We start from the raw sequence: 72,089 nt of genomic DNA on the forward strand, positions 1-72,089 counted from the left end.
CGTTCTCAAGACCATTTCGCATGTCACCAAGGCGCCACACAATATAGTTGGGTGAGATCGACCGCCATCGACAGTATTTTGCCAATAGAGAGACGGATGGTATCACAAAACAAGCCAGGGAACCAAGAAAAAAAGAAGAAAAAAAACAAAAGCTGATTCATGTGATGACTGTATGGCTCATTGCTATTAATTAAATTGTTCAGTACATATTCTTTCTGAAAAAAAAAAAGATGAAAAAGCTTGTTTTTTCTCGAGCTCTCAATATCTAGAAATCAATGTTTTTGTCGCATTTGCCCCATTATCAGAACTTGAAAATACAAAAGGATGATTGTTTACCAGAATAAACTAAGCACCAATACAAAGCTAGCTAAGCTAGAATGGTACACGTATGCGGAATAGTTTTCATTTTTTGTCAGTGCTATTTTTAAAAAAAATATTGACGAAACTTAATTGATTTGCTAAAAAGATTGCAAAAATGTCAGCACTTGAAATACAATTGTAATTTTATCTCAGTTGCAAGAAGAGACACGGACGAATAAAATGAAACAAACTCTAATGCTTTACATGTGGTAGCTTCAGAGAACATGGGTCTTAAAGAAGCCTCAAGAGAGAGAGAGAAATAGATGAAAAGGAAGAGGCAGGGAGGTTAACCTGGTGCGAGCGACCGGTTTGCTACCCTGCACAGGGGTGGGGATATAGGGGTCGGAAAGAGGCCTCAAAATACATGGAAATGTGTAGGGCCTGCCCTGTGCCCTTAAGAACTTGGTGTTAGCGCACAACACGCAAGTCAATGGGAACAGGAACATGTAAGCGCAACCATATGTTCTCGCTGTTGCAGCTGTGAAATCGGAAAAGGAAAAGGCAATAGGGTTTATCATTTTCGGTGTAGCGGCTGGTTATCCGAACTTATCCGGCAAATGAGATTCGTATAGCCGCACATCGCCTTCAGAAGGTTATCAGTTATCACTAAGCTGCAGTTCATTTTAAGTCATCCTGTGCATCAGACAGAACATGACATTATTCATTTATTAAAACGAACACGTGAGTAATGTGCGCAAAAGTTTTTCCTCTCGCTAGTGCATAATAATCCTGCTATCAGCAGATGACTTTTCACTCATTATTAGCAACTGTGTACTATCGTCTTTCCTTTCGTGACGTAACTCTACATCTGGAATAGCGTCATCAACGTACAATTTTTGCGTAGGAACTATAGTTTTCGGGCCATTGTTATTGTTTACAGCATGCGCGAATGATCTAGTCGGTAGCTCGTTCCCAAACAAAATAATATTGAACGCCGTCGTTATTCGCGTCATCACGTGGAATTTTGAAGAAGCCTAGCCGCTGGCGACTCCCGCTGACGCCATGAGCGTATGAACGCCACTGAGTTTTATTTAGAGCAATATCTCCCCTAAACGTATCCCTGTGGCCCGAAGAACACCGGCTGAACCATCTCTTGCACGGGCGACCTTGTTTTCTCTTTTCTTTCACGTTGGATAACATTAATTTTTCGTTCCATTAAACCTGTAGCCGGGATTAAATGACCAAGATAAGAAAGATTTAGTTTGATTACCTTTGCCTCGCAGGAATCTTCCAAATTGGTTCACATAGTTTAGTAATGACGTTTACTGATTCTGGTATAATTTCCTTAGCGATATGAGTAGCGATGTTGTCCGGTCCACTTGCTTTACCAGAAGGTATCTGCTGTTATAAAGCCCTTCTTACTGGCTCTAAATCTGCTGGCTTTGTAGTTCACATTCGATGTCTACGCAAGGCTCCTTTCCATTTCATTTGTCTTAAACAAGATTTCTGTGTACTCTTTCCATCTTTTTCTTTTTTATATCATCCCCCGTGGAGAGATGCTTTTCTTGCGTGTCAGTGACAGTTTAGATTGAAAATTTTCTGTAATGTCTTGAACTTTGTTGAATGGATCCTTTGTTCCTTCCTTTAAGTTGTTTGCTTTGGGCACCTTCTCCTTTATGCTCGACTTGTAGACAATATGCTGAATTAACTGAAGCAAGTGAATATACTGAGCAGATACTGGTTCCACAGGAATCGCTTCGGACAGAACTCCACTGCTACAAGAGAAGGAGACGTTGCAACAGTTCACGTGATCGCGCACAGTGAGCACGCAGAATCGTTGTTTTGTCGTTTTGTGGATGTTTCCTGCAGAGCATCGGTGAAGCACGACCATAACACTTGAGCCACATGGCAATTCTTGTAATAGTCAGTCGACCCAGCTGTGGCCACATGGCAATGCATTCCAATGTCGGGCACTGCACGACGTTTTAGCATTTTTTGCAGAACTGCCGATTTTCCCCAAGGCTAGGAATCAATCACTTTTAGAAATTGACATTCTAATTGGATAATCAGATGATGCTGAGCTAAATAATAAAATTATATCATATGTTGCAGCTCCTTATGAAAACGATATTTGAATATTTCTGTGTATATGAATGTGTTTCTGTGGATTACTAACTACACCATACAGGAGTGCGGATGAGTGCCTGCTGCGTTGTCAGTCGATGTGAAGATATCGACCAGGCTGGTTTAGTCTGGCAAGCTTGGTCGGCCATTCTCTAGAATCAGGCATGAATGCCGACTCGTCAGAGGGTGGCCACCAAAAACACGCAAGGAATAAGACACCCAACTGCAAGCATTTTTTAATGTGTACGTTTTATACAATTCTTCGCATGTACAGCTATAGCATTACACATAGTACCCAGACTAGACTCGGTCCTTGGTTGTTCCGTTCACAGAAGAGAATTGCTTCAGCCACCAGAGTGAGAACAACACATGCAAAAAGATTAGTACATAGACAGAACACTGCGCCGCATTCAGAGGAGAGAGCAGGATAACGTATACTAACTTGCACACAGCGTGCACACAAAAAAAGGAAGAAATTGCTTTATCACATCGTTATAAAACGTATTACCACTTGCTTACTGACGCAGTAAATCTCCATCTTATATATTTAAGGAGAGCAGCGACAAATAATTTTTGAACACATTATTTTCATGACAACCGCAATTGCGCTATAGCGAATGCAATCTTCTGGGAGGACAATGTCCACCCGAAGCACATAACGAGGGATGAAAATCAGAATGAAACATCAGTAAAAAAATATATTCTACGGTTAAAGTACAATCATAATTTCTGTAACCGTTTCACTAAGCAGTAGGTATTCAGCAGCGAAATGACCTGTATCGCTGCGGCGTAATGCAGAAACAAGCATTGCCCCCCCCCCTCCCCCGCCCCCATCGAAACAACATACAAACAATGAATGCAGAAACGCGCCGTGTAAACCAGACTGTCAATGCGGTAAGCTTGCGCTCTGCCCCTGAATGCTTGACCGCGCGAACCAAGAAAATATCAAGGAGCATTTTGGGCGACACACACAAAGCGCACCATGACTATAGTGTACGTCGCTGTGAAGCATCAACTCAAGAAACAGGCGAGGCACAAGAAGCAAGACGAAGACATAGCTGAGCTGACATATATATTCACAATATCTACAGGAAACAACGGCAACAAAAGAAAAAGGAATATTTATCCGATTACCATAATTGACGCTCACAGAGCTTAGAGATGAATTTCTTTTTTATATATGAAGCAACCGCTGTGCGCCATCTTCCGTGGTCAGAGACCGAAGGTTTGAGGGAACGTTATCTTAACGGCCAGCTTCTTCTTTAGGTGTCATTGCGCCGGTAAAATATTGAGCCTAGGTAATGCGCAGAGGCCCCATGGACTGACATAGTTTATGCGCATGTCAACTGTTTGCAAAGACGGTTCTGAACAGGAGCGATGTGCACAGCGGTGCACGCAACAGTAGTGCCAAGAAGTACATGGGTATATACCTCCCGAACGGAAAAAGCGAGCGCTGTAGAATATAAATACACTATTGTACATGCATATAACTGCGAGCAGCGAAGCCGAGGCTCACGGAGGAGGACGCCGCTGCCGAGGACCCGAGCGCTGGACCGAGGTGAGCACCAGGCGCGGGCTTCGCTGCCGCCCACAAATAAGGCCCCTCATTCGACGTGGACGCGTGTGAGCACAACTGACAGTGGCGAAGCGGCTACACGGAAAGCCAGGAGTTGGAATGCACACGCGGATAACACTGCGCCGACCCCTGTACCGTCCATCGATATAACAGCGTCCACCTGAGTGATCGGAAAGAATTAAGAATGTTTGCGGTGGTCGGCTTTTGTTATTTCTCTCTCTTTTTCAATGTGTGGAATCCTAGGAAACAGCTCGAACACGTATTTAGAGATTTCACAAAGTGGTCCTGAGTATTCGCTATTCATTCACCGCGGAAGGAATGTTTTTCTAGGAGGCCACGAGCGAAGAAAACAGAGATCACAGTTACCAAACAAGAGCAACCCGGTCGCTTCGTTTTTCGTTTCTTTTTTCTCCCGAGCATTTCTCTTCAGCATAATTATCACATTGCCCGTCTGAGCATTCGGCGACTTTTCGTGCCATTTAAATGTACCGCTTTTACGAATCATGGATGAATCAGCGCGATCGTGTACAAAAACGTAAGAAGTATACAGCGGCGAATCAATCCGCCAGGATCGCATGACGCACTGGCCAGATGCGGCAGCAGCCGCGGTGGGTGGTGCCGAGTCGCTGGCATTAGTCGCAAGCTGGCCTTGGTCAGGAAGCCAGCTCTTCCGATGTGTCGGCGTGGATTTTTCATTGTTGCGCCACTCTGTACCAGTTCAGTTGCTCGCAGATCCACCTCGGTCGGGGCTCAGTTCTTGGTGTTTCCTTCTCGCCTGCGCATTTAGAAGAAAAACGAAGACTATGTGCGTTAGAAACGCACGACAAACTCGCGCACGCGCTAAAACACTTATCTTACGAAGCAAATCGCATACTATTCGCCCTGCGACTATTTTCGCGTACCGACTTTTAATGTTTTTCACTTTGTATTTATATTGAGTAGCCACGACACTTACACCACAACTCCATATTGACGAACACGCATCATAACTGACAAATAATAAACGTTGAACAGTTCAGTGCTGCTATAGAGGTGAAAAAGCGGCATCTGCGGCAACGACACAAAACAGTGCGGGTTCAGTGCGCTTTCATCCTTCGCAGCCAGGCGCTCCTTTTAAGCCTTCACTATGGGTTCACCTCGCACAGAAAGCGACGAGACAAGGACGATTGCTTCAAACAGAAAAAAAAGCAGGAATGAGAGCATCACAATTTTTTTTTCCCTTCCCACGTTGCACAGAAGCCGATGAGACACCCCCGGAACAAACGCGCTTAACTCTGCCATCTTTCCGACGGACCCTTTTCAGCGTCCTCGCGAATCCTGTTATCGTCCCGAGACAGCGTGCAGCCCGGTGGTGGGCACTGTGAATAGGATGACCCTGTGTTGAACCTCAGCAGCAATGCTACGTTTGGGGGAAGTAACGTGAGAAGTTGGCGATGTGGTCGTCGAACGTTCTTTTCTTTGCGTTCACCGGCGTATTTGAAGTCGAGGAAACATGCACGAGCGTAAATCAATGCGTTTCGACATGCTGCAGGTATGTGTACAACAGATGCCTTCGAAAGGTCGTACGAAGCAAGCTTAACGCGCAGCATTTTGGGAGAAAGAAAAAGAAACAAATATTAGCATCTTCACAGAGAGCAAGAAACGGCATCGCACCAATACCTTTGGCGCCAGAACAATTTATGAGCACTTATGAGTAATATTGACATTAAGAGCGTGAAAAGATGTTGGAAAGGACCATTTCATAAAGAGTGCCTCACAAAGGCAACTTTCGGAAACGCTACATTCGTGTATGCTTGAGAGGTGAGACCGCTTCAGAGACTGCAAACATCACGTAAGAAGAGGCCACCAGTGTTTGCGAGTTTATTTTTGCCACCGTGCATCGCGCGCACGCGATTGGCCAGCCGGTCACTAGAGAGTGCCGCTGGCACGTGGCCCACAGACGCGCAGCGAGGCGCGCGGGCTCCATGAGAGCTCTTTCGGTCCTTTCGTTGAGAAAAAATCTCGCGTATCGCCCCCGCTGCTTTCGTTTTCCCCAATCTTTCGCATGTGCCCTCAGTGTTCTGGCTGTTTGTGCATATATATATTTTTTTGCCTCGAATTGCGAGCACAGAGTTTGATTCGATTTCTGCGTTTTTTACCCCCGAGTTTCGGTCGAGAGCGCTCTTGCCGTGCGCAGCGGCTTCAGCTAGAGACGCGGTTCCCGCGCCGTTTTGTTCGCGCATTGCGTGCTGTTCGCACGCCGACGCACCGCCGTCCCATCCGTTGCAGCTCGTAGCACGATGGCGAGTCGCGCGCTGGGTAGCCGATGATGCCAGGGACGGCGATTGTTTGGTCACGTGGGCTGCTTGTCCGGCGTAGCGTATGCGAGGTCCGAAGTTCTTTCTGACCATTGTCCACTACTGTGCGGACCGTGGAATCGTGTGTGGGAACAGTACGAAACAGACTGACCAGATCATTGCGCGCTGAGGCAGAGTCGGACCATTGCGCAGCTCTTCGAATTCTGACCGTACGGTGGCTGTATTTTCTGCGCGATCGACTAGACGTCGTATCTATGCCGCTTCTGATTGTATTTCTCTTCGGTTCTCCCATTGTTACGCTTCTGGGTACATGTTTCTTTCGGTGACCTGTGCGCTGTGGACGGCATGTTCCCAACCTAACGTCTAAGCGTTTCGGTGCTTTAAACAACTCCTAGAACACTATAGCAGTCTTAGAGAGCGAGGTTATCTTTGCGTAATACCGGAACCCATGACCGCGTGCCTTCGGCTGCCGGAACATGGAGCGGTATCATTTTGGGTATTCGCACATTGCCGTTCTGGTCGCCGCTTCTTTTCTTTGTTCTTTTTTTTTCTTTTTCGCCTTTTTTCTCTTTTTGTACGCGTCGTCCAGCGCGGGCATCGCTCTAAAAGGCAACAGTAGCCTCCGCTTATCCCCTCATCTCACTTTTGAGTCGCGACTGCACCTTTCAGCGCGCGCTCTCAAGCGCGAAATCACAAGTCAGCGCGCCAATATAGGCGCTAATCCACGGCCACGGAAAAACGCCGGCTGTCAGGGCCCGCGCCTCGCTCGGGCGCGGGAAAATATTTATACGCGCCGTAAAATAAACGCCCTTGTCTGGCCCCACTCTCGCGCCGAGGTGACCCCCGCCGAGAGGCGCACACTGGCTTGTGCGCCACCGTGGATTATCCCCCCGTATAATGGACGCTAATGCGGTAATCCGGCTTTTGTCGGCGCGCTATGAAACATATGCAGACGAGCGCGGGGTCCCTCGGCCCCCGGCTCCGCGCGGACCCCGCCAGGTGCGGACGGATGGAGGACCCCGAGTGCGACCCGGGCTTCGGCACTCGCGCACCACGCGCTCACTACAGGGCGGGAAACGAGGACGCCGCTGTGTACACACGCACATGGCCGCGACGCGCGATCGATGAGGAGAACGCTGTTTGCCGTGCACTTTGCAGCGGCCGCGCTCAAGGACTGCCGCCACCGCGGACGACGTCGCTGTCAGCATAGCGAGCCCCTCGTTCTCTCTGCACGTCTACAACGATACTCCCCGAAAGACAACCGCTTTCTCCGCAATACACGTTCCCGAAAGAATCGCCTTTCAAATACGCTGAAAGAAACGTCTGAATGCGATCACATGATGACGAAAGTGCGATTTCTCACTCGCGTAAGCAGCGTAGTCTTAATGAGAATAGGCGGCAGTAATTACTAAAGAGCGTCCGCTTTCGAGTATTTATTTCTGGAATTCAGTCCCTCTTTTCTCTGCTACGTTTTCTTCTACATCTCAGTTCCTTTCCGTGCGATGAGCTGCTCAGCACAGTATGAGTTAATGCTGTTTTCTTTTCTGAGCCGCTTTTATGGACGCTGCATGTCCCCTTTTGCTATATTGCATCCCAACCTCGCCTGGAGTATAGTTAATAAAGCCTTTTGTTACTTTATATGTCCAAGTAATCGTGAGAACTTACCGCTAGAGTTCTGCGCTTCTCAAATGAAACATTAAAAAATAAAGTGTACCAATTAGTTACCGGGCGCTTGATCGCGCAGATGTCATAAGCTGGCCGTATGAATCGGCCGATTTGGAAATACGGGACATCCGTTCCACGTGGTATAAACCGCAGCTGCGGAGCTCTGGTTCACAACGAACCCTGATCGTTCTCGATTCAGGCTTTACGCCCTAAAATCTATCCTGCTCATGCGTATTGGAAAGGCAGTAAGTGCACCCTCTGGACTACTGCCTCAAAACGCGAGGAAGTGCCTTGCCTCTTAACCTACATAACCGTGCTTCCTTTCTTTTTTGTTAAAAATGGAAGACTTTCGCTTTACGGGTGACTTGGTCTAAGTGCATTGTTTGGCGCGCCGATATGGATCCCGTTCCCCTGCGCGGCTAATGGAGAATCGGCGAGTGCATTGTGACCCCCGCACGCGTTTCTTTGCTGCGGCTCGTGCGGAAGTGATGCGGCCACAGAACCAGGGCTAGCTGTCCTTCGGGTGCCCATTCACTTTGCTACTTCTCTGTTGTGCTCGCCTTTCTTCGCTTAGTGGAAGTTCCGAAAGTACAGCGAGCCACGTTTATACAACGCTATAGTTGTGGATGTGGGCATACGGCCGCCTTTTCCACGGTAAGCGGTCTATTAAACGAATCATATTTTGTACATGGCAAGGCCTGCAAGCAGTTTCAGTGGCGAAAGGTGCATTCGACGGCGTTAGTTTAAACCGAAAATGTATGTGCAGCCGGTCACAGAAGCTTACGGGACGCGGTTTCCACACATTTGATGCCACAGATTACCGCGTCGGTAGGAGAATTATACTATATACTCATAGTAAAGAGGTGAATGCGCGGCTGTATATAGGTAAGAATCGCAAGAATTCAGTTTTCTCGCAAATTCCGTGTCCCGTTGACTTTTGTGACCGACTGTAACTGTGTAACTCTCTAATTACAGCTTCAATTAAGTGTGAGCACCGTCACTCTCAGCAGATGAAACATGTGATACACGTCACACCACGCGACCACGATCTGACTTAGTAGGCGCGAATCATTCGCGCGATCACCGGCGCATTTGACAAGAATTGAGACGGAGAACGGTGTTTAGTCTGACGTCGGACACGCGCCTATACGGCTCAGCCAAGCGAACGCTCCATCTCCCGTTATCTCCCGCTGCGCTTCCTTCCTCGGAACGAGGCGCTCGAGGGCACGCGTACGCCCTGGCGCTCCTGCGGCGCACTCGTGGCGAGCACAGCGTGGCGCCTGCGCGGAAGGCGTCTGATTCGCGCGGCGGGAGCGCTGATCGCGGGGCGTCTTGGGGGTCTATCCATCTGGCCAAACAGCTCATGGCAACCTAGGCAAGGGTTGAGCGACTGAGGATTACTGTCGTTCCAAGACAAAAGGCAGATGTACGGCGGTGGGGGACGGCCGACTACGGTACGGGGATTATTGCGGCCGCTGTTTTCCAACGCGCTCGCTTCACCGGAAGGGTTGCAAACAGAGACAAGTTCGTTTGCATATGCATACTGAAGCGATGACACCCGGCGAATACAAGGGCGAGCCATGCAAACAGCCTATATGGTGACCGCGGATCGAGCCAAAGGGAGATGCCCTTTGTACGCGTCTGTTTGTGCTCGTCACTGAACGGCAAATCGCGGCGTTTTGTCTGCGCTCATATAGCAAAGCGAGCGGCAATAGTGGACACAAAGGATGTGGTGGCGCCGCATCCCGCTACATCGGCAACTCTCGGCTCGAACAAATAATAGCCTCGGTACACGACGACTTCTCGCACCGTAGGCGTTACAACGAGAAACCAACTTTCATACGTAGACCACATGGATGCCAGACTTAAGTCTATCTATAATTACAGGCTAGCCTTCGAACGAAATACGTATGCTATTTTTACCATTAACGGGATGTATGTTTACGGAATAATTCCTCAAGTGCGAGGCAAGCAGCGACTGCTGCATGCATGCAGTAAAGCTTCTTTACTGAAGCGATTACATTTATAATGTTGAGCAGAAAGGGCTGATCACGCCATGACTAGTGCGTGCGTATACGAAAAGTGGTTGTATTTAGATTGCAATATATTTCACAACGATACACTTCAAAGCTTTCTTAGTTGCATAACCCGTGCGTTTTTTTCAGAGCCAGCGCGAAAATGAATACCGACGTACAAGCAATTCGCAAGAACTTCGCAACGCTTTATTTTTTAGTAGATTTCGCAGGCTTCACGCTATATTTAATTTCCGCCGTATGCCTGTACGGCTTCAGGAACTTTCCATTCTGACGCTCTGGATCATTCGACGGTACTCGACAGCCGGCGATAATGACTCAATTCATGTTGCAACGCTTTTCTCCCACCTTCACAGGTACTGATGCCGCCATTAACATTGAAATTGCACAGGCGGGATGGATGATGAGAAAGAAACGACTATAACTGATATGAATTGAGATACGGCCCTGAGTTTCAAAAAAAGAAAATGAACGAACAACTAGACGCCCTGTTCTGTAGTATACTAAAGGATGTCTCAAGAAATGTGTTCGAAAATGATCAAAAATAAACGAATTGCGATATTTGCTAGCTATCTTTATAATTAATTTATTATAAAAATTAAAATAATTAACTTTTAATGAGAGGAGACAGGGCGTCGGATAAAATGGGAGAATTGAAGTCCTTCCTGCAAAGAACTTGTTCCCACTTCAAAATTTCCAAAAGCGGTCGCTGATAATTTTTGCGGAGTGACGACATTCGACCAAATTCGCCGGCGAAACAGAAACCAAAGCGCCCTCGACCGCAACTGCCATATACCCTATAGCAGACAACCAGAAGGACGTCACTGTTTCCAACAACGATTTCCATGGCGTTAGTTCTGCATTCGTTAACCTGCGTGCGCCATGCGTGCTACCACGGCAAGGGCAGCCCGCCCACCCACGAAGCGAAGTTAAATCGTTCGTTTATTATAACGACACTCGCGCATTCTGGACTACTCGGAAGAACAAGGCAATTGCTCTCTTCGACGTTTCGGTTTCGCCGGCGAAATTGGTCGGATTTCATTACTCCGCAAAAATTCCCAGCGACTGCTGTTTGGAAATCTAAAAGCGGCAATAGGGTCTTCGCAGGATGGACTTGAATTCTCCCATTGGACCCGATTGCCTGTCTTCCTCAAACTAAAAGGTTAATTTACTTATTTTCTGCAATTACTGCCGTAATTAATGTCTCTCGTCATCTTAGGGTGTCTTCTCAAGCTTCGTTGTGGCGCGAATGTCTGTCAGGTGGACGCCACAGAAAAGAGTAATGGCGAACGTAGCGAGCAAATATCGCATTTTCCTTATTTTTGAGGATTTTCGAACATATTTCTTGAAACAACCTGTATAGCTTGCAGATCAAACTTTCGAAATGCAAATACGTCCGTGTATAAATTCCACACTGTGTGGGTTGCCGCGAAGTTGAGGTGTGTGTGTGTGTGGGGGGGGGGGGGGGGGGGATGCAGTGCTGTAATTAAAGGGGAGCCTGGGGAGATGCGAGCAGCGAAAGCAGCGGCTCACGTGGGACGCTTGCGTACTCCGTCTGCCACGAGATTGCGCGGGCATCGCAGACAAGGAACCTTATTGCCGACTTCAATGCAATCGCTCTTATTTATGTGCTGGTGGTGGCCCATCTTCTGACCGAGTCAGAAGACGGGCCAGAAGAGAGTCATAAGATGTCTCAGCACTCTGTCGAAGCAGTCGTTTCGATGAGGGGGTGAATGGAGAGCCAACTTTCTGCAGACATTTCCTGTGGCAGGCTCCGTGCTGTCCCAACTGTTCGCTTGAATGATTATTAGTATATACACGAGTTCGTGATTGTGTGCATGTCCACCTGTGTACCTTTTCTTTTTCACCCAGGAAAACAATATGCTAGTGCATGACTGGCGTTGTGTAGGAGCAGTAGAGACGTATAGCAAGCAAGAGGCCGTGAATTAAATGTCCTGTTTTGCAATGTTTACTCGACCATGCCGTAAGTGGTGATCGGAGAGCTGGTATCTGTTTGCCTGACGACAAGGGGTTTTGTCCGTTTGATCAGACTACCGTGTTTTGGAAAGACTTGCATCAGTGAGCTTCTTTCTTTTTGTCCTTCGTTTCTCGCTTTCCTGGCATCGCCAGACCAAACCGGTTCGGCGCATCCTCTGTTTGCGAGCGAAGCCTTTCAGATAATCATTTTTGTCGTTGTTTGTTGACCGCGTTGGGCGCGTACGCAATGTCGCGCTATACAGAGCTGGATGCAGAGCCGTCGGCTTTCTCCGCTTCACCGCTGACTTGCCCGAATGATTTTTCAAAAAGGGAATTCCCTGCGCGTTTTTCTCTTTTTTCCCCCCAAAAAACGGGAAGAAAGGGGACAGAAATGATGAACCCGAATGCGCGGGCATCCACCAAGGCTGCCAGGCTAGAGCGTCGTGTGTTCTTTCGTATCGTGGCAACGTTTTTTTTTATTTTTGTCCTCCCTTCCCCAGTCGCTCAAGCTCACGCATTCTGGCCCACAAGTTTGCAATCGGTATAGAGGCGAACTTTTGGAGTCGCCGAAGCATCTATTTTGGTCGCTTGCAAAGAGAAGCGCAGGGCACTAAGAGAGGGAGAAAGAGAGAGGGTGGAGGGATCGCGTGGCCCGCGGCGCAGCTGCCTTGAAAGCGCGCGTCGCTGCAGCGTGAAACGCTGAAGTAAAATATGAAGAGAGGTATCGGAGGACGAGGGAGATGGTCTCATTGCGAACGTGTGCGCGCAACATGGCCGAACGCAGAATTAGGCGAAAAAATGTCCGAGAGTAGATGGCGTGCGCGTTGAAAAGCAGGAACTGGGCCACCCCTTTCCTTTGTGCGCGCATTCGGGCGGCGCTTTTGTCATGGAGACGACGCGCGCGCGCCACGCGCTCAGGTGCGCGCGCCGCGCCAGATGCGGAGGCGCCGCCGCCGCGTGTCCTTGCAGCGGCAAGGGTTGCTGCGCCCCCGCGTTTTTACGCCGGGCAGCCGCATTTTGAAGCTGATCGGGCGCAATGGTCGCAAAACGCGGGTGGGAAAGTCTCCCCGAAAAGCGGGAAAATCGCAACCCGACGACGACGGGGCGTCCTGTTTGTTTGGCACTTGTGCCGCGGTGCCCCGACCGACCCAAAGGGTTGCGAGGCCTCGTGTTTGCGCTGCCATCGCGAGCCTCGTAGATAGAAAGAACAGTTTCGATTCAACCCTCGGATCACGAGAGGTGCCTTTTCGAGCAATGAGTCCGCGGACGGGGTTGAGTGCGTGTCGAAACAGTTTTGCGTCGTTGCGAAGCATTCTCAACGGTTATTTGACCTTCTTTCCCTCCTTTCTGCTTTACCGTTCTCAAGGCGCACAAATTGCTCTAGAAGGGGATGGTCTATATATTTGCTACGTTTTATAAAGAAGAAATACGTGGGCTGCACATGCAGGCTGCCCTACTTGAGCAAAAGACGTGCTAAAGGTTTGCTTGCTTATGCCACTCAAAACGTCTCGATGCCCAATGTCACACTTTCAACCCTATCACTTATGACCGCAGTGTATACACTGTTATAACCAAACTTTGTTACTGTCTCTATCAATAGATTCAGTCCTCAGGACAGGTTGGATATTTAGTATTTTATAATGTCTTGATGTGAGCGGCGACATTAAACGGGGGCCAAATGCCGCATTGCGTCGCTGAGGTCCATCATAGTTTGTACGCTGAAGCAGCTGGGTAAGTTGAACCACAGTTTTGAAACGTGCATTGATCAATTAAGCCACACCACCAACTCCTATATGCGAGCATTGTAGATTCTCAGCGCGTCCTAAAGAAATTTGCAAACCAGCGAGTCAACATTTAGTAAAAACCAGCCCCAAGAAGAGCACCTCAGCTCGTTGTTCCTTCAGTTTCCTTGCTAAGCCAAGTTCGCTCCCGATTATGGAAGCCATAAAGTAACGTTTTCCCCCTCAAAGTATTATCAGTGCACCTCTTACCTCGAGTTCTGCTTCCGCCTGCCGTTCGTGGCGCGCTCGGAATGCCCTCTGTTTCTCCTCGAAGTCTCGCAACCTTTGGTTGTAGCATTCGATCTGGTCTCGGAGCACAGCGTCTTCCAACTGAAATAGAAATCGCGGGAGTCGCCTTAGAATCAAGCTTGTTTTCTATTACTGTATCCTTGGTGAGCAATAATTGTAAGCTGCTCGGAAACATGGTAATGCATGGAACATTGCAATATAGGATTTCTCTCAATCCAGCTGCTAGCAAATTAAGACATTTCAGACAGAATAAAATGTCCTACTTCAAAAAGGAAAAAAAAAACGCAGTAAAATGTTGTAGAGGAGTTACAATGTCTGTTTATTTCGTATATATATTCAACGTCATATTAGCGCACAACTACATCGAAAAATTAACAGTCATACTTGAATGCGGGAAGTCTGGTGCAATTGTTGCTTCGGGCCACCGTTACGTCGCTTCGATTACCCTATCTCATCCTATCTTCTTGCGTATGGAGCTATACTGTTTCCTATGATAAGCTCTGCTTTGTCATGTTCACGTATTCTTCCCCTGACGTGATCGCGGAGCTTCTCGGGTGACGTTCTTTTAGATTCGCCCCGATTTGCTCGCACAAGCAAATGCTCGACACCGGACAAGTAGCGCCTCTCCCGCAGACGGCAGCCCGTCTAGCGTGCCGGCCAGCCGCTGACGGACGTGTTCATCAGTGGACGGCAGTTGCTAAGCGGCCACCGCCGCTAGCCGGCTGGCATGGGAAAAAAAGTGCGCGCTGATCTGGCTGCCGCAGCGGGCGAGGCGCACCGCGTTCGTGGCGGCAACCTGCAATTAAGACGTGCCGCTTGCGCAAGGGTTTGGCCGCAAAGAGAGTCGCGACACCAGCGCGCCCGCAGTGGCTGGCGTTCCCCCGCCGGCCTGACTGTAATTAGAACCGGGCACCTGTGGCTCGCTAAGATGGCCGGCCGCGCCCCGTCGCAGCGAGCCATTCCCACGCGGCCTCCGGCAGGGACGCTACCGTTCGCCGTGGCTGCCTTACCGGCTTCACGGCGTCGATCGGAAGCACGGCAGCTCGGGGCGCCCTCGGAAGGAAACTGTGCACTACCTGCCTGTCGCACGAATAGGCTTGCAGAACTATTGTATCAGGGGAGCCGTAGGCTGTTTTGTTGTCGTCTCCGAGAAAAGAGGAACGCTGACTGACTCTGGAGACATCAATCTGGTACGCTAATGTCTCCAGAGTCATTAAAATTTCTGTCATAATTTCCTCCTGCGTAACTCAAACAACTAAATATTAAATTTCGCTTGATCGGTTTAGAAGTCGAAATGTAGATCGAAGATTTGTTGTGCGCAAATCAGACGCCTGTCTGTGTTGAACCCGCCTTGGTAGCTTAGCAGGGAACGAGTCGCACTGCTAAGCTGAGGTTCGGTTCCCGCCTGCGCGGCCGCATTTACATGAGGGCGAAATGCAGGATACGCCCCTCTGCTTAGATTCAGGTGCGCGTTAAAGAACCCCAAGTGGTCGAAATTAATCGGGAGCCCCCACTGCGGCGTGCTTCGTAATCATGGCGTGGTTTTGGCACGTAAAACCTCATAAATAATTTTTTAAACCCCAGAAATTAATTAGTCTGTCGTGTGTAATCCCGTTAACCCGTTCATGGCAACCAAATTAGTATACTGTTTTTCAAATTACCGTCAACGGTAAAGACTAAAGCGTTACAGCCTCAACCTCCAGCTCTATATATATCGTTACAATGCTGCCGACTTTGAAGTGGGCATATTCTGTGTGAGGTCATGTCGTTTGAATGATGTGTATGTGAAATGATGTGTTGAAAGATGTGTAAAAAAAACGCATGGACATTCGACTGAGTGATTATTCATATTATGTAAAAAGGGAGTAGAAGTACCTGGCACGTTGACCTGCCTCGAAAGACGCACAGAAATTTAATGGTACTGGACCGTAGGCCCTTCAGCCTCAGTAAAATCTTAGGTCAATGGCCAACGCATGCCTTGCAAATACGTGAACCATGTCGCGTGAACCATGTCGCGTTATGTGTCGCTTCATCAGCAAACTTATTCTGTGTTCCTGCGACTGGACTTTACCAGTTTCAGTGTTGTTAGATGACTGGACGCTGTGTATTATTTTTGGCTAAAGTGGTTGCTTGGGCGTGTTGGTACGACATATTTGAGGGAAACAGCACGAAAAACGAAAGACCAGGCAGAGAAAGACACATACAACAGCGTGTCTTTCTCTGCCTGGTCTTTCGTCTTTCGCGCTGTTACCCTCCAGTGTTATTTTTAGCATACATGTTGTTCGTGTGACTGAAATATATGTGAACTGTATTGTTTTGTGACTGGATCGTATTCTGTGCTGTTCTTCGTGTCGCTACACGTGGATGGACTCGCATGAACTCTCCGTGCCTGCTCTTTTATATAATGTTTTCCCGTTGCTGTGATTTTCATATATCCTATTATCGGTGAAAACATCTCCTAGACAACATATAATAAAAAAATGTTTATATATATAGTGCGTGTGTGTATGTGTGTGTGTGTGGTGCGAGCTGTGTCTAGAAAGGCTGTAACAGTCAGAAGTATCATGCGAATACAATTGCGTCACAAAACTGCAAGTTATAGTTATCATGGAGCCCAGACATTTTTCTATTTTCTTTAATTGACTGACTTTAAATGCCTTCCATTAACACTCCGGCATTTATTTATTTTTTTGTAAGCCTTCGTGCGCTCCTTCTTGATGGCCTCGTCTTATCTCTCTCCCATCTGGTTTTTATCTCTTGTATTCAGGCACTGCAGGTAAGCCCACACGCATACCAGGCATTGTGCAGGAGCGTAAAATTCCGCGCAAGCGAACATACCTAAAGTATATACAATACACGCGTGGTCGCTTTATACACTACCCGCACGTGTATACACGTTGTTTCGCGGAAAATGCGGCTCGCCCGCCTCCCCAAAGTTCGCCTTCCACGCACGTCTTCGCCAGCGGGTCACCGCCATCACTGCGTGGGCCCGAGGCCGGAATGCGATCCGCCGCTCGGTCAGGTGTCCCGTGCGCTGTAGCTCCATCAGCCGCTGGGCGGAGAGCCCCGGCTCGGCGGCCCGGTTCCGCCCCAGTCGAAACAATCTGGCCGCTTCGTCATGGCCGCGTGTGCAGAGGTAACAATTAGCGCGGGAGTCGGCCGCCCGCGTGCTCTCCACCGGCAGCACGGAGGCCAGACGCCGACGGCGAGCATGCACCGCAGACATCGGCGGCCCAGACTGTTATTCCGGGTCGGCTTTTAGGGCCGTCCGCTAATTAATGAATGGGGTGCGAGGGCGCCGCTATAGAGACCCAGAATTACGGCTCGCCAGGAACGGCGAAAGTTTGCGGAATCGGTGGAACACGAACTCTTGCGTCGACCATGTGCCGTCCTTGGAGGCTTCCATGCACGGCGAGGGGACCCCGTGAAGGAGGGCGAGCAACGAAACAACACGGCCGCAGAAGTGATGAAAATTGGGGAAGGGGGTGTAACTTTTTCTCTCTTTTTTTTCGTCGCTTTCTCTCGCGGGCACCGGGTAAACACTTCGCTATTACGAGGTATTTGAGGTTTCTCACGGGAGCTGTAATAATAGTCGTCCTTTTATAATGAACAGTAATCTTGCGGTGAGCGACAAAGCACACACAGTTCTGAGGCCAGCGCGTAACCGCTTCATACAGCTGCTTTTACACTATCGTCCTCTAATTTTTCGATCGGCGAAGTTTGATGTGTATGTGAAGTTTTCGGTTTGTGTACATTGTTCATTGATAATAAAAAAGCAGCACACCGGTGAAGTGATTTCTATTCATTAAGATATCGATTATCAGTCTCTTAAAAAAAATTAAATAAACGTCTGGGCGTATCACCTATTTTATGTGTATACATACCCGGATCGAAAACCCGTAAACAAAGAAAATAAATCATAGTCAATATATCGTCTCGATTTAGGAGTGTACAGCTTGAGGAAACGGTTCTGAAGAAGAGGAATGCGAATTCCAGAGGAAGACGTCTTCCGTCATATTTTCCTTCGACATTCGTTAATTGGAAATGACGAATAAAACGATCTTCCAGCTTAAGATGACTGGTTGTTCGTGCCAATCATCATACCAGGCTTTTACAAGCGACAACGGCGGCTTACCCGTCCTCGTTCTTCGTCGTACTCGAGGCAGCCCACACCGTCAAGGCGGTCGAGGTCGATCCATCCTCGGTACCGGACGCAGACTCCGTTCATGATGAAGCTCGACTTGATATGCACCTGCGCGAGAACAAAAAAAGGAAAGCCGCACGTTGAGCTCTGGAGGGTTCGTGGATAGCCGAAACGCGAGTCGACGTTCGGCGTGAAACTGACTCGGGAAGTGGGCGGTGCCGGCCGCCTGCATTGGCCGCGTGTATTCGAGCGAGGCGCGTTGGGGCAGCGCTCGTCCACTGTCCACGCGGCCGCAAAACTGGAGGCGCGCCTGTCCGCGGCGCCCATAAATCAATCGCTCGGGCCGATGCCTTTCTACGGAATACGAGTTCGCTGGAAATTAGAACTGGCCTCGGGACACTCCCCGGGCACGCTCGCGCCCCGTGGCGGGCGGACCCGGCCTCGTTGATGAATGATGGCTGCCGGCCGAGCGTCTTCTACGGGGCCCGGGCCCGACGCAGGCGGCAATTTACGCGGTTTCCTCGCGCGCACTGCCGAGACGAGTGCATCAGAAGCGGAGGAAAAGCGCGAAGAAACGAGAGCGTCGGCCATTCACCGGAAATGACGCCGCGCGCGGCGATCTGCGTGCGCGCGCGCTGCCCATTGTCGAAGGGGCGACGTGTGCGGACACCGACGCGATTACGGCGACGTTGGGGAGAGCGATGGGCGGCGCAGCGTCGGGCGCTGGCGCCAACGAGCCATTTCCGCAGTTTGATGCCCCGGCGTCCTCCCACGCGATGTAAACTGCTCCGCTCCCGGACGGTGTGCTCGCAAACGGTAGCAGGGAGGAACGAGCGCCGAGAACAATGGAAAGCGTCGCGTCTTGCCTTCGGCTTCTATTTTCTCCACGAAAGCCCCTTTTGCGAGGCAGAAGCTCTTAGCGTCCGCTGCTCCCTCGAGTTTGTTGTACCTAAACAGCACTTGGCTCCTGCTTGTCGCTCAAACGACGAAGAACGGCTCCAGAAAGTCACAAAAGACAGCGAGGGAGACAAGGGCCCGTCTTGTTTCCCTTTGTTCGCCGTTGATGTCCTGCAGTTCGACCTTGCTATACTACATCACTGCGCTTCCGTGCGCGTTTATATGCACTCCAGGGATCACTGTCTAGCAGTGCTGCCATCCGACTGAGAATCTACGCGAGCGCGCGGACAAGATATATAAAGAAAAACGGATAGCACGCGACGTACTCTGAAAACAATTGTTTTTGCCCTTGCTGATGTTCTCTTTCTCCTTGAGCGCATGCGTAAAAGGAATAAGGCAGCGAGTTCTGACCCGCTCAGACTGTGACATGAGAGGTTTTCTATATCATAATGTCACACCTGGGACGTAACCACTGGCAGTCAGCTGTTCCTATGTTTCAGTTTGGACAGGTGGACCATAAGTTATACAAAAAGGACCTGTAGGAAAGGCAGACAAAAATTGTGTGACCGTATACGAAAAGTGCTGAGAAGGCGATTTGACCAGCCAATTTATCAAATCAAAACCGTGCACTGGACGGCGTCCGGACCAGCAGTTCACTAACACCGCGTTATCATTTCCTGACTTTTTGAGGCCGGAGGGGCGTGGAACGATTGGGTAAAACATGTTTATACACTCGGAAAAGCACGCAACCACGGCCACGGATGGCAATCCAGCCAACTGTATAAGTTACTGGTTACCGATAAAAGTTGACATCAAAGCTACTACTATACTGTCAATTAATAATTGTGCACAATTATACGCAGGCAGAAGTTGCAAACTGGAGTATATAATATTACAGGAGTCCTTGATGTCACACACAGCACGAAATATTTGAATAATTCTGGTCTAAACTTCACAACTCTGCACACCGTGTTAAGTAATTAAACGGGCAGCTCCAACAAGATGTTCAGAATAAGTACACCGGCAGCCTGAAATTGAGGTATACGTATGATATGGCGAAAAAAATATGACCTCGCAAAAATTGAAGGACGAAAAAGACAACTTAACTGATGCACATACTCAGTCATTTATCAGCACCTCTATACCGGAACGATTGCTTCCCTGGACATTAAACCGTAACCTTAAGTTTGTGATCAAGTACACTGAGTACCAATTTCAAGATCCAATTGGCCCTCATCAACGACCAGCCACGAGACGTTAACCAGTCAGCAGCTGGTGAATCGATTGTGCAAACAGGGACTTGAATTTAATTCCCATTTCCTGATCCTAATGAGATAATTATAGGTTAACAACACACCCGAACTTGAAGGGACGGACAAATGGCCAGAACGTGTGATTAGATTCTGGTGGAAATGGGAAGACCATGAACTATCGTGACATAACCGAGCATCCTATTCGCGCTTGGGAGAGGATTTGAATTTTTTAATTACGCTTGAAAGTCGCGAAAGCCGGTACGTCGCGCCGCCTCGTGTACAATTGATACGGCGTAAAGTAACTGTTGTTTAGGCCTTTGTTGAGGCACACCATGATGCGTTCTTAAAATTACAGTCCTTATACTATTATAAATCCACGCTTTGTTATATTCTTATTATGAGGTAAAATTGGTGGAGGTAAAAAGTGTATCACGACATTTTGCGCGTTACCATTCCATGATTAGACGCTGATCGTTGAGCTTTCCGTTGCCCTAAAAAAAAAGAAGGCAACATAAAAATTGATGGTCTGTCCCTGAGGGCCCGTTTGCTTCCCATTCGGCGCATTTATAAATAAACGAGTAAAACAATATTTACGGATAGGTAAAGGACGACGCTCCTTCCAGCTCACAGTCAGCATTGCCGGCAACGTCAACTCCAACCGCACGTTGCGCAGCTGCGGTGCGTAAGATGAGATGCAAGTTTCAGATGTTCTGTCTTTACCACTGTTTCTCGACATGTTGCGAAAACTCATATAACATGTATACGCGCTATACTTCCACGGAAGTCGCGTTGGAAATACAGCCATGTGGCAGCATCCGCGATATTTACATATCTCGCCAACTTGTAGCGTCACGCTCAAATCATCACGCAGATATTTCGGTATATATATCCATCGCCAGGAAACGGCGACAACTACAACACTTATTTTTTTTTATTTCTATAAAAAGAATGCGTCGCAGTGTTTATTATGCCGCTGCTTCATGTAAATTTCTGCAAAACCCGCGTGCGATCGAACAAAATTACCATGAATGGTATTACAGATAAACATTCTGATATAACAAAATACTTCGACGCATTTCTTGTTTTTAAGAGGATTTCAAAGCGAGCTTGTCGGTAAAGATCCAACGATGAAAACAGCGCTAATAAAATACGGACGTTGATGGAAGAAGACAGGACGGGCTCTGATTGTCAGCAATGAACTTTATTTATTTATTTATTTATTTATTTATTTGTAAACTCATTGCTGGCAGCCAGCGCTGCCCCGTCTTCCTTCTTTCTCATATATGTTTTAATAGCGCTGGTTTCTTCGACTGTCTATTTAATCTGCCGAAGAGCTGCTAGTGTGCCTACCAAAAAAAAAAAAAAAAAAAAAACTATACATATACCTATACATTCGGTTTAATGGTCGCGTCGCAAATCCAAGCTCAGTCCGTTTGTTTCATTGAATCTCTCATCACGACATTTTACGCTTTACGTTGTGTGTTCGTGAAACACTGCGTTGAGTGTTTGTGAAACAGATAAAGAAGGCTAAAGAAAAGGTGTAGTATGTTGAAGTGTACTGAAGCCAGGCTTAGACTGGAACATGCGGTTCGTTCAAGGTGGAGGAGGCCTGATACTTTCTATACCTTCGTTCATTTTCACTTCGTTGCACACAGCTATAAAAGCGAATGCACATGAGTGTCAACCAGTAAGTAGGAATTGTGAGTCATATATCAGAGGTACGCACGCGCAACATTGAAACGAGCAGGCACGAAAGGAAAAAAAAAAGGCTGCTCGCTTTTTGTCGGGAGAAAAAGGCGACGGAGAAATGTGGTGACTGCTATGGAGAGCGGTGCGAATATTATCGTCCGTGTCACTATCTCGATCAATAAAAGCTGTTGAAAAAATTAGCAGGAAAATCTTGCAGCAGTCTATTTGGTTTATCAGCAACTAAAGACTCAGCGCAACCAAAGCAAGAACTCTATGACACACAGAAAGAACAGGACTAGGCGCCGTAGAAAATTTGGATCTACAGGCTGTGTACTTTTCTTGGCAGTTCTTCAGCTGACTTATCTGACATGCACGATTCCGGTATAGAGGAAGGAAAGTTTGTCAATATAAGCGCTTGACAACAGAAAAGAAAGCGAGAAAGGCTAGTCGGACCCAAAGTGGCTTATGGATGTGACGGGGACTCGGGAGAAAAAGGAATCGTACTGCTAATGTAGCCGCTTGTTTTCCTTCTTCGGCGGCGGCTGGGATGAGGTCATGTTGGCGCGGTGTGGGGCGCATGCCGTTGGACAGGACGTCGTCCGCGGGACGCCGCCATGGCAACGCCGTGAAGACGATCGATAGGCGCGGCCATGTTGAGCCGCGGTCTGAGCCGGAGCCCTCCTCCGGTCGGCGCTCATTGGACCGTCGCCGCGATGCGGGGAGCGCGGCTGAGCCAAATCCCATTGGACTAAGAGTCGGCGCGGGGAGGACCGGCCCGCCGCCGCGGCGCACACAAAGTAACAAACGAGCTCGCGATACGGGACGCACCGTGACTAATCCATTGAGGGCCTCGCTGGGTGCCACACGGCTGGGAAACGGCCCCCTTTTTCCGCTCGGCCCTTTTTTGCAGCGCCCTACTCGCACTGAGAACAAAGGGAGCCAGTCGAACCCGGCCCGCGAGAGCGCGCGTCCCTCGTAATTTCCGTGCCGGTTCTCGTAACACGGCGCCAAAAGGGCATTGTGCGCCCAGTTCGCCGCTGCCTTGCCCAGCAGTCAATCATCCCGCCGGCCCATCGAATGCGACACACTCCTCGGAGGAGCAGCGCCGCGAACAAAGAGCAGGTTGTGCGCCTGCAGGCCAAACGTCGCATCGAGCTGTGCGTCGCACCCGGTCGGTATGCTGTTGGCTCAACGGAGCCTTTTCCGACGAAGCGAGTCGCCGGCTTCCTGCTGAACCACGGCGCACATGCGTGAACTGGAACCAGCTGTCTGAGTCTCCTCGCGAGGGCACCCGAGAGAGCGGGGTGGTCTTGGGTGCTTCTCCTTGCGTGGTCTGCAACGTGATTGACAGGACCCGCAGGCTGCTTCGGAGGCTCGTTTGCGCACGCTCGATCACATAAGTGGGCCCAGTCATTTTTCGCTCAAACGCGATGCTCTTCGTGCGAGCTCGTAAGACTCGTGTAAAACTGCCGCAGTTTGGCAAACAAAATTCTGATCATATCGCAGCCGCGCTTTTTGCCCGAGAATCGCGTCATTTTTCTCTGCTCCGACGGCGTGGCTTCGAAGAGCTTGCTCGCAAAACGACGGAGGTGAAACAAGCGCTCACGGCTCTCATTGTGCCATAAGGGTTTTCCATATTCATTCCCCGGTCGTGAGCCGTTTAAGATACGCATCTGACTGACTGAACGATTGACTGAACGACTGAACGACTGTAGCAGCTTTCGTATGGGCCTGCCTTCGCGCAGTTTTAAGCTACTGGGCACGCACGGTGGCAAACAAACACTTAGTTTCTATAGCTTCAACGCGTTTGAAAAACGAAGGTACTTGCGCGATAGCAGCCATCACTCACAAATACCCGTTGCAAGACGAAACAGTTTGACTCCGACAGCAGTATTTAAGCGCTCAAGCTTGCTGCATGCGTGGCCTCGAAATAAATTCAGATGACAAAGGAAATGTAGAGAATGCGCAGTCGTGATATGACGAACTCTATACAAGATCTGAACGAAGCCGCAGGTCCCAGAAGCTCTCTTGACGTTTTCAATTGTTCGTGTGCTGTTACTATTGTTTCCTTATCGACAACATTGCATATTGTTCTGAACAATGCTGCCAGGTTGCGTGACTACTCCGTACTCTTCAATGTAGCAGCGTATGAGCAAGAGATGCCGCGAGGAAAAACAATGTTGAAAATCAGTTCTGCGGAATCCCGCAAGGTGGTGGAAGGGTGGCGTCCGGACCAGGACGAGTTTTTCGGCGATTAAGAGGCTTTATTTCTGAGAAAACCGTATGGATTTCCTTGTGGCTTCGTGCTACAAAATGGGTAGTTGTCTATTTTCCCTTTCTTTTCGAAAAACATGTTCCGGAATTATTTCTCAGCGGCTCACGAGGAGAATTGATTAACAAGGTGTCTTTGATCGGCGCCGTTTACGTGATCTTGCCGTTATTATTACGGGCCGCTTAGAATATTGGCACCTGCGTAGACATTTAATTAACGTATACAAACGAAAATCTACGAGTATAGAATCTAGTTGAACGAAAAACTGGCTACCTCGAAGGGCACAACCGCACATCATTGGTTACCTGCTTGTGTCCCGAAGTTTTTTTTTTCTTTCTTTTTTTTGGTTTTTCAATTTTTCGCTGTGCACGGACGTTCCTTGGTAAGCTATATTCCTTCCTCGTTTAGTAAATCCGACCGGACTTAGCGGATGGCGGCGCACGAAATATGATGCATATTTCATTGGAAATGCTCTTAGATGCTTGACGTGCAAAACACGATCGCGAGTTGCCACCCACACGCAAAATTTGCCATTATCATGGAGTGTTTATATACGGATAGGATTGACGTGAATGAAAGCACGGGTAGTCATTGCAAGACACGATGGTTGTTGAAATAGAAGCGCTATAGATATAGGTCCGAGTGTATCATTGGACTGACACCAGTGTTGTGATCTGTTCAGAGAGCACTTTGAAAGTATACATTGACGTCGGCAGGGGGGTGCAAAAGGGGCACTTGCCCCCCTTAAGCCACACCAGCACTTGCCCCCACCCAAGCTACACCAGTACTCTCCCCCTCCCCCAGCCGCCATGCAACACTGCTTTGCACCCCCCAAGACAAAATCCTGCCGACGCTCCTGAGAGCATATACGATACATGAACGCCGTGAAGCGTAACTGTAAAAAGCTGAATGTCATGCAGAGGCGTTATTCCAGGTTTGATTCGCGGTTGTTGGCTTTGAAGCGCACGCTAACTCAGAAGTTAAAATAACGAAAGATTTACTGTCGTTGCAAATGTGTTCAAGATAATTCTTGCATGTTTATCTGACCATGGAAGACGTCATTTCGAAAAGGCGCTAGCATGATTTGAAACGTTCATGGAATGAATCATTTTTCAAGCAGCGATGACTATACCTGTGTATAAGACTTTGTATAGAGCGCATAAATATGGAAATAGAGGCTATTTTTTTTTCTTTCTTTCGCACCCTTCCTTTGTACGAAGGCAACCACATGTGCATACTTCCTTCAATATTCGCAAATAATCTGTCTAAAGCGAACGAAGTTCGTGCTCTTCGAAACCTGCGTTGGGTGCATGTTACGGAACATCTCCGGAGTAAACGAAACTACACATAAATTGATCATATCTTCCCTTTCACCCTGGCGTTGCGAACAACGATGACCCAGTGTACCTTACAGCATATATACGCCTGCTTGCTCTCCGTACAACGTTTCTTTTAACGTTACGTTTGTTTTTTCATTTTGGTGCGTAATTATGTCCAGAGAACGAAAAGCAATGTCCACTGCTCTCGTTTTAATGTTCTCAATCTTGTGTTATCGGTTCCGCTCGTATTCTCTCATAATTTCGTCTTTGTACTGATGACAAGCATTGGCGTGCTTCAGGGTGGACAGCCAATTTAGTTTAATATACTAAATTTACCATCGCCAGTTAATGTTTGATGGCCACAGCAACGGCGAAAAAATAAAAAAAGCTACAGCAATTTAATCCTGCAGAACTGGGGCGTTCACTGATCCGTTAGAATACATAAATGTACGTTGTATATATACCACTCCATTTCGGGCTGAATATATAGTCTTCGGAGTAAAGTTGTATCCCAACGCTCTTGGTTTCCAAACTCTTATTAACGATTGCACGCTCGTCCTTTTATGTGCATAGCTACGCGAACCAAACGTATATATATTATTTATCTACCTTGGTTATGTACGGGCGAGTACGTCCTGAGTGCAACACATAATGAGTGAAGACGATATATGCCCTGTCGAGAAGTAATTGAGATCTCACGTGACTTTGACATGTCACTGCCTATATACAAAATAAAGCACGTGCAACTAACTATGAACGACAGTGATTCAACTTCTGGCCGCTTTTGGAAACAAACTAGCCATGGTATATCACACAAATGAACCATCGCCATACTCAGACGGTCAGAGCTCTGTGAGGCAGAAGGTATACGTGAGGAAAAAGAATAACAAAAGTGGTGCTGCTTTCAGGATTAAGTACTTGGGGAATTAGTATGTGCGATAGTCGAATAAGGATAAGAAAATATCCACTTGCGTCTTCATTGCAATATCCAACTGCAATTATACTCGTATTACACGCGGATAAATTATGTGCATGGTTCACGGGCGTCGCAGCTGCGTATACATCATTTATAACGCGAGATAAGACGACGCAGCCGGCTGGCTCCCGTGGAGAAGCGAGAGCACAAGAGTTCTTATAACGCAGAAATGTACAATGTGGTACCATTAATAAACGTCTGTCACACAAAAGTGGAAGCAAATGCACTACCAGAGAGACACAGACAAAAAGAAAAAGAGCTACGAGCTCGTACATAAAACGTTGTATACATGGTTTGCATCGCGGCCATTTTGTCTGACAGCGTTATATTATGCACACGGTGGCTCGATCGCGTGGCCGCATCCGCAAAGAGCGCGTCCGCTCGTTCGGCTTCTGTGGCCATACCGGGGTCATCGGCGAAGCAGACCGATGCGGCCGCCTCCGAGCCCATGATTAGCGGACACACCTTCGGCGAGAACCGCGCGCATCTTCGCTCGAGGCGGCGGAATGCCGAGGTTTTTCCTCGGCTGCTGCTGCGGGCTCCGGGACTGCCGCAACTGGGCCAGGCAGCACGGGCCTTGACCGCCACGCCGCAACACACCGGCGTGGAGAAGTGCATTAGCCGCGTCTCTTATTCCGCGGTGCGACGGCCGCTGTATACACCGGGGGCATCCATCACACCGGCACGCGTTCCTCCCCCGGGCCCCGCATGGTGCTCTCTCACCGGCGCGCATCTCGCGAGCACAATTAACCTCGCTTTCGCTGCTTGCGCCGCCGAATTAAGGAAAGTACGCTGCCGCATAGGGCGAGTGCTACCGACACCGCCTGCCGGACGATCAACGCAACGGCTTCTTATATGACGCGTGCGCCCTAGCGCGTTTCGAATGCGCTCTCACGCTACGTGTGCGTTTCACTGGAAAATTGTTGAGCGTCAGGTACCGTGGGCCACAAGACACGCTGTCACTTCGCGAGAAATCGCAGGTGCTACAGTATACAAAATAAAACCTTCATAAGCCCTCCAGGCGACCGTTTGAGCGTGGCATGCACCCCCTCGAAGTGCGCATATCTTAGCGAGGAGCGAACAGCTCGGTATGCTGACGACTGCGGAGGTTTGTGTCATGAGAGTAGTGTGGTCTCTTAGGATGTAATTCAAGGACCGCACAGAACTTGTCTTGGTTGCCTGCTGACCATATGGCATGTTCACGCGCGAGACCTGTAATAAACGGCCACCGGCAAGAAGTTGCCGGAAGCGGCGACACATCAGCGGTTGCAGTGCGCCACCGCGTTCGGCACCCTGCAGAAGCTGTGGCGAGCAGATGAGCAGCGTATCCGCGAGGCCCACTTTTAATTAGCACAGCCCGGGGGCCTGCCCCACCCAGCGTTCCCGTCGGCGCGGGAACGCGGAGAGAGTAGCCGGCGGAATGCCGGTATACCGTGGGACGGTGCCATATAGCGCTGGAGCGCCGCATGAATTAAAGATGAGACCGCCCCTAGGGCCACGTCGTCGCCCGACGGGCCCATGGTCCGTCTCTTGGGTAGTTGCTTATTCGGTGGCAAGCCGGCTTTCTGCCCGCGGCGGACCAGCCAGCTCGCATAGCTCCTCAACATCGACGCATGCATCGCCCTCCGATGCCCGCGGTCAGACGAGGAGAAAGCACGTCGCCACGCAGTCTAGTGGAAGCCGCCAATTTAGGCTTTCCAGTTTGAGTTCACGCACCTATGGGGCAGTGAGCAGCTGATGTCAAAATTATTTTGCAAATCGCAAAAGAAGGATACGTTAGGATAGATAGATAGATAGATAGATAGATAGATAGATAGATAGATAGATAGATAGATAGATAGATAGATAGATAGATAGATAGATAGATAGATAGATAGATAGATAGATAGATAGATAGATAGATAGATAGATAGATAGATAGATAGATAGATAGATAGATAGATAGATAGATAGATAGATAGATAGATAGATAGCTTTGGGCTGTGCCATCGCTGTGTTTGTGTTAATTGCTTCGGTACGCGTTTGTGTGAGTGTGATATTCGCCTGTCTCCTATACGAAGTGACTATCATGGCAGAAAATTTACTGCATTCGCATAGCAAGTCATCTGGCCATCACTGTGCCTTGTACGGGTGAACGAGCAAGCAGCGGAAGAGAAATATTTTAGGTGCAATCGTGTGTCCGCAGCACAGTACGCCACGCGATGAGTGCAAGTGTGTCATGTTCACGCTGCATCGTTTTCCTTCATCGTCTGAACTGCGGCAGCAGTCGGTGGCTTCAGTAAATCGGAAGAACTTCTGCGTGCGCCATCGTCACGCATCTGTTCCCGGTATTTCGTTGGCGGCAAGAAAACCGATGAGAACAACGGTCCATTGCAGCATCCTGGATACGAAAGAAAGGTATGCAAGCCACTGATGACTCACCTGGTAACTCGTAAGAATGTTGTGGATTAGTACTTTATTCACACAGCGGCCGACACGGCTGTTAACTCCGCCTTGTCCGATTACGCATGTGCAGCCTGCGAGCGCCGTACTTCACTGGAGGGCCTCGCGGAAACCCACGCGCGATGGGCCTGTATACTGTTTATGGCTTGCGACGGTGTCACATTCCCCTTAACCTGCACGATTTTTTCCTTCACATTGTGCGCCAGCGACTGACCCACCCAGCCAGACTGCACGTAGGTTTGCAACTCCAGTGCCTCGTAGTTGCACACCTGGCGAAGACCCCGCGCATTCGCCTCAACGAAATATAAACAAATGTTCACTCCCCATATTTCTGGCCACTCACAAGTGTCCTCGACCTAGTCTTCGACGTCGTCCGGGTGAATGTAGGTCGAGGTATCTGTGAAGAAGGATTGTGCGGTGTTTACAGTTTACAGCTGACAAACTTACGCGCCGCGAACGAGTATGCGCGGAGGTATGAAACTGATGGATAATCTATAGACTTGATTTTTTAGTGCACCAATGAAGGAAAGTGGAAGACAGCTGCAAGAACACTCAAGTTACCGATTAACACTTCACGCCGTGATCGACCTGGTATACTACGCTTGCTGCTACTGGTATACCGACGACGAAGCACTGCCGTTCGCAGACGCTGAGCTCATTCTTGCGTCGCAACCGCGAATGCGTGTCGCTGAACGGTTCAGACAGCGACGAATCGGTCAGTGGCAGCGACGATATCAAACAAAGCAATCTAAAGAAACGAAAAATCAGCGAACACAGGCTTTAGCAGGAATCTCACACCAACGGAAAGCGCCCCGGTTCGAGTACGCGCAGCCCAAGATGGCGATTTCGCCAATCTTGCACGTTAGACGGCGCTCATTTCAATATGGCGCCCCCCTGGCGTGAAAATTTGAAAAGATGTATAGGTGAAAAAGTTAAAGAAAGAGGAAAAAATTCCCTTTTTCTGCGGCAGAGGTGTGCGTGGGGGTGGTCGCATTTGCAGAACTATGGCCAGTGGATGTCTCTCTCTTTTGTCAATATAATGTACCGGCGTTCACATGCCATCTGCTCGGCAATCACCGCTATATGTATATCGTCGCGACACCGCCAATACAAGGTCAGTACTCGAGATGTAACTACACGATCAGACTTCAAGACTAAGCTCCACGCCTTGCGTATTGTTTTTTTCCTACATACAGCATACCTTGTGAATAACAAGAGTAAAATAAAGCTTTTACATGAGGTTGGTGTTCTCGGAAATAGTGTAAAAAAATTGTTTAATCAACGAAAAGATATGTTGCTATCTGTCAGTTTGTATATTATCCTATTTTCTTTCTTCTTTTTTTTTTTGTGTGTGTGTGTGTGTGTGTGTGTGTGTGTGTGTGTGTGTGTGTGTGTTCCGTCCTTTTGTAGAAAATATGAAAGCGTTTCCGATGAACAGAGTAAACTAGATGATGCGATGGGAAAATAAAGAGCCAACGAAGAATAGTTATTGTTCCACGAATATGCAAGCAGTAACAACAAAAAAGTAATTTTGTCATACAAGAAAAAAGCAGTCGTTTATTTATTTTTACTGGTGTTGTTAGACCAGAGGTGAGAATGTTACGAAGAAAGAACAAAAACATTCACTCCCATCTTTATGTGTGCATGGCTTGTTTAACTGGATTAGCCTTGACTGCTTCGCAATGCTACGAAGCACAGCTGTTCGACAATATACTACGGAGGACTTGAAAATGCGTGCAACGTTGTTAGACATATAGACGATTTTACGCAAGACATCTGGGCGCCGCCCCCTTGGGCTGTTAAACAAATGTTTTCTCATTTTTGTATGTCGCGACGTGAATTGATAAGGTCATGAAACGTCAAACGCACCAACGGAACCATTTTCTTGCGTATGCGGCTAGCGTACGTAACACTGTTCGTTCAGTTAAAGAGCGGCAAGGCTAAAGCCCAAAATGGTGGCACCAAAACCCTTCCGTAAATAGCCTATAAGCATGGCCCGTTAAAACGCAAATGAGATAAACTATAGGTTGTGCACATATAGCTCATCTTTTGCAGCGCAGACTGAAGCTATAGACCGCTGCAACTCCTGTGCTGAATTTAAGCCCAGCGCGTGGATCGTCTCTAATGTTTTTCTCTGCGAAATTCGGCGTCTCTGGGCCCCATAGAGCGCTGCCAAACGTGCGCCCTCCATTCCAGAGAGAGGCCGCACGAAATTCCCCCACAGCGCGGAATGGCGGCGCCATTATGCGGCGCGCCTACGAAGCCCGGGAGGGAGGATGGGGAGCGCGGTGGAGGTTCCGCATCCGTTGCCATGGGGACCGCGACCGCAGCCCCGGTCTCCGGCTTCCCCAGATCTCCCGGCGGCTCTCCAGCTTGGTTCAAGATGGCCGACACCGCAAGACAAAAGGCGATTGCGTGCGCCTAAAGCCGCCGCTCGCCTTGGCGGCGGTGGGCGCTGGCGTCGGCCCGCCGCCGCGAGAGCGCCGGCGTCTCTCTCGGCCGAACCGCTTCCACCGGTCAGCTGCATTTGACAGCTGTGGTGCATCTCTCTCCGACTACTCACCGCGGGTACGCAAAGTGAAATGTTGCCAGATTTCAGAGCGGCAATCAGGGACGTTTTTAACAATTTCATCAACCGTACGTCTCCTCATCATTGTTAACTCGCGGTAACTGTGCCTGTTTGATATCCGTGTTATTAAAGAGAAAAATGTTGGAATAAAAGAAATTCAGTGATTATTACGAAAATATGGGATACACACTGGAGATTATTTGTCCAGTCACCTGTTGTAATAGTGCATTGTTTTAATTATTTCCTATATAGGTACTTACATGCTTCGTATAGAACCTAATGCAACGCGCGTCTAGTGTAACACGTGGGTGTAAGATATGCACATTAGATGCAGCTTCGGTGTCATGTTATCATTATTATTTATCTTTTATACCTCCCTAACTTTCGAACTCCCACATCCCTTTTGCCAGTGTAGAGTAGCGTTTATTCTGAGCTGCTTCACCTCCCTGCTTTTCCCCATCTGTTTACTTTCTCTTCTGTTGCACAGAAGCATTGCTGTCTTTTCTGGCCGTAGCGCAAGGGTGCAAAATACTCTGGTATACCAGACTCAGTGCGTCTCATAGTGACAGCTCGTATGTATATCTTTAGGAAAGTCTATAGTAAACAGTGAGTCAAGCATTGCGTACAGCGTGTCACCAATCACTGCCACACTCTTGTATTTTGTTTGAAGCGGCACGCGTGAGCAGAACTGAATCGAGATGCACATTTTTTACCCAGCTTTCCAGAACACGTGACACGTTCACACAGGTCCGGGTTAACTAACTTTGGAGATATTTTCGGACACCAAGCTCCCTCTCTACGCCAGTAGCTCAAATTAGATTACGGCACAGCCAGCAAAAAGCTCCCATTCCTTGGTGCACGCCTTGACTGACGTGCAAAGCACGGGGTAAAAGAACTGCATAGCGAAGCAGCTATACTTTTGTGGTCTCCGGCTGTGCCAGAGGTACCACAACAAGCTATCCACGTCTGTGAGGAAAACGTGCGCACTGAAGGCTTATTTTTCACCCATTGTGCGGGCGACGAAGCTCTTGAACAAGTATTCGATTACTTTTCTCACAAATATTAAGTTAGTTTAGCAGCTTAGTCTGAGCTCTGTTTATATATGTGCATTATACAACAAAAACACTACTCAGGAGTCACAACACAGCACGCAGTAAGGCGCTCTTATTGCTTGAAATAGCAAATATTATGTCGAGGACGCTGGATGATATTGTGGATCTTAAGTTTTTCTGCACTGATTTACTGGATTTCAGGTGTCGCAGCATCAACAAGATTGAGCCAAAGCTTTAAAAAAACAATAAGTAGCATGCTCTACATGCCACAATGTTTTTTTATGAATTTTTGTTATGTATGCATGTACCTGTAAGGTCCAATATTGTGGATGCATTCACGACAGCGAAAACTCAATTCTCTCTGATGAGGAACTGTGCATAGCAAGCAAGTAGTAAGTCTGGATAACGAAAGATTGAAGCTTATTTGCACCTTCACCGAAAAAAAAATATTGCTTATAATAATTGACAACTTCACACTGCGGGTCCGACTCCGAACCCTTTGTGTTTGCCGTCTTGCGACACCAAATGATCCCTGTGTAAGCGCCGCTTCACTACAACTCGCACTGTTTGGCAAACACAACGCGGCGCTTGCCTGAGGACGCGCTCGCCGCAACAGTGACACGGGAAACCCGCTTCGGGTGGGCCAAGCGGAGACCGCAGCACTAGGTGTACAAAGGGGGCCGCCAGCGCGGGAGGCTCGACCACCGGGCGTAACCCGATCGGCGGCGCCGCAGCTCGTGTCAGCTGCACCGAACGAGCCCTCGCGTAACCCGTGCCTGTCAGCGACAGAACGGTCGAGACGCGCGTGGCCCGAACGCGCGCTGCCGTCCTCCCCCGCTGAAGCGGCGATGCCGCCGGCTCCTTGGGCGCGGGCGGCAATTTGGCCGGCAGGAAGCAATTAACAGAGTCCAACCAGCCGAGAATGAGCGCCGCCACGGACGGAAGCGGCTACCTCTGGGCGCAAAATAGAGCCTCGGTTCCTTAAGCGGTCATGCGCGGATCGAGTCGGCGAAGGACGTGCACGGCCGTGCGTAGTGGTGCCTAATGCCGCCACGCGCCTCGGCGTCTTTCTGCCCGAGCTCCGCTTGCCAGGATCATTTTCTTGGAGGCTCGGACGCATCGCCGCATGCGCGCCCAGCCTAACGAGCGCCCCTGCAACTCTCTGGTCGCCACGAACCGCGACAAAACAGGTATGCGTGCGCGGAACAGCGCGCCCATGTTGCGGGCAACAAGCGCACGCACAAACAAGTAGAACGTTTAGAGCGGGTAGAAATATAAGCGAGTATGTTCCTCTGCCATCTTTCTCAACACTGTTCCCGTGCATGGTAGAGTAAAGCTCATAAGCGCCTTCTGCATTACCTTATCGTTCAATGCAAGGGCACCGAAATGGTTTGCGAAAGGTATCCGCGAGTCCTTCTTGGGAAAAAAAATAAAAAAGAAAGTCGCAGTTAGTGTATACAGTGAGCAAAGCATGTACGCTTCGTCATTCGGCCTTTTGCGGAGAGCACCTTGCGCGCAAGCGAGGCAGGCCTCTCGTGAAAGCGCTTTGCGGAGCAAGGCACGAGGAGGGCGGCTGGTGTCAGCAGGGAGAAACAAAACGCGGCGATTCGAAGGGAGCCCATGTAATGAGGGGGGCAGCGTTGCCCGGCAGTTGTTCTGACGACTGGTCCCATCCCGGCCTTCTCAAGGCTCGACCGCCTCACACAGTCCCTTTTTGAGTAGCATGGCTTACAAAAGGTAAAAAAATGGAATGCGAAGAAACAACGGGCGGAGGAGAGACAAGAACAATCGTCCTCACTCTTCGTGCCGGCAGCCAGCAATTTCGACTTGGAGAGCCACTGGTGTGAGAGTATTTGAAAAAGCGTTTTAGAAAACGTACTACGTGTGAGCACAATTGATGACTGAAGCACTTGGATGCGCCGGCATGCCTCCTTTAGCTCTGAAGTGTGGACGTTGAGCAGGTCATGCAGGCTGAACCAAACGGAGGCACAAATTGAGGCATTAGTGGTTCACGGCATGAAGCGATATCGTAGACATATCAGTGATATGCCGAGGAAACTGAATACTGTCCATATAATGTCAATCTTGATGAGGCGTCGCCATGCGGCCGGTCTTTCGCCACTACGCTTCTGTTCAGAGATGCAACATTTTACTGTGACATACACAAAGGTTGGCGGAGGCAGGTGCTGCTTAACGCTCTACACATTTACCTCTGCGAATGATGTGTCAACGTGTGACAAAATAAGCAACGACGACGGCGCACGAGAGCGACGCAGATGCCGTTTCCGCATATATTGTTTTCTATCGCGTTCGGGAAGTGCCGAAGCAACGTTCACACGGCGGCCGGCGGCGGAAGAGCGCCAGGCGCATTTCCGGCGTGTCGCGATCTCGGCCGCCGGGTCCGAATCGCGCTGCCCCGAGGGCCGACGACGCTTCCTGTTGTGTCTCGGGCTCCGAAGCGCGGTATTCTCTCACGCTGGCGTGCGTGGGACGGCGCACTGTCGCAGCGCGACCATTTCGCGCTCCTCTGCACAGGGCGCCGCTCGTGGCGGATCTAATTGGCGGGACGGACGCGCACTTTTCTGTCTGCCGGTGCGCTCATCCGCGCCTGCCGCTGGGACGCCGCGCGCGCGCGCGCCGCACCCTTTGGAACACGCCGGCGTGCTCCTGAAGGCTCGGCAGCAACAGCAGCAGGACATTGCGCGCCCTTCGCGAGATGGGACGTGGCGAAACGCGGCCGATGTGTGAAAGCCGATCGGCATATGGCGGCCTTGACCGGAAGCGTCCCACACACATCTGTGCCACAGAAGCGACGAAGGGTGGACTGCATGAAAATCCTATCGCATATATATACAACGAGGCACGCTTCGCTTCAAGCGTCGCTGCGGGAAATGGGCCGTATATATATATATGTGACACAAAACGTCGCACGCTCTCCAGTGAGAACCACAGCGCACGAACTGGCTCGTTGATGGCAATTGCGAAACATTTGAACGCGTTGCTGCGAACATCCTCCAGAATAGACAGCGGTGCAAACTGCACCTCGATCGCGTCGCGTCCCTGAGAGGCGGGAGGGAGGGCGCACCTCGCAAGCCTCAACCGTGCAAAATCCTTTGTGCTGTTGCGCCTCGCCGTCTCTCTTCCGTCGAGTCGGCGGCGGCGCGCATTGCCAGGTCAAATTATAGATCCTCTCTGTGCTTTCATGCCCCCGTAGGAAATGCTGTCAATCAGTTTCTCTCAATGAAGTTGGCCAGTCGCATACGCGGGCGAACACCGTCATTATGTTCGCCGTTTGGCAACGCTGCGCAAATAACAACCAAACAAGGATTGCGCGCGATGGTGTTCCACGCGGCGCTTCCCGCGATGAATTGCCTGCCTTCCCGACGCTCACGGGTAACTGCCGATGGGCAATAACGCGAAGCCACCGCCGTGTTTGCGAGTCGAACAGAGCTGAAATGCATGGCAGCGCGGAGGCAATTTTGAATTAAGCGTGCGTAGTATACTAATTTCGGGGACCAACTCTATACATTAGTGATGTCAGTGTTTGTTCCGTGCATGCTCAACTTCTATACGATTGTTTTGTGTTTGCTGCTGACACCTTTAGATAACGCCATCACGTATGATGACAGGTTGATTTCAGTGCACGATTCTTCTTCCCTTGTCTGCGGTTGTCCGACATAAAGCGCGCAACGAATTGAAGAAAAGTATTCTCCTTTAAACTGAACTCAAGAGAGAAGAAAGAACACGAGCGGGATCTGCGGTCTGGTGAAGGAAAAAGAAGCGGCCAATCCAAACATTATTTTAAGCATTCTCAGGCGAGTTTGCCGTTGACTGCTTGACTATAGCTTTGTGTAAACCTATAGCCAAGAGCAAATATATTTATCTTTCGCTGCGGTGTTAGCACAGCAACGACTGCGGGTCCCAGTTCGTGGCCGTTCTTTTGAGGTCGCTGAGCATTTACGAGCACTTCGTGAGCTCAGTCGGTCGCTTTACTGCGCCTTCCCCTGAAGGGGGCAAAGAACGTTAATTCATGCGGCTTGTTCTTTCTCCTCCTCTATACTGTGGCGCTTTTGTCGGCTTCAAAATGTGCCAGGTACCTGTCTTCCACCTCACCTGTCGAAGCTACTATATAGGACAGCAAAATTATACGCCATACCTCAGCCTGTCCAAACCAAGCTGCTGTGTCACCGACGCACTCGGTTCACTGAAGGGATTTTTGTATAGCTCATGTTGTGTTATAGAACAAAGAACAGGCGCTTTGTGTTCATACGCTATTGTGCACGCACAGAACATAAACCTGCATGTGTGTTGTTCATTGAAGCTCGCGGCGTTAACGTTTTTGGTAGGTGATAAAGAGTGGTTGCAGCTCCATTGTGCGGATCTAACACGTGCAGTTGCACCGCCTTAATTGGCCACGCTGGCATCGAATCTTCGAGCTTTTAACACTCTGAGGTCATGGGTTCACAGCGTTAAGCAACGATAAACGTTTTTATAATGAAATCGTTTTTGGCTTGCTACTGCTGCATATAGTCCACGTTATGCGAACAGGACCTTAACTCCCTTAGAAGGTGCAATTAGTGTGACATTATACATAAGCGCTGAAAGAAATACAGAAATCGTTGACTTCAATTTATTTCCCTAAAATGGTTGTAAGGTGATTAGTGTCCCAGATGGAGATATAACAGGTCCTGTAGTGTACCAAATTTACAGGTGGAATCGTATTTGATGGGTCACTAATTATATAAACTGTCGCTTTGTACACAAGCCCCTGCTCGCACGAGCAAGAGGCTGTATTGTTGGCTCGTACTTATGGATATATGGATATAGTAAACGTGACCAATAAAAGGATTTCTTCCGATACAAAACAACTGAATTGAGCAGCATATGAATTACCGAAAAGTAAGTAGCCTCAACAATAATCGGTTGGCTTATATGAAGCAATCGAAGCGGCCTCGTAAGCGTAAGAATGGTCGACGTCTTTCGTGGTGGGAATATCTAATATTCGTTGTATGTCTTCATATGCGGCTAAAACAGAGCGTTTAAGTTTAACGTTTAAGTTTAAGTTTATTCAAGTTTATTCAACAACGACTTCAGTTACAGGAAAGTGTGTACAAGATTGGTAATACACAAGGAGCCCCAAAGTTAGAAACTGTCACATTCTAAGAACTTTCTAAGAGAACATTCTAGAAACATTCTAAGAAATCAAATACATCCGTTCTGAATTATGCGTCGATTAAGAAAAGAAGTACCCTAGCTGTATATTCGAAATTATAGATATTACGTGCATGCTAATCCATGCATATCCACAGTGGCGGTTCGCGCGCTTACATTTAAGAAAATTACCACCGTGGAGTCGAAATGAAAGTCACTATAACGGCAGGTGCGGATTGCACTGCCATGCTAAATTTGCCGAGCCTATATTAACAGTCGAGCCATATGCCATCATAAGCCATATCGTATATTATGCAGAAGGGCTTGTGTATAGGAGCCAAAAGACGAGGGTTGCTTAATACATATACGCACCGCGGCCCCGCGCCCCACCGCACTTAAAGCAGAAATTTAAACACCGGCCAGGTGGCTGGAATAAAGTAGAGAGCGCAAGGTCCTCCATGTTTTCCGTGGCCCGTGCGTCGGCCCCAATACCAACAACACTTTTGCACGCTTGCTGAAGCCTACGAGGTGAACTGACAGACAAGCTCCACTGATCTTTTTGGTCCACAAGGCTGTAAAAGAAGTTGTTTGGCGTAGGACTCCATACCGCCGCTGCTTGCTGACGCCGCATGCAGAAGGAAGAGATGCCGTGCATCGGGGATAGATAGGAGGGGAGGACGCTTGGTGTCGTTCATGTGTACGCCGCTTTGTCAAACAGTGATTAGGAATTGACGCGTGCGCACAAAGACTACCGAGAGGGACACGCGAAAAAGGATCCCTCTTGAGGACCTAAGTGTTTGCGGTCTGGGGGATTTGTCCGGCAACTTGGAAAAGCCGAGGCGAAGGTGTGCCCGCGGCGCAACCGCACCCTGTATACGGTTCGAACACAAAATGCAGGCTCTTTTTTTGCCGAAATTACACCTCTCGAAACAGTCGCACAGGTAGGCGCGCGCAGAGTGAAGCAGCATGCAGTTCGAACCGCCAGAACCGCAAACGGCACTCGTACATAGACGACTGGCCCACAGAGCCACGGCGATGGACGACGGTCTAACGGTGGATAATTTTGGGGTAGAAGAGTGCCTAATGACCGGGGCATTCATCAGCAAGGGGAGGCCAACACCATCACCGGCGGCCGCTGCCCTCCGGGGGAGTGCGCCGGTTTTGACCCCCTCGTCGGGGCGGCATGTTGTGCGAACAAACACCATACCGCACCGTCTTACCGCGCGCGAAGCACTGCCAGCGACACCGTGTTGCCTAGACACGTGACTGCTCCAGCTTTCTTTTAAAAAACGGTGCAGGATACACACCTTACGCGCGTTTCGTTACTACCAGCCACATTTGCTCAGGACTCGACTACGCGTTCCAGCTTATAGAGCGTCCTGGAGTTGGCACTCTCGTTTTTCAGCCTTCTCAGTAGACGACCTTTCGCTGTGTCGCTGGTTGCAACACTTGTTGCCGCCACGCCATACGAAACTACCTAGCATTAAACGGGTTCAGGAGGTGCTGTTTCAGTTGCTCGAAATTATTCGCACTGCAATTTCTCGGCAAGCGCCACTTTACAGCACCTGCTGATATCCTGTTGAGAACCAATGCCATCAAACGGGGTGCGTTATAACCACGAAGAGGTGGAACGCTCGTGCTAGCAAGTATGCACGTATACCGCAGGGATGCCTGCGATGGCGCATAGAACGGCGGGCGTCCGAAGTTCTTTCTTTATAACAGTGTCTATCTTGTTGAGTTCCGCGCAGACTATGCATGCTTTGGGAGCATTTCCCGCACCCTTGCGTACGCGCGACCGTGGACGAGTGCTTGCAGCATTTACGCGCCGTACGTGGGTGTGCTTGGTGAATTTGCGGAGTTTATCTGCTCACGGCACGAGGCAGCGAAATGCACAGAGGAGGTGCCGACAGTGCGGCCGCAAAAGTATAGTAAGCAAGCAACCGCGGCTCCTTTTGCCTCGTGGAGCCGACCGTGGAATGCTGTGCGGCCGACATGGGGAAACAAGCGCGAGTCCAGTTGGGAGCGGCCGCACCTGCAATTAAAACGGACGGAGAAGCCGGGTGGGGCTGACGCGTGGGGCGGGGGCGGACTGGGGTCAGGCTGGCGCGTGGCCGCCGCCAGGCGCCGCGGCTCCTTGCGCGCGCGCCGCACATAAGCGATCTGTTGGCCACAGAGCGGGTCGGTAAAGGCCTTCCCCGTAACCATGAGTTCCCCGTTCAGAGAACTCTGGGAGGAAAGTCTGCGCCGCCGCCGGCAAGATAGAAGAAAAGAAAACCCACAGCGGAACGGAACTGACCCCAAACGTGTACGACATTTCTCAATAGAACCGTCCAGGTAGCTACACAAGGCTCGCGCGCATGTCCTGTCTGGTCAGCATCTGTTGAAAGCTGGAGTTACTATGTTATATCTGGTGAAATCTGCCATTATTGCATAGCATCATAAAGTGCATTATCACTTATGTCGATGTATACACGCTCGGCTAAATGCACGTCGACGTTCGACGCTTGAGCACAGCACATTCTTTTAAAATATCTATGTGTTCCTCTGGACTGCTAAGCTTGAAAACATGTGGTGCAAAACTTGTGCTTATAGCAGCAGTGAGATGGCGGGAAACAACGATTCCTGAAAACCACATACATCTCGGCAAGTAGTAAACCTCGCAGCGCACGGAGAGAGCCAGCGTGTGTGCTCATCGTATGCACTCAGAGAAAACGTCTTGGTGTCTAAACCTTTTTTTGCGGTCGCGAGGGGGGGGGGGGGTTCCGGGGACAGGATGCGCCCAAATGGAATGGAGGCTTCCGCTCAAGGGTGCGCGTGCACGCAAGCACTCGCGGTGGTCTGTGCACGCAGCTCGCTGCCTGTCGGCAAACAACCGGGGCCTCTCGACGGCGACCCGAGGGCCGTCGTCGGCTCTGCGGTCGGCGCACTAGAAACACCTCCGCGAGGTGCGCGGAGGCACTGGCGTGCGCGCGCACCTTTTTCTGGCGGTGCGCATTAGACGAGCCAGCGTAGCGTGACCATGCAGTGAGCCGGTGTACTTCCTCATGGCTGTTTTACACCGACACGGACGGCTTGGCAGCTGCCAGCGCCGGGCTGTGTACACAAGCGCGCGCCGCCGGCCGGCGCACTTGCTCGGCGGCGGAGCACGCGTGCGCACCCGCCAGGCGATTGCCGTCATCGGGCGTCTGATGACTGTGTTGGTACGCGCGCCCACGGACACGCGGCGCCCAGGAGCGGCCGCGCGATAGCGATCGCTTAGGGCGTTCGATTGAGAGGTTGCTCTCATACGGAAGCGCGATTGCTACAGTTCGATGACTGTGGTCCTTTGGGCTCTTCGACGTCCAGCCGTTCACCCCGGCCGCGACGGCATGGATCACCGAAATCCAGCGCCGCATGCTGCATCCGGCCTCTCGTTTCGGTCGTAGTGCGTCGGATTGCTGCGCAGCGCCTAGCAGCTGTTTGCTTAATTGACTGCGCTTACCGTTTGGCGAAGTGCGAGCACCTGACGCCGCGTTCGGCCGACATTCTCGGCTGCGCACAGCTAGCGCGCCACGGCCGACACACGACAGTTGTCCTCAAGTCACGCTATCGATCACTTCCGAACCGTGGTGTGCAGATCAGAGCTCTACAAGCAATTAACGCACACTTTTCGTTCAAATGCTCATGACACCTGATGAATATCGCTTCCATCTGTCTATTGATGGAGTACATCTTCTGAAATATAACTGTGACACAGCGAGCTAACGGAAACGCGTATTCGAGATTGGCGGAGGTATGGCCAAATGGAATCAATTGAGAGAGAAACAATTATTTAGTATAGCATGAGGAGACTTCCTCGTAGGGAATCAAGTGAATATTATGTCAGGGGCAAAACAGACAAGACAAATTAAAAAAATATCGGCAGATCCCACGCGTTGTGGGAATCAGTTTCATGCGAAGCAGTCAGCGAGTACTTCTATGCTGTATTTTATGGCTTTGAGCCAAGCGTTACGAGGTGGATCGATGTGTTTTTGTAAGTGTAGTAGCTATGTGCACATCGTGGGCTTACCAGGCACGCCGACAACACCGGCGTTTAAGAATTAACGACGTAACGTCAGCCCTCACGTTAGAGTACATACGTCTGTGGTATCGAAATTAAGTGCACTTTATTGTGCAGTAATGTGACTATCATACGTAACTTTCGTTAATGTATTCCTCCGAGGTCGAGCAATGCTTCAGTATAGCTTGCTGAATCATAGGAGTTCAAATGTAATGTTTATTAGACTGATATAAAAGCGGAGCCAACACTGGGAACACAGACGTTAATCTGATATGACGCTTGTATCGTAGGAGTAGATATGTAGCGTTTATTGCTTTTTTGTAAAATTAGATAGCCAGCGCCACAACCACAATTGACGTTGCACGGACATTGCGCCTGGGCTGTTTTTCCGAACCAGTTTATATACCTGGCGTGGCTCTGTGGTACGCCACAGAGCCACGCCAGGTATATAACTGACTGCTACGCAGAATGTTAGGGTTCGATTCCCGCTGGGATCCTACTTTTTATTCTTTGCATTTGTGGGATCAACGTTGCCGATGTCGGTCTTTCTTAACGCTCTCGCATTTAAATTACTAATGCCTGTTCTCACCGTTCCTAGGTAGATGCAAACTGTGAATCACCTGTGGCGCATACCCGTACACCGCGGCCCGTGGTAAACGGGCATGTGCCACGCGTGTCTGGAGGAAAGGGCTTGACGACGTACGCGACAAGATTTTCACGTTATTCATGTTATGACCCGACATTCATATTCGTCAAATCCTCATACCCTCCCGTGCCAATTTCGGTCTACACCAAGTTAAGGAAGCGATCATGAGAGCGCCCAGACGAGGCGGCTAGATAGATAGGTAGATCGATAGATAAATAGAAACGCTCAAAGTGCCAAAGGTTCACTAAGAAATGCTTCGCATTTAAAAAAAAAACGTGGAGACGTTAATTACACCGAACATGGCTGCCCAGCTGAGGAGGAGAGCAAGACTGATATTTTTCGAATTTTCGCAATATATTCCAGGAAGTGCTTTTAAAACCTGAACCCCCTCTAGCAGACATATTTACAACAAGAATAACAAAAAAAGGAAGATTGTGCCCCGGGGGGCACTGTCCACCCTCACTTATAGTAACACTACCCTTCCCCTTCATTCCCCTTTTGGGCAATATGGTGGTGCATGCTGTGACGTCATAATTACGAGTTGAGAATGTTGTTGGATGTTCAATTTGAAGCCTGAAGAGCCCAACAAAAATTTGCACTGAGGAAAGGGAACGAAAAAGAAATGTTTGTTGTTCATTTATATAGGCCACTAGCGCATTATCACGCTTTGATAATTACTTTATTTATTTTGTAAAGCGAAGTTAAATTCGCGTGTGCTTGGTTTGGCATGGGCGTATTTCGGAATTGTGTCGTGTATATATATATATATATATATATGGCTATTTATCTTCTGAATCCTCGCGTTCTCCCGTCTCTTCTCGTGACCGGGAGGAACAAAGGCCATTCGTGACCTTCGTACGCCGATAGTGCGAGTCGTACAATCCAGCCTCGCTCTCCGACCTGGCGGTGTTCACGCCGCGGCGCGCACCTCCACTCTCGGCGCATGCATTGAAGCGCGCCCAAAGAGCGGGATGCGGATAAGATAGCCGGACCTCGCGAAAATACTTGACCGCAATGTTGACAACCACATATCTGCGGTTCAGGGAAACACTGTCTGTTTACTCGGCCACGGTTGCGCGCCGCCCTGTCGCTATAGTGCACTCGAAAGTCGAGCAACGTATGAGCCGGATGCCTTCAATATAGAAGCGCTTTCGGTCTGCTTGTCGGTGGACGTGCTGCGCAAGTAAGTTCACCGAGTACATAAAGGGTCTGTAGGCTTCGTGCAGATGCGAAGTTCTATAGTTTGAAAACCTTGAACGGCGCTCTTCCTTATATAGATTCCAACTTGGCTCATTCCCACAACACTTGTGCGCAGTTCATTTGTATCTAATCATTCAAGCCAGTTATTCACCTGTACATACGAAGACAGATGACGTTCATTTGTATGAAAATGCGTTTCTCGTGCTGCTAACATCATTTTTGAGTATGTAAAAGCAGTACGAGAAGGTGAATGTATGTATACTTTTCTGCAGAAAGAAAGATAGAACACAAGGAAAGGAGCCCATAACTCGACAGACGTTCGGCTATTATGCATTGTGGAAGCGCGGTAGAGGCTTATAAATTGTATTAACCACACTGCAGGAGGTTAACAGCACATGCAGTGCATTGCAAAGTCAACAATGAAGTAAACATACGAACACGATGCAGGCATTCAGTTTTGCATCGTGAGATATTATGACAGCAACAGGTTGCGCATTGTTCTACAGACAAAGACGAACCTCGTTCATGGCTTTAGGCACTGGAATCTGATTAAGACCATTCACTATACGCTAATACTTAGCGAAGCTGGAACAACAACATCAGCAGTCCTTGATATCCATTAGTGGAATCCGTAAAGGCAGCAGTACAGCTCTTATTGCTGTTTGTAACATTTTACATACGTGCTGTACGAACATTCAATGAAATACTGTGAACCCAAAAAGTGTCGGACTCGTACACAGATTTCTACGCGAAGCAAGACGCGAAATACGGAGTCTGAACGGAGCACAGAAAGTTAAATGAGTGTCTCATTACATTGCACACGAATAATATAGAATGAGACAAAAAGGCAGAAGAAGGGAGATCAGCCTTTCCTCTGCCTTTTTACGTTTTTGTATACATTGGATAGCATATCGTCGAATTTGTTCGAGTCGCAGCCAGGTGCAATCCAAAGAAAGAAAGACTAGTGCCCTGCCGTCAGCAACGGAACAATATCATTATTAGCTTAATCGCAAGAATTCAGCGAGAGGGTTGTAAATAAGATATCGTCGTTCGTGCATTGTGCCGTATCAGGCGTTGAGGAGCGTGATTACGAACACAAATGCATGCACCGCGCAATGTTCAAGCACCGCTGTGCGGCAACACGCCTGAGCGTTCGAGACAGCACTCATCCCCACACACTGGATACGAACAGTAGTGAGAAGAAACAAAGAAAGAGAAAAAGAAAGCAAAGATACGCAGCTCCACTGACCTTTCCACGCTCCTTATCGAAATCGCAGCAATCCACGTAGCCATTGTGGCAGGGGCTGAACACAAGCTGCAGGTTGGTTCCCGTGGCGACGAAAGCCTGAGAGAGAGAGACGGAGAAAAGCACGGGTGTGAACCGAAACCGCTCTAGACTTTCCACCAGGGAAGGGGGTTGGGGTGGGCAGAGAGCACTTTTCTGCCGATAAGTCACGCCAAATGGCTCCGAAAAAGAGAATGCCGAAATGGGCACCGGCGGGGAAAAAGAGGACGCATCCCGCAGAGTGGACCAGTGTCGCCAAATGTTCGCAACAACAGCGAGCCTTTTGAGCGGAGGCACGCTCGGCGGCGCCCCAGGCGGCAGCGAGAGAGACTGCACCGTCGGGGGGAACGAGGGGTTGAGGGGCGCCGAAGACGACCCGTGGGTGCCCCTGCTAGATGGGGCAGGCGGCCGTTTTTTGTTTGGCCACAGCCGGCGACAAATTGGCCCGTGCGCGCGACGGCGGTCAAAGGCGACGCCGACGCATGTCACCCCGCGGGCGCCGCCGCCGCACGAGCCGGAGAAGACAATGGACGCCTCTGCCGGCAGCGGCGAGCACTCTCGAGAAAGGGTCCGCCGCCGAGCGAGCCCTAAAAGCCCGGTCCCCTCCTTCTACTGCTTGAAGAAGACATACCAAGAGCCACGAGACCAAAGCTACACACGATTCACGATGCCAAGACGAAGAGCGGAAGGTGTAAGCTTTTGCCCGCCAGAAAGAAGCCACTTGAAAAGCTGCAGGGCTGGCTCAGTAAGGGCTGCAGTCTATTTCTTTCTTTCGGGGTTAGAGAGGCAAAGCTTGTCTCCAGTTTCAGAAACAACGTGTTTTGCCACCGTCATCTCTGACCAGAGTACAGTGCAGTATCAGCCTATCAACAATATGTACGATGTAATAACCAGTGTAGCATTTCTGAATCGTATGGTAGTGCAAATAAACGAGGACAAGAAAGCGACACGAAGACAAACACACGGCGTGTGTGTGTTTTCGTGAACCCGAATACCATGCAGGCTTCTGACCTGCAGCAGCGTATACAGTTTCCGTGGTCCAAAATGGCCAAATGCTCACCTGAACAGCTCGTGAAAATATTCTATGGGGGGAGAGAGAGAGAGAGATACGAAGAGGAAAGGCAGGGGCAATTCGAACAGCTCGTGGCATCGCTAAAACGATTATTATTATTTTTTCGTTATCCGGCGCGCTAATATATACAGTGCAGTGTCCATATATATATGTACATAAAGCACGTACAGCTCACGTGTACGTGCTTTATGGCAATCACGCAAGCTGCGGTGCGTCCGGTTTCGTCGTCTCGTCTCGAGGCCTGTGTGCCGACGAACGACGAAGAATGCCCACGAGTGGCGAGCGAGGTTCCCATCCTGCACCGAGCCGCTGCTCTGCGCTCGGGACATTGGGGCCGGGCCCCGCACTGTTACTAGGGTGAGCAGTTGCCTGCGCTCGATGCGCGAAGGCTGTGCAGATAACCACGTAGCCTCGGTCTCATAAGCACGGTCGTATATACAGAGACGTTTCCGCAGCCCCGCCATTAATGTCGATCGAGTCACTAATTGCGATTTTGGGGGCCCTTCAGCGACATGGCTCGTGCTCCAATCGGTCCTCATCTCGGACAACCCAGCGCCATCCGCCCTTTAATGAAGGGGAGACGCCGAAGTTCCTTGGGCTTGCTTCACTGCGAGCTCTTCTCTTATCCGTGCGTTCAATACACACGACCTCAGAAAGGAGAGACGTGCGTGAGATCCATCGAGTGGCGACATTTTCCCTGCTATTCTTATCCTTTCTATATGTTCATAGCCACTGAACATACCTAAACGAAAATTCGCGCGCGAGAGCGATTGCGTTGTATCCGTGTTACGCAACGTGTTGCTATTACACAACTGGGAAGCCTACGTGACTGCGTCTGCGGTTCATATATTTCGGCATGCCATGCTGAAAATGTGCAGTGTTGCATTGCGGCTGCCAGCTGTGCAGCTGGTATATTTCTGCACGTGAGCGGAATTCTACGGGAAAATGAAAAAAGATGGTCTGCTACTCTTTTTGGTGAGTTTTTTTTTTTTTTTTTTTAAGAGTGTATATACATAGTTCAGAGGGAGAGATGCAGAAAGTGTGCCCTATCGCAAGGCAGCGCGCGAAGAATACGTTCTATTTGGGATATGGGCGACATGCTTACGGTAAGCTTTTCATGCCTTTCGCTACTCCCATTACGTCTCTAAATCGACCTCAATCGCGACCATCAGCAAGGTTACGCTACTTACCATGTACGTGTATAAAATACATGCGTACGCCAAAAGTTGTTTATAATGCGATATGTGAACAATCACTGATAGAGAAACAATCTAGTCATCCACTTATAAGGTGACACCCACAAGAGTCAGAAACGCACGACGAGCGTTCATCCTGTTCCGTTCTCTCTTGTGTGTGTTACGTTAAGCGCATTTTAATGTCTTAACTAAGAAATCTGCCATCATGCCCGTCATGCAGATATATCTGTGGAAAACAACTGAATCTTCCAGCTTTCTTTCCTTACATCAATATAGCGAAATTCAGGATTTGTAAAGGCCAATTTGGCAATTCAGAACTGCCCTAATGGAAGGTTACCGATCCATTTGTTTGTCATTCCAATACGCCGGCGCCTGCTTGAGATACATTTCAAAATGAATGGATTGAAATCTTCGTCAAAACATTGGGACCAAGCGTCTGGCTCAAAACTTGATGGCATTCGTTTGTCACCCCATTTCTATGCTGTAATATGTCAATCGTTTAGAGCCCGCACATCGGAAAACTTCAAATCGCGCGCGGCATGCACGACTATATAGACAGCAACAGCGTCTGTTATATACGGCCACTCGTGACTATGAAGGGGAACAAATCTTTCTCGAGGATGGGTGTGCACGTGACCCGAGGATTGTCCCTTCTTAGGCATAGGGGCTGCGCTAATGAGTCCATTAGTGTCATTGCGCTATCACGGCGCGCGAGCTCTGATACGAAACGAATACGAGATCGCGTTTTCGTCTGTGTACCCTCATCACTCCGCGCCAACGTGGTGGAGACAGCCGCTCTTGGCCCGTTTTGAGCCTCGTACTCGTGACCGTGCCATTGTGACGGCCTCGCGGAGCTTGCACGACGCTTTTCGGTCTCACAAACAGGCGTGACTAATGGGGGCCCGCGGAGACACACGCCTCGCCGCCCGCATAAACTGCCGCGCGGGAAAAAGGCTGCGCCGTGTGCTACGGTGAAAATCGCAGCGCGCGCTCCGAGCAACTTGTGACGCACTGGATTGGGCGAAACGTCTCGAATAACAGCGGACGTATTAATGGCGGCACTAGATTGAGAGGGCGCGATTTAATCGCCCCATTCCTTCGGGAACGCTCGGAGACCGGGAGTGAAAACACCGCCGCGGTTCGCGCCACACGGGGACGAGAAAAAAAAGCGAGCGTTGGGGCGACGGTTGCGGAGGAAGCGCTCCGGGCGAAAGTCTAATTGCGTCGGCGCAGCATTTGCAAACCGAGGAGTTGCTTGCTCGGACGCATCACAAAGTCCGTCGGTGATTGCCGACGCGGTAATGGCGGCCGGGTCCCCAGACCTGTGTCCGCGGGCTGGACATGCGGAGAGAACGATGGCGCATATGGGCCCCACTCGGCAGCCTGGGCCGTGCCAGACGGCAGCAGCCCGATCGGAATGCGATTAGCGACGCTCGAGGCTTCGCGCCGGACCAGCTCTGTTCGATTGCCAACCGATGCTGTAATTGGGAAGACGTGTCCCCTGCGCGGCCGACCAGTATAAATGACCGCACGCAGCATGCTAATCGTTGCCCAGGGCCTACCTGCGCGATTGCGGTTCTAAAGATGTTGCGCGACAACCAAGCGTGCATGCTCCCGGCAAGTGTAGCTCTTGCGAACCAAATGCGTGTGTGTTATATATGCCGCTTTTTCTCGGTTGATTGCACAAACCCGGGAATACGTAATGACAGCAGTGCGCGAACGTGCCATATATACAATGCAAGTGTATGCACAGCCGATCTTCGCGCGCACGTATAAGTGATGGCGAGCCGCCTCAGCATATTATTGCATTTGCAAAAGCGGTCCGGGAAAAGTATAAGTGGCCGCAACGGCGAAATGCCAAACGAAGAGCGAGAGGCGAAGGTAGACTATTTTGTGGTCTTTTATGCTTCATTCCATTTTTATTTGAATAGACGTTTTTGAAGTCACGCGCATGCAGCAAGACACGGCGCATTATTCCAACTATAACCTAAAATTGTCAGATGGGCGAACGTATAGTCCAAAACTGTAGTCTTTGAGTTCGATTACTACTGGCGGCGAACATTATTTGAACAAAGAACTTAGATACATAATCGAGTAAGTAAATAAGGTTTACTGATTAACATGTGGCAGCCACTGAGTTTGCAAGGCATATCCGCTGCGAATGAAATACTGCGATTTTAAATATGCGCCATTCAAATAATGTTAGAAATGCACAAGTTGTTCCAGTTGTTCTTTCTTTGTTTTTTTTTACGAAAGTGCAGCTTTGTGCATCGCAGGAGAAAGCTAACTATAATTAAAGAGGGAAAAAAAACGCCCACAGAACGCTCGTGTATTTTGGCGCATGCTTTGGGAATGAACATTTCAAACTGGTGGCATCCTGAAAATTCGTTCGAATTGGCAGATGCGCCTTGCGAAATCACGGGCTACAATTCGTAAACTTGCAATATGTGCACCAAAGGAAGTTGATAAAAATTAAATAGTAATTTTTTATGGTTTGGCTGTTATGAACTTGTATTTTTCGCTCGAGTAATATCCACCACTCGGAGTAATCGAGCTGAATGACTACAAACGCAATCCTGATGGCCCATCTTGAAATACATATAGTTAACTTGTCAGCTAATTGCGTACTTCAAATATTGAATGACAGTGCACACGACAGAGCACACGAAAACTCAAAGCCTCGAAACTAAGCAGGTTCAACACCTGCAGACGCATGTAATGGTTGCAAAAATTCGAAACTTAAGTAATTAAACGTACGACAGCACAATCAATAAGAGACAGTCAAGTGATGAGCCTATACTGCGCTCTAAAAAAAAACAAAAACAGTATGTTACTTTTTTCGGTGAGTTCTAATAATACTTGTCGGGGTTTTACGTCCCAACCACGATATGATTATCAGTGACGCCGTAGTGGAGAGCTGCGGAAATTTCGACCACCTGGGGTTCTTTGACGAGCATTTAAATCTAAGTACACGGCCTCGAGCATTTCGCCTCCATCGAAATACGGCCGCCGCGGCCATGATTCGGTCCCGCAACCTTCGGGTCGAGCGCCATAACCACTGGACCACCGTGGCGGTTGATTTCGGTGAGATCTGACTTACCACGTATATGACTTTTTAAAGAGGCACGTTAGCTCTCTTTTGGGTTATACGACTCTCCGACTATAGAGCATAATGGACTCCAACGACAGTTCGCGTGTCTCTTTAAAGAGAGTCGTATACGTGGCAAGTCAGTACTCACAGAAAAGAGTCAAATGACTCTTTTTTTTTCTTTTGTTAGAGTGTGAGATGATTCGCTTTGTGTCACCCAGCAATGAATGTATACGGCGGCCAAACTGCGCAGTGTTCGACAGGAATGTGAAAGCATAAGCGCTTTCACTGCGCAAATATAACGAGGCGCATATGATCCCCCTTAGTTACGCAAGCTATTTTGCCCACGTGCGAGCTTGTGTGAGTTGCAAGATCTTACGAAATCTCTGAAGCTGGTGCGTCACTGTAGGCTATCGCGTTAACAATCTGCATGCGTTGCGGGCTGCAAGGATTTGACGTCACTTGAGGCCGACGACTCGGATTAGCAAAGCGGATGCAAAGTGGATCGACGCATGATTCGTAGCAGCACATTATGCATACGTACCGCGAAGGAGATTTGCTTATAGGGAAAAAAAAAGGAAAAAAGCTCACAGGGTCCCTTATGCATTCGCCTGAGACGATTCGAAGGCGAAAGCTATCTTCTTTTTCTTCTCAGTCGATATAGTGATCCTCCTCCGCCCCTCTAGAAAGCTTTCTACACCTAACGTGGTTTTGCACTGCCTCCGGGATCGGAGGCATGGCATGATTTCTTCACCTCACCTATAGTTTCGCACTGCCTTCGTGATCGGCCCACCTTTGACCAAACGACGATGTCATGTGAGGACGTCATGTTACCTCACGTCCCAGTGACGTCATACTTACGTCACAAAATTTGGCGAACTGTGACGTCGTGATGACGCCATATGGTGACGTAAGGGCGGGATGAATTTTTTCATCACTCCTCTTGACGCCGACGGTCAATGTTCGGGTTTGAGGAGCTGTCTAAGGGTTTCACCTTAAAGAAGAAAACGACCTCACACTTTCTGTGGCAACGCGATCCGTGAGATTTTCTGCAAGGTAATCTAAGATGACATTGTTATTATATTAGAGTGGTGAGAGCTTTTATTATTTTTTTTTTCCCTTGACGCCTACTCTAACTGATGGTCTTGCAAGATACATGAATGTGCCACATTACTGCGAAGGAGAGAGCAGCATATTACTAAGGATTACAATAATATATGCTTCAGATGCAGCTATATGTGTGAGACAGATTTCTGAAATAACTTTGGGAGGTGAAAGCAAATCATCACATCACAACTCCGTCTCGTTGCCACCATCGTCATAGTCATCACGTATCCATCGTAGGCTATAGTTCGCTGCTCGCATTGACGTCGCCAAATCCGATGGATGAATGCGCCCGCAATATATTTATAGTGTTTCTTTTTTTTTTTCAACGAATAAGAAAAATTAGTCAGCTACATGCACAATAAACCTTGAATAAATGAAGCAGGAATTGACGCCTAAGCAACCCTATATTATATGCTGTCTGGTTGACCAGCCACATTGGTCTATAGTGGTTATGGCGCTCGACTGCTGACCCGCAGGTCGCGGGATCGAATCCCGGCCGCATTGTCGATTGAGGCGAAAATGCTTGAGACCCGTGTGCTTAGATTTAGGTGCACGTTAAAGAACTCCACGTCGAAATTTCCGGAGTCCTCCACTACTACGTCTCTCATAATCGTATCGTGGTTTTGGGACGTTAAACCCCAACAATTCTTATTAATTAATTATGCTGTCTGGTTGCCACATCGCTCCCTCTACAGCCATGCTAGACACACGGAGATTTGCACCGCAGTCCAGGGGCGTAGGGGGGGGGTTCAACCCCCCCCCCCCGCGAAATTTTTAGTTTTGCTTGCGTATATATACACGCACACATACAAACGCACGCACGAACATACACAAAGTATGGTTGAACCCCCCCCCCCCCCGAAAAAAATTTCTGGCTACGCCCCTGCCGCAGTCTCACGTATACATATCACGCTGTTCCCGACGTGTATGTTATATGCATGCAATGCATTCGTGTTGGTTGCATGGCTGAGCCTGCCGGCACTGTTGGCTGCATGCGGTCTCAGGATAAGATGCAAGGCCCAATGCGACAAACAATTAAAGGTCATCCCTGAACGACGGCCCTGAGCCACGACGTACTCGACGTGTTTGTGTGCTTCCTTTGAACACGCGCCAGGGCTGGTTATCTGTTATTTGCGCTGCCGCTGGCGAAACCCTTTCAACAGGAGTGTTGCCGTTCGCGTATACGTGGCTTTAAGCGGGGGATGGGAAGTTCGGAACCCTTCCAGCGCGCGCCTGCCACAAGGGTTCACCGGTGCAATGTGTGTATACATCGGTGATTTATTTGGCTCCGCGCAACTCACAGCGGCGAATGCGAGACTTGCGGCTGTCACGACGTGCACATCATATATCTGTGCAACCGTCTTTGAAAGGAGGATGGAAGGCATGCAGGTTTTTAGACAAGTGTTCAAAAGGTCCTTGACAAAATGTGCGCTGACGGACGGCAGCTCTGTCGCCATCAAGGCATCACATGGTCGCATTAAGCGCGCGTCAATTCAGAAACACGGAATTTTTAATAGTAATAATTGTTGGCATTTTACGCCCCGAAAGCACGATATGAGTGATAGAGGGCGTAGTGCAGGGTTCCGGAAATTTTGATCATCTGGGGTTCTTTAACGTGCACCCAAATCTAAGCGTACGGGCCTCTGTCATTTTGCCTCAAACGAAATGCGGCCGCCGAGGCCGGGATTCGGTCCCGCGACCTTTGGGTCAGCGAGCAGTCAAGCACCATAACCACTAGACCACAGTGGCGTAGCCAGGGGGTAGCACACCGGGCCCGTGCTGCCCCCCCCCCTCCCCGATTTTTTTTTTTTTTTTTGCCATAGCATACAGAGCACAAAATGATTCGATCACATCTGCCTGCCCGGCCCCCACTTTAGATCAAGGAGGTGCCCCCCCCCCCCCCCCCCCGAAAAAAATTTCTGCCGCGGCGGGTAAACGCAGAATTTTTGCAAACTCTATCCCACCCATGGTGGAAATGTACACATCTAAAAGAAAAGTTAACAAAAACAGTTCTTGTTTTCTATACCCACGTATTTACGCCTTAACTGAACAAGATGAGCAGCTTTAACCACCCCATCTGTGTTATATTACATGTGAAGGAGTGGAGCAGTGTCATTGTGAAATCTTTTTGCAAAGTCCGTATACACACGACAAAATCCAGCCGTATGACAAGCGTTTCCTTTTCTCATACACCTCTCATATAATTATGAAAATCCTTACGCATAAAAAAAAAAAAAGGCGAGGAAGGCCTGGGGAGCGGTGCATTAGGACAGGAGGAAAATGGTGTACGTATATAACGACTTCCGCCTGACATGAAACTAAGCAGAGCGGACACACCGCTTAAAGACCTACGGAAGTTACTCCCCGTCCAGACTACCTTTTCATTGAGTGGCGGGCCAATATGTTCGCGCATTCTATACGTCCAACTCACAATATGGGTACGTCGCCGGCTAAAGAATCGCTCAAACAGCTACAGGTAGCTAAGGATCTACACAGCTGGCATTAAATTAATTAGAAAAGGAGACTTCAAATTTATGCTATAGCGAAAAGGGCGCAGGCACGTGCCGACAGCTAAAAATTTATAGAAAAGGGAAACTGAAAACAGCCGTAGGCTTTTTTTTTTTTTTTAGACGCAGCTCATATCACTTTCATACGGTGTGCATATCAGATAGATATCTGCAGTGCGATAAATCGTAATACAGAACGAGTAATAAAATCTGCACGAACCTATGATATAAATTAGAATGTTGCCCAAATTTTCATTCTCAAGCTTCCCCCAATCTTACATGAAAAAAGAAATGCATCTTCAACATTGTTCTCGATATTTCTAGAACTTATATATATAGGCCTACGGACATACGCCGTTTCTTTGACAAATGTGAGCAAGCGAAATTTGTTCAGCCACTGCGGACGGCCGCACCGTGCGCAGCCGGGCATTTAGGGCGCGCAAACTAGCGCACTCTTCGGCCTTCCGCAAGCTGGCCGCGGCAGTGCGCGAGGAGCGCGCGTGAGTGTGAGCATCTGAGCAAACAAGCGTTTCGCTTACCACTTCGGTGTGTCCCTCCCGGCAAGCGTTCTGGAAGCGCACCTGACGTTCCTCCAGTGGCCTGTCCCGGTAGCCCGTGTAACGAATCTGCGGGGAAAAAAATGCAGCAGAATCGGTGTCACACACGCCTCCACCACTTTTATATAAATATATGCAACTCCACAAGGAAGAGCTGACGTGCATGCTTCAGAAGACCCGTGACACACATTATTAAACGATCTGTGCCTATATGGACATTGCTGAGGGAGGCCCTGTTCGTCATGCCACCATGCATGTCCGACAGTTACAAACCACCGCGGAGTCTCAGTTTTGATATGGCATGTTTCAAATATGACCACTGTGGCCGCGTTCCAATAACGGCGGAATGTAAGAACGCCTGTACCGTGCACTTTAGGTGCACGCTAGTGAACTTCAGGTGGTCATAATTAATCCTGGAGCCTTCTCCACTATATAGGCCGTCCCTCATACAGGATGTACAGGGCAGCTTCATCACACAGTTCAATTAATGTTTCTACCAGGTGCGAGGGGAGGACATACAGCGATATGCACAGAGCAAACTGTCTATATAGAAAAAAAGAACTGTGTATAGGTGTGTTCCGTGCGTATACGAATAGGCACCTGTTCGTCAATATACACAACTGGCCACTTATCTCGCACACTGTCATTGAAAACGTCGCACAAAGGGCGCCTGCAGATATAGTGCCCATATGTTTCGGTCCCTCACTTATACGCTACGGCGGTAACGTACAGAAGGTTGTGAAAGAACACTGAGTATCAGAGTATCAGTAGCGTAGCCAGAAAATTTTTTTTCGCCAGGTTGGGGGGGGGGGGGTCAACCATGCTTTATGTATGTTCGTGCGTGCGTTTGTATGTGTGCCTGTATATATACACGTGCAACTTAGAAATTTAAATTTTCGGGGGGGGGGTGAATTCCCCACCCCCCATACGCCAGTGGTGAGTATATAGATGTGAAGGCGCTCATCACATTGCCTCTCCAGATATACATCAGTGGATATACGTATCGCTCTACAGCACGAAGCTAACACGGCTTCACTGTACGTTTTTAGCACGGGTTAACTATGAGTGCATGTACGCTTCCCTGGAGCGAATAAATTGTTCTCATAGAAATGAAGTTTAAAATAAAATGTTCATGCGTCTAATTGAGCTGCATATTGCACACGCTTATATAGTCACGTGCATCAATAAACTATGCAAATGAGGGAACGTTAATGTGTACAGGAATTTGAACGGTTTTTGACACAAAATTCATGAGTAAGTGAAGTCCCATATATGTCCAAGGCCTGCTCACTGTAACCAGGAAGTTACCGGCCTTCAAACGAGAAGTGGTACCAACTAATTCTATCTGTGAGGAGGCTATTGCAAGCCAAGATTCAGCGACCCCTTCTTTACATGGCCGCGTGGGAAGGGCTGCCAAATACGGTTACATTGCACCAAATCAATTACTTCGCAGGATCCCTTAGCTACGCGGTTTTGTGGCTTATTGTTTGCTTAATTATACTTTGGAAACATCGAGTACTACAAATATCCAGTAATACAAGGCATTACATGAGCAGTCGTGCTTTACAGTGTCGATAAATAATAGGCTTTAAGTTATGTACTACGCATTTCTGCCGTAGAAATCGCCTCCTTTTAGGTATAGCTTCCCAATCAGATGAATATAGTAATCAGAATTTATTTTCATCGAAGTATTAAAGCTTTTTCATGCGAAATCATTTTCTCGATGGTGGCAAGAGGCATCGAGCAAATGATCTTTCGTCGAAGTGAAAAGAGCGCGTCGTCAGACATGCGATGCAACATATCAGTCAACTAATATAAAGGTACCACACAAAAGCAGGAATAAGGCATACATGGTCGAATAAAAAAGCACATCTATTCTATTACCCACTGTACATTTGTAAAGCCCTACACACTGAGAAAACAAACCTCCTGGATTAAATAAGTAGAAATTCGACATGAGGACACTTTCTCCATCCAAAATATAAGGACCCGTGGTGCAACACCTGTTACATATGTCAGCCAAGCGCACAATGTTCGCTATAGATATGAAACGACGTGCAATATAAACATGGACAGGTCATTACGGAATTTCACATAGGTGGGCAATAAAGGTACTGAAGGAAGAGCAGTCATCGCCTCACATGTGCAAGGGGCGGGGGTCGTTTCACCTGAGTGTTTATGCAGTGAACAAAAATAATAATAGTAAACAAGGAACTGCAGCATAGTTGTGCGTACAACAATTCTCTCACGGCGTAGACCGCACACGAGTGCGACGGATCAGCGCATCACAGAAGAGCCAGAATACCTATAGTACGTTACCCGCAGTTCCGTGCGGCCTTGCACGTGACTCTCAGCTGACTCAAGTCACAGTCACGTGCAGTAAGAGGCTGTTACCGGTGACTCACACCTGACACCAAGTGCCTCGAGATAATCACATTGCGATTTCGGAATGACGTACCTCGCACTCCCTGCTGAGGCGCCGGAAGAGCTCGTCCGACTCGAATTTCGCCTTCTGGTCAGGCACCACCCGCGGCATCTTGAAGACGAACCGCGGGAGCTGGTCGAAGATGCTGGGCGTCTCGAAGGGCAGCATGTTTGGCTGCAAAAGGCAACGGCCTCCAGCCACGATCGCCACTGCGCTGCACGGGGTCCGGCCGCCCGCTCCAACGGTGCACAGAGAAGAGTGAAGCGACGTTGTCGTCGTCGGGACGGGGCTGTGTAGTGTGCACGCTGCTGCGACAGCGAGTCGAGTGGTGTGCTCGCGGCCGCGGCGAGGGGCGCTCCGCTGACGGGTGGGGGGCGTGGCCTGCTCGCCTTGCCCCCGCCCTGGCATGGCCGCCAATGGGGCTCCGGCGTGGCCGCCATTGGCTCGCCGCTGCGGTGCCACCGCGGCCGCCGCGGGGCTACCTCGGGGGCTACCCGCCGAAGCCGTGTTCTTTTCCGCGGCGCTCCTCGGGCTCTTTTCTTGTTGCTTGTTCGCTCGCTCCAGCTCCGACCCGCCGCCGCATCGCCGCTTTTCTTCCCGCATGTGCGCTTCCCCCCCCCCCCCCTCTCTATTCTGCGCTCTTTTTTTTTCCTTTCGTTTCCTTACTTTGCTTTTTCTCTCATTTCGCAGGCTCACGGCTTCAAATGGATCCCATCTGGGCTACACTGGGAAAAAATCACTCTCGTATACGAACAAATGCTACGCGCTCGCTTCGCCCGTAGCCCAACGGTTCCGCACGTTTAGGGAAGCTTAGTAGCTCTTGTCGTTTCCTTATTATTAGTTTTCATAACAGCTTTTTCGCTGAAGCTGGAATTGCTGTGAGAAATTGGCGTTAATAAAATTATGTTGTAAGGTTCTACAGAGGGAGCATACCTGACGGTGAAGGCGAAGGAAAAAAAAAGTATTTTCCTTCTAGGGATGTTTAGTGGCTCCTTCCTCATAACCAAGAAAATACTTTAAACGCTATGCGTGCACAGAATACAAATAACGCATCTTTTATTTATTTTTCTATTTTGTCTTGTATTCTATAGAGCCTTTACCCATTTTCCCTCTGAAATTTTTGTATTGACTATATATTTCGGAGTTCGCTCAGTGTCGCGTTTTGTAAAGTTGGCTTCTGAGTAGAGCACAGATGTTTAACAAGTAAACATTACGAGGACTCGCACGAGTATAGATTATTATTATCGGTCACGCGATTAAAGTTAGCTGCCATGCGTGGCGAAATTATGATATCGCCTGCCTACTTGATGATGCGTTGGGATTCAACAGCTTGGGCGGTTTAGATGCATGATAGAACATTGCTCACCGTTTTCCTTGTTCATTGGTTCCGATCAATGCTCGTGTGTAATGTCAAGAAGCACAAGCTCATGTAGGACAAAGCAGCAAGGACATCGCATTTTCGACTCCTGTAATCGTTTCCCTGTGAAATGATACTCCAAGCTCTGTAAATCTTAGGAAGAGTGCTTGCATGTGTCAAACTGGCTCAAAATAATTTAGCTTTAGGGCTAAGGATGTGGGAAGGTTTACGATAGACACACTGGCTCACTCCGTTCCTACAATCTCCGCGGCTGCTATTCTTGTGAGCACCCAGAGGGAGTGCACTTTTGCTATTTCTTTTATTGAGGCGAAGGCCTTGATGCCTTATCAAAAGACTAAAAGTGACAGGCATCACCGTCAACACGAGTGACGCAAAAAATCATGTGATAACATCACCCTATGACGCCACATGATGACGTCATCACAGGACATCGTCGCTTGGTCGAAGGTGAGCCGATGCCGGCAGTGCAAAACCACGTCTGGTGCAGGAAGAGGGAGGAATCAATACAATCGACTGAGAGAGTCGTGTAAGGCAAATACATAAGGGCACATGTGACTTGTTAGCTGCACCGTTGCAGTTAAGGAAGGGGTCATGACATGCAATTTTCGATCATAATCTGTGTTGTGCGGGTTAATCCTTGCTAGTTCAAGAAGAAGTCGGCGAAATATTAACGCTTTTGGTGACGTAGTAATTTGTAATTGAATATTTTAATAAACACATGAATGGGCTGAGAGTCGGGGCAACGCTGACACGCTCGCGCGCCGTGACGTACCAAGCTGCTTGCTGTGCGAGCATTCCGGCGAACGATTTTGTTCAGTGGTCAGCTGCGCGTGCAATCGAGCTATTTCAGCTTCCCATTGGAATTAAACGATTTGCAGCAGTTGAAACAATGCCACCGGGCGCAGCAGCAACACGCTGACCGCGTGCGGTAAGGTGGCTGATTTGGTAGGAGACGACGGCGCCGCTCCATGCGGCACATGACCTCACACACGCAATGGCAAAATGGCGGTCGCCGGACAGTGGCGTTGCCTGGAGGTGGCACACCGGCCCTAATAGCATGTAACGAATTACATGTAATTAAATGCTTGTAACTGGTTACATTTTTTGAATATTTAGTAGCTTGCCTTTTTTATTTCGTCATAATTACTACACTACATTAACAAAAAAAAAAAAAGAACAGTGTCCCCTATGCCTTCCTTGGCTTGCTTGTCTGTTTTATTCATTCGGTTGTTTCTTATTAGTAGTTGCACTAACTGAAAATGTCAGGGGCAATGTTACGTGAAAGTAATTATTATTATTATTATTATTATTATTATTATTATTATTATTATTATTATTATTATTATTATTATTATTATTATTATTATTATTATTATTATTATTATTATTATTATTATTCACATTTCTAAAGCAAATATCTCGAAAAGAGAAATTAAGACGGAACTTGCCGCTGGTTGAAAGAAAGACGCGGGTTCAACACCGGCCGCGGCGGATGGAACTCCGATGGAAGCGAAATGCTAGAGGCCCTTGAACGTATATTTAGGTGCACGTTGAAAAAACCCCTGAAGGTCGAAAGCATCCGAGGCCCTTCATTACGGCGTGCGTAATAAGGATATCGTTGTTTTGGCGCTTAATACCCCAGAAATTATTGTTCTTAATATTAACGTGCCGCTTGCCATCTATACTCCTTAAGTGAGGTTGAGTCTGTTGATAGTCACTTGCGTTATACATGCACTGAACTTTATTTCTTCCCATAAAGAAAATTAATAATGTATGCGTACATGTTTGTCACCTGTTAATGATCGGTAAATGGTTTATGACATGCTCCTGCGTTACTTGAATTCGGTCGCTGTCTTATTTTTAAAACTATCCCTTTAATTTCAAGAAAACTTGATGCTCAAGGTAGCGACGCAACACTATTAATGAACGGAAACCCTAGAAAGTTAAATGTACCTCAGCCGTACACGGCTTTCACACGGCGCACTTTCTATCACGATCGAGCCAGATCGGGATCGAGTTTCTTGGTCACGAGTGGGTTTTTTGTGTATGATCCGGAAGGACGCCAATCGCGGTCGTGAAGTTCGTTCCTGTTCAGTCTTGATCGCGATCGAAAATGGAGTGTGACATTGGTAATCGCGCCATTAAGGAGCTCACAGATATCCGGTGTGATGTGACGGGAAATGTACAATATATCTATAGACTCTTTCCTAAATATTATTATAGCTACACTACAAAAAGGCTGTAGAAATTTGGGAAATCCACAGCCCATTGCCATTTAATATCATTTTAGAATACAGGCCTTACGAACCGTCATTTCTATACGTAGACATATATAGAAAGCTGCAGGCATTTATTTTATCAAGCGCTGCTAACTTTTAGTAATAAGCCGCGCGGCGAATCCCGCACAAACAAAAAAGACAGTATATAAGCTAAAGACTTTAGCGCCGGATAGTGCTAACTCTTATACAGCGTTGCGAACAGCTGTGGTGGCTTACATGTCGCGCTCTATCCCCTTCTCCCTATTTTAACGCGATAGCCTTAAACAGCTCGTTTCGCAGAAATTCCGGCGTCGGCGTCCTTGGTTGTGAGCGAAAAATCAGCGTTGTCCGTGAGCGAACATTAGAGATAATAATAAAAAAGAAATAATAAAATGTTCGGTTCGAATGGGAATCGAACCCAGGACTTCTGCATAGCCAGTAGGTGTTCTACCACAGAGCCACACCCGTGCTTGAAATTGTCCCCCCTAAAAAAAAACCTATGCGAGTGTCACGTTGCGAGGAATGTCATTGGTTCATGTGAAACAGCGCAGGCGTCAAAACATGTCAATTGCGCAACGAGTGGTTACTTTAATGACCCACTAGTTACAAAGCACACAGGCATACTTAATCACCATTATCAGCAACATCATCAGCAAAGTGCTCAGCTGCGCAGGTGCGCACGTTGCCTTACGGACGCGTATAGCCCGTAAGGCAACAATTCGCCTTACTTCGCAACACTTCGCCAATTTGCCAAAAGAATAATTATGGCGTAGTGGGCACTTCCCTATTGTATACTTGCAGTATGGAGCTTTTAGGACAGTTTGAAACGGCCAATTTTATGCGCACAGACGTTTCTTTCCTTGCGTCATAGTTTAGGTGTGCACCGATAAGCGAAGCCAGGCCAGCGATTGAGAAGGCGATGCGAACGGGGCCCGATTGCGCTATCACGTTCTGCTTTTGAATGCGAAGCTCAAGGGTCCTCCAAGCTTTTTTGTTTTCTACTTTCACCCCCTCCTCCTCCTTCCATACGCTTTTCTCCTTTCTTTCTTTGCCAATATGTCAAAGCTGAACCCATGCTCTTTCGAATAATAATAATATCTGGGGTTTTACGTCCCAAAACCACGATATGATTATGAGAGACGCCGTAGTGGAGGGCTCCGGAAATTTCCATGCCCTTTCGAGTACGTGCTGTTTATTGTTGTACCGCTTCCGTAAGTTATGCTGGCAGTAAAGGAATTCATCATTTCATAATGAAGCGAGAACGGCTCTCTTTGAAGTAGAAATGTCTTCCCCATGAAAACCACCCAGAAAGCTTTCAAGAGAACGGTTCTCCCTTGTCTTTGGTCTACATCTATGACCGTCGAATAGACCAAAGGTATATATACATACGTGCCTAGAGTTCGAAAATAAGGTTTGCCTCGTATAGCCCTTTTGAGTTCCTAATCGAAGCTTTTGAAACGAGAAGTGCGTTTGTTTACGTTGTAGTTCACATTTTGAGTAATGCGACGTCTTGTCGACAAACAAGGGGACGTCCGCAGCTGGAACGCGTGTCTCCCATAAAGCGGGGGCAACAGGCTCGTTTAGCCGATAAGCAAAGAAAGGATCCGCGGAAGGGGCCGAAAAAGTGCTGGTTGAGGGGGGTGTCGAAGTGAAGGGTAAGAAGCGGCGGTCCAGCTAGACGCTCGATGCGCCCGCGCCTTTGTGGCGTTGGAGTGGTGATGGCTGCGCGCGAGCGTGTGCACGTCTTCGCCAAGGGTGACCTGTGGTCTGTCCAAGGTCGCCGCCAGACCACATCCTCTGCCCCGGGGCTTCTCTGTGCCGTCGTTCGCGTGGTCGCTACAAGCGCCGCTCTCAGCCACCCTCCCCTGCCCGCACCATTAAGCGACGACGCCTCCTCTTTTGCCACCAGCCTTTTGTTCGTCGTCTCTCTCCGTACCACATCTATTTTTTTTTTCGCAAAATATCTAAGCAAAGGCTCCAGCAGTATCGAGTTTTCAGTACTTGCATCCAGATGACATTCTGCATTCTTTGTATATATTTTTTTCGAAACAAAAAAATTAATGGTAGAGAGAACGAAAAGTGGTACTAACAGGCACTTTTCATCCTGCTGCGCGCTATCCCGACCCTGATGACATGCTGTACGCAGACGGTCTGTGGTTTGGAACCCGCTGTCTGTTCAGCTGCTCACTTTTGCGCCAGCTTGGCTTATCGTCCAGCGGGCACGTGCATGACCACAGAAAAGCGAAGCCGTCTCGGGCAAAATTAAGAACGTTCTTAAAAGAAGAGAGAGAGAAAGCGCACAGCGTCGCTCACTACGAACGCGTTTTCGGCACATATAGAGCTTATTTTTGCAGCTTTCTTGCCGATTCAATTCGCAGACATTCATGTACTGTCACCTGACTGGTTTCAGCTGCCTCAGCATAAAATATGGTTTGGGTCAGAGGATTCGCAGCCTGAATCTAGTCTCTCTGATCTCTTTTCACTCCACTCCACGAAAACAAAAGCAAAATGGGCTAAATCTACACTTAGCCTACCTATCTTTACGTTCCATTTTATTCCTCCACAAGGTCTCCGCGTATTTTGCTCAGAGGTTTTCGTCTGGTCATTGCCCCCCGAAATTTTGATGACACATGGTGTTTTATCGAAAATAAATCATGAAAATAGGCGTTTTTCTCAAATAGTCAAGGCTTTCAGCAAGTGCCCCCCCCGAAAAAAATTCCTAGCTACGGGCCTGATATACTATGCCATCTGCGACTAGAACGTATCCATCAATGTTACTTTTTTAGATGTTTTATATTCCTTCTTTCACTTCCCAGGTGTACGTTGGCCAATTAGATTCAGTCCTTGTTAACCACCACTTCATTTCCTTTGTCGCTCTTACAATCTTTTTTTCCAGGATCTGTTTTTGCCACAATCATTGCGACTGAACTGGTCTAGGCAAATTTGTAGTTAGCGAGTGAGAAAGACATCGGCGTGTAGGCACTGCACCTACATTTTTTCGCGGTTTGATAGAAACACAGAAACAGAGAGAGAGAAATGTAGTGACGAAATTTAGATATGTTAGATAGAAGCTACCTATCCGGTTTGCTACCCTGCACTGGGGAGGGGGTAAGGGGAAGTAGGAAAGAAAGGGAAAGAGATAAGCAGAAACATACGAGCGTCGTAATCGTTCCCCCGTCCCGCTCGCAGAAACTATATAGAGCAGTGCCTTCGTCGCTTTCTGGTGTGAAGATCGAGCTTTCCGGCATTCCGAGACGGAATGCTCAGAAAGCGGCTGATAGAAACAAAACAATAAATAAGTACGAAGGAAGAGCTTAGAGCGAAAGGATAGCGATAACAGACCGTTTCTGCGCAGACTTGTTCCAGTAGTGCAGCCTGTGAAACAGCGGTGAAGTTATTGCATTGGTGTCGGAGTAAACGGTCGTCCTAATTTGCAGCTGCGCTTCCCTGTATTGCATTAAAGCCCAGCAGGCGAGGTCTCCGGTTCAACTGATGGTCACGTGCTAGCTGCCTGTGCTCGGACTTCTCTCTTGCGTGTGGTTTGATCACGGCGACCATGCCCACATTTTCCATGTCGTAAGGAAAGTGAACTGTGGCGGTACGTGCTAGACGAAAAAAAGACAGAGGGAGAGAGATTATGCGTCGCAATAACTTGGCAACCAACCTGTCTCGCATGAAAGCTAGCCTTATGCGGTTATGATAAAAGAGATCATTATCAGAGCTCTCTGAAACCAGGCTGTCTTTTTTTTTAATTTTGGTAACTATATTTTTGCTATAATAGTATAATAGTTATACGGCTTCTGTTTCCTATATAGCCTTCATAGCTTCGAAAAAGTCGAGCTTCGAAAAAAAAAAAAAAGGTACTGCTGATAGTAAAGTCCTCACACGAAGCCCTTACACTGTTTCACGGGAGAAATAACGAGTCACGATGGTAGATTATTTTATGTTCCAGATACCTCCACTATACGGCGTCCCTCATAATCATATCGTGGTTTTGGGACGTTAAACCCCAACAACTATCAGTATTATTATCTATTATTTTATGCATGTGTTGTTGCCTTCGAGAAATTTAAGTGAAAAGTACCTCGGCTGCTACGTTTAATAACAATATCTGGGGTTTTTCGTGCCAAAACCACGATATGATTATGAGGGACGTCGTAGTGGAGGGCTGAGGAAATTTCACTCATCTGGGGTTCTTTAACGTGCACCTAAATCTAAGTACACGGGCCTTTAGCATTCCGCCTTCATCAAAATACGGCCGCCGCGGTCGGAATCGAACCCGCGACTTTCCGGTCAGCATTCTGTAACCCTGTAACCACGGCGGCTCGGCTGCCGTACGTTTCTCGCGCCGAAAAGTGAAAAAGAGGAGTCTGAAGCATGTCAAGACTGTTTCGACTGGTAAATGAAAACGGGGCAAATATGAATGCCAAGAACCATCACATAATACCCAGGGAATGCTCCCAATATATGCGAATAAAATCCTAAGTGCTCATATTATATATGGCAATAAAACCTTAATCAATTGTTATAGGTTCATAGCGGTCTTATACGTTATTTTCAGAAGCTTCTGCTATAGTCATGTATGCAGATGATACGAGCAATTGTTTTTCGCTGGCAGCCGTTTACGAGATCTATATAGAGCAGAAAGCGATCGAGTGCTTGGCCTCTCTTTCATACTGGCTAGATTCAAACCAACTACAGTTAAACGTTGGTTAAACCAAATTTATTTTATTTAAGAGCAAAAATTAATGTGGAGATTATATAATGTCTGTTTGGTTTAAAAATAACGAGATCCAGCGTGTCCCTTTGTTTAAATTTTTATGTGTAATTTTTCACGAGAATCTGAGCTGGACACCGCAAATAAACAAAGTACATGCCAGTATGTCTAGGTCGATTTCTGTTTTATGCAGACTTAGTTCTTTAGTTTGTGGCGACTTCATTCGCATCTACATTACATTCTCTTAATTTGTGGCGACTTCAAAAACTAACCTAGATAGGCTATTAGTTCTACAAAAAAGGGCTGTCCGCTGCATGGAAAATCTGCAACCTATGGAACACACTCCTCCGTTTTTTTGACAAGCAATACTTACTGTTCACCAACTGTACAATCTTAAACTCATCATATATATTGGCAAATAAATTTGAAACAACGTGGGAAGTCATATGGGACGTTGCTACCCAACCAATATGTTCTATACTGTTCGACAGATTTAGACTACCATAATTCAGGACAACCCATGGAAAGCAAACCTTGTCATATCAAACATCTAATCTACTCCACAACTATAGCTATATCCATGAACTTACAGAACAAGGTAGTACTAAAGACAGTTTTTAAAAAAAATGTTAAGATGTTACTTACTCTCTTGTACTGGTGCCCTAAAAATATTTCAGTATTTATGTTCTTTTGTATAATTGTGTAGAAGTCACTCCTTTCATTCAGTGTGTATGTTACATTCTGTATTGTACTTCGTCTTTTGGCCTTATGTGTTCCTAGTGTCAGTCTCTTACATATTTATTTTTTGTGATCTTGCTATTGATGTTGATTGTACTGTTATATTTTAAAGTGCGTGTTCCCGACCTTCTTTCTGCTCGTTAAATTTTGCTTTTATATTCCTGAAAAATATCACAGTACCTTTATGTTCCACTGCATCTGAGCAAATGTAGTCAGGCAGAGATAATCGACCTTTAGTCCCTTCAACCTAGGCAATGTTTGTCTGAATAAATTGAAATTGAAAATTGAAAATTTTGCGTTGTACAAGTGCCTCCCACACACTCACTCATTACCTATGCAGCTCAAAATACCTGTATAGTAAACATGAAAATGGCGGTTAGCTGGTCTTGTTGATAAGAAGATATATTAATGTAAACAGTGCGAAAATGGGACAAAGGTTACGGTTTCCTTCTTTCTTTTTGTCAGTCTGTTTCGCGTGTTCTCTTAATCTGTAGGTCCCGTTTTAGCTCTGCTTGCAGTAGCGCACGTTCATTATGTACAAGACACGTGGAGCGAACCGCTTCGTAGTCTTGTAAGTTTTACTAGAGGCACGCTATGCACAAGATGACCGGTACGAACTGTTCTTGTTAGGCTGCCGAAGTAGTGAACATTTGCCGACTTTCCCAAATAACCGTTTTCTTTACAAGAGTTGACCTTGCCGACCAGACCGGTTTCTGTGCAGCTTTTGCCCTGCACCTGACACGCATGGTGCAGACAAAACGCCGTTTGGCGCGGGCGTGGGTGCGTGTCCGTTCATCATGCCGGCACTTTGGATGTGCCGCGATCCATTGGAACGAACGATGACGGCGTCGTCGTCCGTGCACAGGCACAACAGTGCGCACGCCGTTGAGTGCCGGTGCATGGCCACTTTCGCCGCCGTTCGGCGCGGCAAAGAGGCCTCTCGGCGAGCCAGGGCCAACACAATGGGCCACTTTTACGGATGATCTGGGACAATGGCGGCCCTGCTACCGGTGCGCCGAGTCCCAAAGTGGACGCTCTGTTTGACACGTCGTTTTGCTCCGTCCGGGTCGTACATCTTCGGCGCGTCTCCTCTGTTTGCACACGAGGTCGTTGAGCGGAGACAGGTAGCGCGCCCAGCAATGCAGCCCTATGCAGCCCCACGCGACACCCACTCCTCTCTCGGCTCGCAGCCGTAGTCGGTGCGCCGTTCTCTCGAGGCACGCTTTTTGGCCCATGTTCACATGACGTACACTAAGCGCTCCCTGTCTTGAAAAGTGTTGCTCGTGCAATGGGTTCAGCGCGTCGAATTGGGATACAGAAGCTAGACAACGAAGTTTGGGGGCACATGACATGAAGACGCGCTATGGTAAATGCGAAGCATTATTTCTATCTATCTATCTATCTATCTATCTATCTATCTATCTATCTATCTATCTATCTATCTATCTATCTATCTATCTATCTATCTATCTATCTATCTATCTATCTATCTATCTATCTATCTATCTATCTATCTATCTATCTATCTATCTAGCCGCCTACGTCGCGCTCTCGTGGTAAGCTTCATAACTTGGAATATACCAAAACTGGCATAAAGGAGGACATAAGTGTGTGAGGAACATGATTCGCAGGTCATGACATGAATAACATGACTTCCCGGTCGCATGCGTCATGAAACTTTCCATTAGTGACGTGAGGCGCATACCATGATACCAGCATATTGCTGCCCACAGTATATGCGGGTATACGGTATAGGTGATTCACAGTCTTTATCAAACCGCATTCCGAAACTCTTCTCAGAACCAACGAGTTTGTACCCAAGTTCGCGCCTCAATCAGATTGATCGACAGACGCCCGCGGCGAAGATCGGGTCCGCCCACCGCCTTTGCTCTTGCCTAAGAACGATACATCACGAATCCACGATGCGGCACGACTCATCTCTTAGCTTAATCGTACAGACTATGCACACACGCACGAAAAACTAAATGTTATATTATCACGTGGCTACGATGTCCCGCATTCAATTTCACCACGCTCACGATGTACTACTCACAGCCATGAAGCAAGCGCCCCTGGATGCATTTGCGGCGAGAAATGTTGCTATTTACTTATTTGTGGAGACATTGTTTTTACCGATTCGTTACTGCAGAAAAATCTTGAGACGTATAATGTAACCTGCCCATTTATTTATCTGTAATATTCGAGAGAAGCGAAACGAGCTGCACGAGAGTGCCGCGTGTGCGCCCTTGTTGCTTTCGAGCGTGGAGACTTCCATGCTGCAGGTGGAACGAAAGAACTTGCCCGAAAGAGGGCAAACGCCCACGAACACGCCTGTGGGAGGCTCGATGGTCAATTGGCAAAATGATAACGCGACAATCCCGCCGACGTCGCTGCAGCACTGTTGAAATGTTGACTGAGTGGCGGCGCTGACGCGTTCGCACGCATTGTTCCTTTGAAAACCGCTTCACATGCCGCACATGCGTTTGTGATGCCATGCTCGTTCTTGTAGCCGCTTTTATCTACGCTGCTATCTCACGCTCTGCACTGTATTCTTGTCATGACCGCCGTAGTGCGATCTCAGAGCAAACTCGTGTTCCCGAGAAGCTCGGGCCATCCTGCGTGACACCCAAGCATTCTGCCACATATCCACGCCAGTGCTTCAAACTGTATAGGAAAAAAAACTCTATCCGCCTCGTGCATCGGTATGGTGGCGCCACCGCTCGGCTAAGGCGGTTGTACCCTCTTCCAACCCCCCATAGGATCCCATGCATTTTGAATCAAGTTTGCGATTTCGTTGCGCAAAAACAAACTAGCGCCATCTCTCGACAATACGCCACACCAACGACGCAACACGTCCTCTTGCTTCCAGCGACTGGCCATGCTCCAAGCTAACTCCTCTCTCCACTTTCTTTTATTTCTTTCGGTGGCCGTGAGAGCGCGCGCTGTGCACTGTGCTGTAGCGCACCCGACAAGACCGGCTGGGCTCGTCGCTTTCGTCGCGTCTTCCTTGAACGTTGCAACGTTAATATTGTGTTAAGGCGGTGGCCACACGTCGGACGATGAGCCCTGATTTCGTTCAGCTGCCATCTCATCAACGGCAATGTTTCAGACGCCTCGGTTGTGTACTTTTGTCCGTTGGTTGCGGGACAAGATGGCCTCCTGCAAGACCGCGTTTTTCCAAGCCAGCTGTGTGCGTAGTTCTCGGCGTCGTAGCAGTTTGATGACGCGAGGACGTCAACTGGTGCTACATCGTGGGAACCGCTGAAGTGACTGCAAGCTTGACGACATTGTGCCAGAATATTCTAGCGTACTGTACGCGCACGATTGTGCTACACTTAAAATACCGCGCTTGGCCTCGAGCGTCAACCTGGTACGCCTGTGTGCAACAAGCGTCTTGTTATCGTTGTTGCGTCGGTTAATATTGAATTGCAATTGGAATACCGTTTTTGCAAAGGTAAGTGAAGTTGTAAGTAGTTGTCCTGCTATATGCTCGCTACTCCACGAACATTACTTCTAGAATCGCATTTTATTTTGAGCTGCACGTACCAAAGGAGAATCTAGCATACGAGATACATTGCACGCGTGCGCATTTCCTATATAAGTCTGAGTAATGCCATGTCAATTTAAAGCGCATGTGTTAGAGGATTGTGGCTTCAACGGTGAAAGTGATTAGATATTCCGAAATATGTGATTGCAATGCAGTTAGAACTTCCTCATATGTTAATACGGTCTGTGAACAAAAAAAAAAAAAACGCTGTGTGAATGTTTGTTGGTCATTTGCTACAGCACTTTCACGCATTATTATGCAGCTGTGTGACGGCTGTTAAAACGTTCAGCAAGTTAGATTTTGGTTTTCTTGGCCTAGTTGAGTGCTACGAGTGTTGGGCGAAGATAAAATCGCGTGTCTTTTGTGCGTTTCTTAAGCAGGCATACAGCCGTAATAGTCATCGTTGTTCTACTGTTTGGGGTGTTCAATAAAACAAGAATGCTGTTTTGTACTGCAACAATTTTTATTTCATCTGTGTTAACAGATCACGCAAACAACTTGGATACATGCACGTAAGAAACGTGCGCAGTGCATCGCGCGCACGCATAAAAAACGGGCCTGTCATTTTAAAACAAATAATATATAACAATCGACGTAACAGACGGCATGGTTGTCTAGTGGAGCAGCGTCGGCAGTACAAATATCAAACCAGAATGAAACATGAATAGAAAAACGGAGAGTAACAGGCGCTTTACCCACGGCTTCTCTGAGCCGCGCATATCCACCTATCGCCACCGTCCGCCGTTGGTGGCGCCACCAGTACCACTGAAAGCAGCAGCGCACGAGGCGGATACAAGCAAGGGTTGACGCTTGGGCAAGTTGGTGTGGATTCATTTCAAAATGTTAACAGCGCATAGAACGATTAGGAAGGGACGAGACAACAAAGGTAAAGACCGCTGTAAAGACCGCAGCGCTCTTTACCTCTGTTGTCTCGTCCCTTCCTAATCGTTCTATGCGCTGTTAACATTTTGAAATGAAGCCTATACAAGCGTCATGTCGTGACAATTCCAATTGTGGTTGCGGGGTGGGTATCCGTTTTTATAACAACATAACGAACATTACACGTGTACACCTATGACTCTGCAAGGTATAGCCGAGTGTTGCTCGAATAGCCCGATGACCGCTACTTATGATATGCGCATCATCGCACCGTTGCTTGAACTTCGTTGCGATATAAATGACGTCCCTGCCATAACGTGAGTGTCTGCGTGAGCTACACTTTACACGCCTGTGTACTCGGCATGCCTGATAAGCCCCCGGCATGGGCACTACTACTCAATTTAAAGATGTCGACCCACCTCGTAACGCTTAGCTCAAAGCGAAAAACCGGCATAGGCTGCTACTCGGTGACTGCTTCGCATTATATCGATTCCCACAATGCGTCGGATCTGCCAAATTTTTCGGACACTTAGTCTACAATTGCAATAGTTACTATACGTCTGGCAGGAGGAGTGGTAATTAATCACTCTCAAGCCAACGCGAGCTTCCAGGTCATGTTTTTCTCAGTCAACACCCCCGATGGTGTGCAAGTCGTTTTCAGCGAACCGCCAGCAGGTCAAGTGCAGGCGCGTGACGGGGACACGGCTTCATCGTTAGCAGCCATGCCAGAGCGATCTGCACACCATCAAAACTTTTGCTCGAGGGAATCCTCAAAAGATGAGAGCCAGCCATACATATACGAAACACACATATGCGTATAAAAGAAGCAAGGGATTTTTCGAGGGCTCGTTTCTTTGTTTCATCATCATCATCATCAGCCTGTCTACGCCCACTGCAGGGCAAAGGCCTCTCCCATGTTCCGCCAATCAAGCCGGTCCTGTGCTTTCTGTTGCCACGTTATACCTACAAACTTCTTAATCTCATCTACCCACCTAATTTTCCGTCTTCCCCTCACGCGTTTGCCCTCTCTTGGAATCCAGTCAGTTACCCCTAATGACCACCGGTTATCCTGCCGACGTGCTACGTGCCCGGCCCATATCCATTTCTTCTTCTTAATTTCAACTATGATGTCCTTAACCCCCGTTTGTTCCCTGACCCACTCTGCTCTCTTCCTGTCTCTTAAGGTTACACCTATCATTTTCCTTTCCATCGCTCGCTGCGTCGTCCTCAATTTAAGTTGAACCCTCTTTGTAAGTTTCCAGGTTTCTGCTCCGCAGGTAAGTACCGGTAAGATGTAGCTGTTATATACCTTCCTCTTGAGAGATAGTGGTAGACTACCATTCATGATTTGATAATGCTTGCCGAATGAGCCCCATCCCATCCTTATTCTTCTAGTTATTTCACTCTCATGGTTCGGCTCCGCGGTTACTACCTGTCCTAAGTAGACGTACTCCTTTACAACTTCCAGCGTCTCGCCACCTATCGCAAAGCGCTGTTCTCTGCCAAGATTGTTCCACATTACTTTAGTTTTATGCATATTAATTTTCAGACCTACTCTTCTACTTTCCGTATCCAGTTCAGTAATCATGAGCTGTAATTCGTCTCCCGCGTTACTCATCAATGCAATGTCATCAGCGAATCGCAGCGAATCTTTGTTTGAGACAGCCTTAATGAAAACCAGCCG

General features: G+C 48.4%; 1 protein-coding gene across 1 annotated transcript; it reads right to left on the minus strand.

Moving 5' to 3' along the window:
* Positions 1-2,569: 2,569 nt before the first annotated feature.
* On the minus strand, positions 2,570-57,208 carry LOC119378896 (protein big brother). Its single transcript, XM_037647957.2, has 6 exons — positions 56,922-57,208; positions 54,446-54,532; positions 44,901-44,996; positions 18,138-18,254; positions 13,964-14,083; positions 2,570-4,775 (listed from the first exon to the last, which is right to left on the minus strand). The coding sequence occupies exons 1-6, from the start codon at positions 57,054-57,056 to the stop codon at positions 4,719-4,721; spliced, it is 612 nt and encodes a 203-aa protein (XP_037503885.1). The 5' UTR covers positions 57,057-57,208; the 3' UTR covers positions 2,570-4,718.
* Between the last annotated feature and the right edge of the window lie 14,881 nt (positions 57,209-72,089).

The sequence above is a fragment of the Rhipicephalus sanguineus genome, chromosome 1, assembly GCF_013339695.2.
Source record: "Rhipicephalus sanguineus isolate Rsan-2018 chromosome 1, BIME_Rsan_1.4, whole genome shotgun sequence".
NCBI lineage: Eukaryota > Metazoa > Arthropoda > Arachnida > Ixodida > Ixodidae > Rhipicephalus > Rhipicephalus sanguineus.

Coding starts and splice junctions, on each gene's coding strand:
- LOC119378896 (XM_037647957.2), bottom strand. CDS start 57,056: ATGCTGCCCTTCGAGACGCCCAGCATCTTCGACCAGCTCCCGCGGTTC. Junction 54,533..56,921: donor GCCTCAGCAGGGAGTGCGAG/GTACGTCATTCC, acceptor TTTTCCCCGCAG/ATTCGTTACACGGGCTACCG. Junction 44,997..54,445: donor GGGAGGGACACACCGAAGTG/GTAAGCGAAACG, acceptor TCTCTCTCTCAG/GCTTTCGTCGCCACGGGAAC.